We start from the raw sequence: 72,089 nt of genomic DNA, 5'->3' as shown, positions 1-72,089 counted from the left end.
GGCACTCGACTAGCGCAGAGGGTACCTATGATATTTGTTCTCAGGGCCCATTCGTACGGCTTCGGCCGCTGGGGAAAGGTAATGTTGGTGGTGTTGAGTGCATCCCATGTTTGCTGTCGGATCTCTCTCGCTTCCCAAGGCCATTGTTCACCCATGTCGGTGCCTCCACAGACGAAACAGTTGGCAATTCCCAGGGAGAGGGCAATGTTTTCCGCCAAATTGAGAAACATATTCCGGGCTTCTGGGGAAATGGGGAATTTAGTCTCAGTGTGTTCAGCACGGGCGATCTCATCGAATACGTCTTGGTAGCCAACGACAGTAGTCTGATAGTGCGTAGGAGGCTTAGTTTCGAGACTCTGATATATGGTAATATATGTCAACGGATCCATTCCTCCGCCGTCAATGCCGAGGCCCCACGTCCCTCTCCATGGCACGTCGTGTCCTCGAATGGGCCAGTCTAGGGACACATAGTTACCAGAACCTCGACGAAACTCGCCCAGGCCGGTGCATCCGGCATATCCTCCTCCCGTATAAGCACATACTCGGTCCCAGCCCGAGGCTCGAGTGTCGCCGGCGCATGGGAGCCAAACCCACGGGGAGCAGCATCTCATGTCTGGACTGAAGGGGCAGACATACTTGTGGTCATTAACGTATGCCTCTTGCCAACTCTGGCTGCCACACTTGCGAGACCAAGGGTGTTTATCCATGGCGGCACAGACGTCGAAGGTTAGGGTTGCTACAGTTTGGATGCCACCAACAAGGATGCGAGTGGAATTTATGTAATACAGAATGCCATCTCCCTCTACTCCCGGAGGCCCGGCCACATACGCAGGGAGTCCAACGCTGAGGGTGATATTGTAGGATCTCGGCTTGGTAGGGCTATGGCAGATAGTGAGATTTCCTTGGAGGCATCTGTGGAACTGTTGGAGGCCATTCGGAGTGATGAGGGCACAAGTCGGGAGAAGCCGGCAATCGCCTTCCGGGGGCTGCGTCTGGTGAATGAGGGTAGTGACTAGGTGATATCCTCCCTCTATACGGTGGCGCACAAGACGCAAACATTCAGTGCAATTCAGGCTCAGGGTGGCAGGATAGCTCGGGACTGCACACAGGAGAAGGAAGATGGTCAGCATTATATATGTGGTGGAAGGTATCCGAGCTTTTGCAGCAAGAAGATAATGAGGCCCACGATGAAGGCTGCGATAAAGAGAGAGCCAAAAACGCAGTGGGTCCAGAAACTGAGTTCCTGTTGCTGGGCAGGCATGAATCTGGTGGTTCACGTCTTTCTTAGAGTCAGCCGTAATGGAGCGTCAGGATGTTGGTGCGCAGTCCAACGCTTCAGGGTGCTGCTAGTGGGAGCAGCAGGTTTCAGTCGGGTCCAATGTATCCACACTGGGCTTCCTGCAATTTTAACAGCGGTTGAGGTCGTTAGGAGAACAAGGGAGGGCCCCTTCCATTTGGGCTTTAGGCAGTCAGATTCATCCCACTCTTTTACCCAGACCTCGTCTCCCACCCTGAACCTGTGCGTAGGACTGGTGAGGACCAAGGGAGCTACTCTTTCAGTGTACTGCTGTATGTCTTGCACTACCTGGTGTAAGGCTCTCATCTGTTTCACTAAGGAACTCTCACCCTGTATCTGCAAGGAGTCGGGAAAGGAGGGTAGTGGTGGTGGCCTAGCATACATCATCTCGTAAGGAGTAAGGCCGGTAGCCTTGGGGGTACACCTAAGATGCAGCAAGGCCAGTGGAAGCAGGTCGGGCCATTTGGCTTTTGCTTCTTGGCATAGCTTGGCTAGCTGGTTCTTCAGGGATCGGTTAGCCCTCTCCACTACTCCACTGCTTTGGGGTCTCCAGGCACAATGCAACTTCCAATCGAGGCCCAGTCTGGTACTGAGCTGTTGTGTTACTTCGCTAGCGAAGGCGGGACCGTTGTCAGAGTTTATTTGCTTGGGGAGGCCGTATCTGGGTAGGATTTGATGAAGCAGTAGGGAGGTAACTTCTTTAGCCATCTCCGTTCTAGTGGGCTGGGCTTCAATCCATCCGGTGTAGGTACACACGGCGACGAGGATAGCTTTGTAGCCGCGCGCCGGGGGCATGTGTGTGAAGTCAATCTGGCACACGTGGAAAGGGCTGGTGCCTCGGAGAACATGTCCTGGCATAGGGCCGGGCCCCGTTCGAGGGTTGTTCCGGGCACAAGTCGCGCATCGGCTGGAAGCGTTTTTGGTCCACAGGGATAGTTTGTTGATGTAGTAGGTCTTCTCAAGTAAGCGCCCCAGGGCGTCCCTTCCCAGGTGGGTGCGGTCGTGAGCCTCCTTGGCCACCGTCCAGGCCAAGGCTTCGGGTATCCATATGCGCCCATCCTGTAGTATCCACCAGCCATTGCGTGACTGTAGACCCTCTTGTTGGGCCCATTCCGTTTCTTGGGGGGTGTAGATAGGGGTCTCCGTAGGGAGCTGGACGACGAGTACGGGGTCAGGAGGGTGAGAGGAGTAGGGGAGCTGACTTGCCCTTTTTGCAGCGTCGTCTGCCCGCTGATTTCCCCGGGCGATAGGGTCCGTTCTTCCAGTGTGGGCCCTGCAGTGCATCACAGCCACCTTCTTCGGCTTCCATACTGACTCGAGTAATTGGCAGATCTCAGCGGCATTTGCAAGTCTCTTCCCCTCAGCTGTCAGAAATCCCCTCTCCTTGTACAAGGCTCCGTGCACCTGGAGGGTGAGGAAAGCGTATTTGGAGTCGGTGTAAATGTTGACAACTTTTCCTTCAGCCCACATAAGGGCTTTGGTGAGGGCAATCAGTTCCGCTTTTTGGGCTGACGTCCCGGGCGGCAGAGCCATAGCTTCAATCACATGGTCCTCCGACACGACGGCATAGCCAGCTCTTCGGATTCCCTCTATCACCTGGCTGCTTCCATCGGTGAACAGGGTGATGCCTCCTTGCCAGGGTTGATCCTTGAGGTCAGGTCTACTAGAATGCACAGTGGCCATTACTTCTTCACAGTCGTGGAGTGGCGATTCGGGGGCTGGAAGGAGAGTGGCCGGGTTGAGGTTGGTCGTGTCCAAGATCCGCACCTCCGGATTCTCGCACAAGAGGGCTTGGTATTTAACCAATCGGGAGTTGGTCATCCATCTGGGTCCGTGACTCTCGAGTAGGCCGCGGATGGCGTGGGGTGTGGTCACAAAAAGTGTTTGGCCGAACGTGAGTTTATTGGCCTCGTGTATCAGGAGACAGGCCGCTGCAATGCTTCGGAGACAGCCCGGCCATCCTCGTGCCACGTTGTCCATGCTCTTGGAGAGGTATGCTACAGGGCGTTGCCAGGTGCCGACTAGTTGGGTGAGGACTCCAAGTGCCAATCCCTTCTTTTCGTCGACGAACAAGTGGAACGGCTTAGTCACATCTGGCAGTCCGAGCGCTGGTGGGGCCACAAGGGCCTCCTTGAGGTCCTGCAGGGCTTTCAGCTCGTGTTTCTCCCACTGGAGGTCTTGGCCCTCGAGTTCAGGCCCCTTCAGTTTGGCATACAAACTGTGGGTCAGGATAGCAAAATTGATGATCCAAATCCGGCAATATCCAGCGGCTCCGAGGAGTGCCCGTAATTCCTTCTTATTTGCAGGAGTGGGTTGGTTGCGGATAGCTTGGGTGCGGGGGGTACCGAGCCTTCGGGTTCCTTCTCGGAGGCGGAAACCCAGGTATTCGACTTCGATCTCGCATATCTGGGCCTTCTTGCGACTGGCCCGGTACCCCTGGGCTTCCAGGGTTTTCAAGAGGTAAAGGGTAGCTTCTGCACAGTCCGTGTACGTTTCACGGGCCACCAACAGGTCATCCACGTATTGGACGACCGGCCCATACTCGTCCTGATACGTCTTCAGGTCCTGAGCGAGTTGGTCGCCGAAGAGGGTGGGGGAATTCTTGAACCCCTGGGGAAGCCGGGTCCACGTATATTGCTGCTTGGTTCCCGTCTGTAAGTCTTCCCACGTGAAGGCAAACAACTTCTGGCTGTCGGCAGCAAGAGGGATGGAGAAGAAGGCGTCCTTCAGATCAATGACACTGTACCACTTGGTCTGAGATGGCACTTGGGCTAGGATGGAGTAGGGGTTTGGTACGAGGGCAACTATATCGGCTACCTGGTTGTTGACTTTCCTCAGGTCCTGGACGGGTCTGTATTCGGATGTTCCTGGCTTCTTAACGGGCAACAATGGGGTATTCCATGCGGATCTAATTGGTTTAAGGACCCCTTGTTGGAGGAGTTTCTGTAGGTGAGTTTGCATACTATGCCGAGCTGCATAGGGGATGTGGTATTGTCCTTGGTTAACCACTTGAGCATTCGGTTTGAGCTCAATCCAGATGGGGATAGCGTTAACGGCCAGTCCTCCTGGGTTCGCTTCTGCCCATACATCAGGCACCGCATCCATTATGGCTCGCCTCTGCTGGGCGAAAGGGGTGTTCTGGTCGTAATGGCAGTCGCCAGGTCCTACAGTTGGGGGAACGTGTAGTCTCCATTCTTCTCTCACTGGGCAGATAAGTGTTACTGGCCGATCTTCGAAATGAGCTTCCACTTCACCCGTGGTCTTGAACTTCAAGGTGGCCTGGAGCTTACAGAGTAGGTCTCGACCGATCAAGGGGACTGGGCATCCGGGGATGTGTATAAACTGGTGAGACACCATCGTCCCTCCAATCTGGACTTGGCGTTCCTTGAGGAGGGGGGCTGCAAGGGATTTCCCGGAGGCTCCCACAATTGGTATAGTTTCTTTCGTGGCTGGGGCTATGGCAGTGGTGATAACAGATCGCTGGGCCCCCGTGTCTAGTAAGGCCTTCATAGACTCTGTCCCCACCCGAATTTCCACCAGAGGGTCAGTGGGGACTCTGCCCTCCCGGTTCCTTCATGCTGTGCTATCTCGGGTAGCATCCACAGCCATTTGCCATTCCCTCCGGTCATCCCGTCCTCTATCTCTTCGGCCCCTTCCCCGGCCTCGTCTGGGGGCCCCTGTATGGTCGCCCGTCTCCTCCTCCCTCTGCCGGTCCCCTGGTTCCTCTTCTCTCGGGCTGTCCCGTGTTTCCTCTGGACAATCAGCCCACCAGTGTCCTTCTTTTCGACAATTTGCACACTGGTTACGTCCTAAGGGGGACCGTGCCTCTCTTGTCTTTCTGCCCCTCCCCCTTGGTCTAGGCCTCAGGCGTTCCTCCAGTACCGTGGCCAACACATCTGCCTTTTCCCGCATCCGCCTGGTCGATTCCTTTCGGGCCTCCACCTTCTCCTCCTGGTCGCGATATCCGAATACGCGATCAGCTATAGCTTTCAGTTGGCTGAGGCTCATCCCTTCGAACCCCTCCGTTCTCTGTAGCTTTCTTCGTATATCCGGTGCTGACTGGCTGACAAAACTCATAACCACGGTTGGGAGGTTCTTAGGGTCTTCGGGATTTATCGGGCTGTGCCTTCTGAATGCTTCCATAAGTCGTTCAAGGAAGTCCCCTGGACTCTCGTCCTTTTGTTGGACTACACTGTGGATTTTTCCCATGTTGGTAACCTTCTGCTTCCCCTTCTTTAAGGCGGCCAGGTACGCCTGCTGGTATCGGCGGATAAAGGTTTGGCCTTCGGCGGTTCGGTAGTCCCACGTGGGAGCAGCGATGGGCGCCTCCGTTTCTATTAGGTTCTGTAAGTTGGCATGGGCCGGATTCGCATCCCGGACGGCTTGTTCCATATTTTGTTGTAGAAGGCGGCGTTCTTCAGTGGTCAGGATGTGGGCGCTCAACTGCCTAAGGTCTGCCCAAGTCGGGTTATAACTGTATATAATGCCTTCCACCAGCTCTATCAACTGCTCGGGTTTCTGGTCGTAGGACGGCCCATGGAATTTCCAGTTATACAAATCGGCACTTGAGAAGGGAACGTGGCTGTAAACTGTTGATTCAATGGGCTGGCCCCCCCCTTCCGCCGGGTTAGGGGTATAGGTGGTGGACTGTCGAACTGGGAATAAGTTGGTGGCCTCCCCTTTCTTGCTCGCAGGGAGGGCATTTCGCGGACTCGATTGGGGGAACCGAGTAATGTTCTTCACAACCCGTTTACTCTTCCGTATGGTTGCGGGGCCAGGTGACTCGGGTGAGTCTGGACGGGACGTCTCTCCGGCCTCCGTCTCCGACCCGGAAGCCTCAGCGTTATCCGGCCCCTCCTCCAGGCTCGCGATGTCAGGGTATAACGGGGCATACGGCGGTGGCGCGATATCATCTTCGTATGCTTCCGCCGTAGCAAGTATCGGGGCCTTTGGGGGCTTCTTTTCGGGCAAACCCTGAACTTTCCCTAGGGTTTTCTTTGGGGGTCTCGTTCTAGAAAGTGTGTTGGTAGTACTAGGCGTAGTTCCTGTCTTGACAATGGTAGCAGGGGGCGTGGTCTCAGTGGTTTCTACGCTAGGGGCGGTCGGCCGTATGGGGGCGGTCCCTGCGGCCTTCTGAACGGCAGCGGTTGCCGAGCTTTGGAGAGCGAAGGCATGGGTCGGCAGGGCTTTAAGTTTGGTTTTCCGTCCCTTTCTCTGCTTTACCACCATGAGGGCGGCTTTTTCTACCTTCCGTTGGGCCCAAGCCGGCGGATCCCGGACTACATCCAACCATGCTTGGATGTACGGAATGTCCTCGGGACAGCCTGGGTTTCCCTCGACTATAACGATATTCATGACCGCCGCCACTTTTTCATACTCGAATGACCCTCCCGGGGGCCATTCAGCAATTCCTAGCCCTGGCCACATAAATTGACATCTCTGTATCATCCCGGCCCTGCTACATTTATCTTGGTCGAACACTTCGCTAAAGTGTTCTGTCATTAAATCTAACGGTGAAGACCCACCCCCGCCCATCCTAACCTGAGTGCCAAAGGACAGGTGACGGACAGAGGGGGGAAAGGGGCGGTGGAGGAGTAAGGGGTCTCGTTCCACCAGATACAAAAGGGTCAACACTCGGCCTGACCAGGACGCGGTCGCCCGGCCTGGAACTGCAAGCCCATTCACACACTTTCATACACCACAAGAAACCCCCCCGTTCGTTCGCCGCTCGGTTTCGTCGCCAGAGCCTAGTGAGTTTCGGGACCTAGTCGTATACCAATAGTCCGTATTAGTCACTGGCTAAAAGAGGGTGATCACGCCTCTTCTTCGGTCCTTACTGGGCCGGTCACTACGTAGAGTATACTCGCCTGTCTGCCGTGTTCGCAGGCCGCGCCGTCGTACGCGCCTCTCCAGAGAGGAAAAAAGAAAAAGGAAAAGGTGCCTTGCCAGAACCACACAGCCCCCCCTACAGTCAGGCAGAGTTGATCGACCCTCCTCCGGGAGATGGACGCTGAAATCAGCGGTGGCCACTCACCACCTTCTCAGGTGGGGGTCGATGACCCGATCCGACCGCAGTGGGGGAGGGGAAGAATATAATCCGATTCCCCTTTCTACTTCTGTCCCATCTGGGTCGCCAATGAAACAGGTGGGAAATCAGGAGACGAAAGGCAAATTTTGGTTCCAAACAAGGCAACTTTATTGCTAGCAAGTGAACAGCACCGAGTAGCCTCGGGACACTGTGTGTCATAAATCATCTGACACTTACATTTATACTTCCCTACTGGGCCTGCGCATTTGGCCCCTTACACGTCACAACCGACATGCGCAGTAAACATTTGTAGTTCTTACAGTACAAAATTGTAGTCCCAGCACGTACACACGTCATAACACTGAAATGATACTGGCAATAAAAACGAAACTTAGCAGCTTATTCTTCACACACACAATGCTCCTTTCTAGCACAGGAGATAAGGTGCGGCTCAGGAATGCAGGGGGGTGTCAGCACCCTCCAAGGTCGCCTATTCAGATGGCGTTGCTACGTGCAAGCTGGTCTTGTATAGGCCTTGCAAACTACTGTTACAAGCTATATGTCTAATAGCCCTGCATTCTGTCTGTACATTAGTAAACAGCAAACTTCTTTTGTTAGTAAACAGTAAAACTGGATAAGGCACAAATGTCCAGTGCAGTAATAAGGTGTGGCTAAACAGCCAAAAGCAGAGGTAGAGTGCATAAGTAAAAGTCCATCAGTAGGCCCAAAAACATGAGGTTGTCCTGTTGCTCAGTAGTATGCATAGTATTCGAACAGTATCCGGCGGTCCACTCCTTCAGATATAGCTAGAGTCTAAGGAGAAATCCGCACCTACCTCATCGGGAGACTGCCTTAGAGACAGTGTGGTGAGATAATAGGATTTTTTAAAATTATTATTTTATTATTTGTAGCATTTATACCTCGCTCTTTCCCGCTCGATAGCAGGTTCTGTTGTCTGGGATTAGTAATTGTGTTTGTCTGAGATAAGATTGGTTAGCTCACAACTCGTGGTCAGGGAATAAGCTGCTAACCATTGAATTTTGCATAAGAAGTGTAGTATCAGTTTCATATTACAATCAGGTTTGTAATTACCTAGTATTCCAGTAAGAATCATTTTGCATAGTTTTATTTTGGTAGCAATCTATCGGGCTCATTTTCAAAGCACTTAGCCTCCCAAAGTTCCATAGAAACCTATGGAACTTAGCCTCCCAAAGTGCTTTGAAAATATGCCTACAAGTGGTTTTATTATTATCAGCAAGTTATATATTGTATTTTGCTAAACCTTTTGTCCCATTTTTTACCCATTTGTCCTCCTCCCTGTTCCTCTTTACCCTGTAATTCCCTTGCCCATAATGTCTTGTCTGTCTGTTTTACCTAGATTGTAAGCTCTTTGAGCAGGAACTGTCTCTCTATGTCAGTTGTTCAGCGCTGCGTGCGTCTGGTAGCGCTATATAAATGTAGTAGTAGTAGTAGTAAGCCTTGCTGCTGATCTATTCTATATATATTTTTTATCTATGAATAAATAGTATATTACATCTGTGGCTTTGGTTTCGTTCTCTCTAGCTCAGCTAATTTTGGTTAGGTGCCAAAGTAAGGTCCTATTTCCCCTAGCACGAGTCCAGAATATTTGCTTGGGCAGAGTTCTGTAATCTAGGACCTTGGCTTAAATAATTCTGTTATTTATTTATTTAGAACATTTATATCCCATGGATTCCCACCATGGCGGGCTCTATGTGGCTAACAACATTTATGAAAAGAACATCATACAAATTCAAGGTCAGAACAGAGAATAAGGAACATCTTGGGAGGGGAGCTAACAACAGGAGGCACAAACAAGGGCCGGTAGGAAATTAAATAACAGAGTATGATTTATCACATAGATAAATCTTAAGGGACTTCTTGAACAAACTGTGGTTGGTAGTCTCCTTTAATGTAGATGGTAGAGCATTCCAGTAACGAGGACTCACAAAGCAGAAGGAGGAAGAGAAGAGCAATTTGTATCTCAGATTCCTGCAGCTAGGATAGTGGAGATTGAGATAGGTATGAGAAGGCTTTTTGGAATTCCTGGAAGGGAGGTCAATCAGGCTGAACATATAAGCTGGAGCTTCCCCGTAAACGATCTTGTGGGTTAGAGCACAGATTTTGAATTCGATACGCTCTTTTATCGGGAGCCAGTGAAGTTTCTCTCTAAGGGGTATTGCTGCTTCAAACCTTGATTTACCAAATATTAATCTTGCTGCCGTATTTTGTTCCGTCTGGAGTTTAAATCCCAGTAGTCGAAATGACTGAATACTAGAGAGTAGATTAGAGTCTGGAATAGGTCACACGGTAGGAATTGCTTGATGCGTTTAAGTGTCTGCGTGGAGAGGAACATTCTTTTCATAATAGATGTTACTTGAAGGTCGAGAGACAAGTGGGAATCCAGAATGACACCAAGCAACTTCAAGCTATCTGCGATAGGGAGGTAGTAGTCCAGTGCAGCAATCGAGCTCGGGATAGATTTATTAAACTGGGAGGAGAGAATGAGGCATTGGGCTTTTTTCCTTGTTAAGCTTGAACTTAAAAGTGTTTGCCCAATTGACCATGATGGCAAAACTGTTTTGAATTGCGTCTGAGATTTCGGTTAAGGAGGATCTGAAGGGAATGTAGATATACATCATCTGCATAGATGTAAGGGTTCAGGCCATGGTTGGATAAGGTCGTAGCAAGTGGAGTCATAATGTTAAATAGGGTTGGTGATAGGGGGAGCCCTGAGGAACTCCACATTGAGATCTCCAAGTGTTACGATTGTGGTCCTGACCCCTCTCAAACTTATCTTATTTCTGGTGGTCAGCTTTTTAGCTGGCTTTTGTCTGTCCTTCCTGAGTTAGCTCTGTCTCTGTATGCTGGCTGCTCCCAGTATGGTTCTAATTGCTTCACTATACTGAACCTGTGTGTGTTGCCTGAGTTAGCTCTGCCTCTGTCTCTGTGTGCTGGCTGCTTCCAGTGTGGCTCTAATTACTCCACTATGCTGCACCTGTGTGTGTTGAGCCTCTTTGTGCTTCAGTATGCTTTCTGCCTGAGTCCTGTAGCTGTGACATTATCAGTCAGGGCCTTGATAAGGAAGTGGTGTTCTTCCATTCAGGGCCTTTGCAAACACCAAAGGTCCAGGTTAGTGTTTGGTGCAGTTAGCACTTCTGCCTTGTCTTACTTGCCTTGAATCCTATTCTGAATCCTGTCTGCTTTTGGCTCCCTTTCCCTCCTGTCTGAGAACCCTGTATTCCTGTTGCAGTTAGCACTTCTGCCTTGCTCTTGTCTGGGTGCCTGGTGGCACTTCTGAATCCTGGCTGCTTTTGGCTTCCTTTCCCTCCCGTCTGAGTACCCTGAACCCCTGTCTGCCTTGCTTTTGTCTAGGTGCCTGTGGGCACTTCTGAACCCTGTCTGCCCTGCTTTTGTCTAGGTGCCTGTGGGCACTTCTGTATCCTGATTCCTGGTGTTCCAGCCTGCTAGTTCCAGTACCGGTTTCCCTCCAAGTCCTGCCAGTTGCCTGTACCCAGGGGCTCAACCCCTGGGGAACGGCGGCTAAGTGTAGGTGAAGCCTGGTTCTAGTCCCGTGTGTTCCTGTCCAATGTGTTCCAGTTCAGTGCATACCAGTCCGGTGCGTTCTAGCCCAGTGTTGGTTGGTGGGTTTTGCCTGCTGCTGCCTCTCCTCGTCAGGAGCCCAAGGGCTCACGATTACTCCGGAGTCCGTGCCTGCGTGTTTTGAACCTGAGAACCTAACACTAAGGTGGCGAAATAGAGGAATGGACTTTAACCTGATAGGATCGAAATGAGAGAAATCCTTGAAACCATTCTAAAACATTACCTCCAACACCGAATTCAGCTAATAAATTAAGAAGGAAGCTGTGGTCAACCATGTCAAAACCGCTGGACATATCAAATTGTAGAAGTAAGATGTTTTTCCCAATTGATACTTTCTTCTTGAAGTTGGATAGGAGTGTGACCAGTACTGTCTTGGTACTATGTTGAGACCGGAACCCGGATTGGGAGGCATGGAGAATAGAAAATTTATCCAAACAATCAGTGAGCTGCATATTGACCATGCTTTCCATAGTCTTGACTAACAACGGGATTGTTGCAACAGGACGGTAGTTAGATATAATGCTAGGTTTGGACTTCAGGTCCTTAGGGATTGGTGTAAGGAGAATGTGACCATGATCTTTGGGGAAGAGACCTTGCTGGAGCATGAAGTTAAGATAGGAAGCGAAGTCAGCAATAAAACACTCTGGCGCTGATTTTAGTAAGTAATTTGGGCAGCTATCCAATTTGCAGTGGGTTTTTGAACATTTACTAGAGAGACCTTCTCAGTTGGAGTTGTATTCCTATAAAGACTTATTTAGACTACTTACAGGCCGACTTTACTTGGTCCCTTTTTGTTCACGACCAATCCTCAAAAGGTGCCCGAACTGACCAGATGACCACCGGAGGGAATCAGGGATCACCTCCCTTTACTCCCCCAGTGGTCACCAACCCCCTCCCACCCCCCCCAAAAAAATTTAAAACACATTTTTTTGCCAGCCTCTATGCCAGCCTCAAATGTCATACCCAGCTCCATCACAGCACTATGCAGGTCCCTGGAGCAGTTTTTAGTGGGTACTGCAGTGCACTTCAGGCAGATGGACCCAGGCCCATCCCCTCCCTACCTGTTACACTTGTGGTGGTAAATGGAAGCCCTCCAAAACCCACCCGAAACCCACTGTACCCACATGTAGGTGCCCCCTGTTACCCTTTAAGGGCTATGGTAGTGTTGTACAGTTGTGGGTAGTGGGTTTTGGGGGGCTCAGCACCCAAGGTAAGGGAGCTATGCACCTGGGATCAATTTGTGAAGTCCATTGCAGTGCCCCCTAGGGTGTGCGGTTTGTGTCCTGGCATATGAGGGAAACCAGTGCACTACAAATGCTGGCTCCTCCCACGACCAAATGGCTTGGATTTGGCCGGGTTTGAGATGGCCACCATTAGTTTCCATTATCGGCGAAAACCAATGGCGGTCATCTCTAATACTGGCGATCTCTAAGGGCAGCCCAAATGTTGAGATTTGGCCGGCCCCGACCGTATTATCGAAACGAAAGATGGCCGGCCATCTTGTTTCAATAATACAGTCGGGTACGCCGCTTGATGGGGCCGTCATTAGAGATGGCCACCCTTATAGATGGCCGCCCCCGTTCGATTATGCCCCTCTATGTTTGTTAGTCCAGCTGACGGAAACTTAACATCAAGAGACTAAATAACCATGATAATAATTTGTGAATTTACAGCTTATGTGGTTTTATCGTAAAGCAGTCATCAAGTCTAATTGGATTGTAAGGGATTTCAGCAAAACATCTTTGATTTATACGAAGATATTGAGTCTGGAACACTAATATGGACTATATAAAATCTTGATTATGAATATGAACGCACATACTCAACTGATGTCTCACAATTGATCCTTCTATAGAATCATGTATTTTTGAATCATATAACATTGAAGTTATTTATAGAAATAGCCCAATGAAACATAGTGTTAGATGTAATGAATGAAAGGTGTGAGTGGCATGTGAGAGGTTCGAGTGATTATTTTTTAAGGTCAACACTTTAATTATGATTACAATAAATAAAGTTAATTTAATATAGTTAAAATGGTGTTCTGGAGTATATTTTAGTAATAGTTATTATATGCCCATGCCAACTGTTGTATGTGGGTCGGACTACGTGAATGGTAAAAGTTCATTTAACAGAACATGAGTCGTTTAAAAAAACATGTTTTGACCATGTTTCCCGCCCTTTTAGAGGTATTGACATGGAAATGATCTTGGCTAAGAAGGAACAGTTTTGGAGTTTTGAGTTAAACACAGTTGCTCCATGGGGGCTTAATGACTTTATAGAGTGGAACACTGTTATTTAAATGGAACTGTCTATTATGAACTTTTATCTAATTGAGAAACAGAACTTTAGTACATATTCAAATATTTTTGAACATTGTGTGAAATCTTTTGTGTGAGCTGGTGGGATTTTTCTGTTGTACTGCAAGTTAGTGTTTGATCCCCTCACGACTTTTATTTTGGAATTCGCTAGAAGATTCCCTGTTTCCAGATTTCATGTAGGTCAGTGACATCATTTCCTGTCTGAGGAGCATTATAAAAGTTGGTAGTTGTCAATCACATGCACTTATTGTTTCCTTTGCAGAACGTGGCAGATTGAACCCAAGTCCCTGAGGCAAAGTTCATCGAAACCCCGCGGGGTCAGGCATCATGAGGGACACTGCCAGTGGAGGTAAACAGTGCATAGGGAAGCTCCATTGGATGGAGGAATAGCTGTGCTGCAACGGCTGTCGGGTGGGGCAAGCTCATTCGGCAGCTTTGAGATAAGAGTTGCTTTTCTATTTTTCACATAGATTATGATTAGGAAAGTACAAATAATGTGTGCATTTTGTAAAAATCTATGGGGAACATGTTATTGAAATATTGAAAGATTGGGTAGCTACGAGTATATAGAAGATAGGATATATAGGAAACTGCCCCTGAGTTTTTTGTATGCCATGGGTGATGGCTAAAGATCTTTTGCAAAGTATTCCGGTCTGTCACTTCACGAAACACCATCATTCTAATACTCTCACTTTCTTTATAAACTTGAGTGTCTAAAAAAGACAGTGTTGCTGAGTCACATTGCACAGTAAACTTTAAATGTTGATCCAGCAAATTCAACCAAGTCCAACTGTTGAAAAGAAGATGGGCAGCAATTCTTAATAGATGTTTAAGAGATGTAATGCTGCTCATCACAGAGACAGCACAAGAGGTCACCAAGGAAGTACAGGCAACCATTTGTTTGAAGGAATGGGGCTATCCCATGAAGAGTATTCAGCAAGCATATAAGTGGGCTTGGTTTGCCCAGCGTCCTTTATTATTGTTAGACAGACCAAGAGAGCCATTGGAAAAATTTGTATGTGTGTTAACATTTTTGGATTTAGCCCACCATATCGCCTGAGCCAGCAATCAACATTGGGACGTTTTTTCTTTCCATCCAACAACATCCTTGTATTTACCAGAGGGGCCATAATCTTTGGGAACAATTGGTACATTCTACATACAATAGTAGAATCCAACCTAAGGACAATATCCATTCAGAGCCATTCTGCATGTGGTCATTGTCAATTTTGCTCACAGACTATTAACTGTACTCAGTGGCAACATTCTAACAGGGCAAAGACATATGATTTAAGATATAATACTTGTGAAACGATCTATGCAATATATGTCATTATATGCCCTTGCCAACTGTTGTACGTGGGTTGGACTACGAGAGTAGTAAAAGTTCCTTTAATTGAACATAAAAGTCGTTTAAAAAATCATGTTTTGATGGCTCCTCTGGTTTCCCATTGTGAACAATTTCAAAATCAGTTTAACCAGTTATAATGGTTAATCATAGACCATGTTCCCCACCCTTTTAGAGGCATTGACATGGGAATGATCTTGGCTAAGAAGGAAAAGTTTTGGATTTTTGAGTTAAACACAATTGCTCCATGGGGGCTTAATGACTTTATAGAGTGAAACACTGTTATTTAAATGGAACTGTCTATTATGAACAGTGGCGTTCCGACGCTGGCTGACACCCGGGGCGGATCGCCGATGCGACCCCCCCCCCCCCCCCGGCGAAATGACCCCCCCCCGGGTGCATGCTGCTGGGGGGGGGGTGCCACGGCGTGCGCCTGTCACCCTGTTGGCTCCGAGTTCACATGTGCTCACTGCTCCCTCTGCCCCGGAACAGGAAGTAACCTGTTCTGGGGCAGAGGGAGCAGTGAACATATGCGAACTCGGAGACGACAGGGCGACAGGCACGCGCCACGGCACTCCCCCAGTAGCGTGCACCCGGGGCGGACCGCCCCCACCGCCCCCCCCCCCCTTGGTACGCCACTGATTATGAACTTTTAATTGAGAAACAGAACTTTAGTACATATTCAAATATTTTTGAACATTGTGTGAAATCTTTTGTGTGGGCTAGTGATTTTTTTCACGTGTATTGCAAGTTAGTGTTTGATCCCCTTGGTACTTTTATTTTGGAATTTGCTAGAACGTTTCTTGTTTCCAAACATTCATGTAGGTCGGTGACATCATTTCCTGTCAGAGGAGAATTATAAAAGTTGGTAATTGTCATATACATTTGTTAGAGATGTTTCCTTTGCAAATGTGGCAGGTTGAACTCAAGTCCCTGAGGTAGAGTTCATCGAAACCCTGCAGGGTCAGGCATCAGGAAGGACACTGCCAGTGGAGGTATCTGGTGCATAGGGAAACTCCAGTGGATTGAAGAAGAGTTGTGCTGTAACGGCTGCCGGGTGGGGCAAGCTCACTCAGCAGCCTTGAGATGTGTTGCTTTTCTATTTTTCACATAGATTGTGATTAGGAAAGTACAAATAATTTTGTGCATTTTATAAAAATCTATGGGGGAACATGTTATTGAAATATTGAAAGATTGGGTAGCTATGAGTATATGGAAGATAGGATATATTGTACTTATGTAATAATGAACACATTTAGTACATTTTGTTACATATATGGAGCATTGTGATTAGTTTGGGCCATGTGTGCTTGAAGTTAGAAAAATATTTTGGGGGTATTCAATGATTGAGAAACTTATCCACCCTCTAGGGTATTATCCTAAAAAGTGGGTATCCCTGCATGAGTGAGTTCTGACTCCGAGAATTCCCCTTTAAAACTTTAATTGCACACACTAGGTGTGCTTTTCTACATGGTCTATATGTTCTATATATGTAGGTTGGCATTTTTTGGTCAGTTGTTTTAGCTACTGGTAATACATTAAAAAAATTTCCATTTGTACAAATAATTTTTTGGTACTTAATAAGCACATATTCTAAAAAAAAATTTAAGTAGTACCCCCTTTTTGTATTGGTATATGTGATTTGAGTACCGGTAGTTTACATTGGGATTTTTTGTATTAGCTTTTCCAAGACAGGATATCTGCAATACTAGGTCTAATGCAGATCAAGACACCTTGGTATCCAGCATCAACTTTTCAAATGGTCAAATCTTCCAAATTACCAGAATCTTCAGTAATGCATAAAAGGACATCCTTTCACCACTGGCACCTGCTATGCAAAACTCCATATCAAGTACTTTCTACTACTACTACTATTTATCATTTCTATAGTGCTATAAGGCATATGCAGCGCTGTACACCATACACAAAAAGACAGTCCCTGCTCAAAGACCTTACAATCTTACTTTCTCTTCTGAAAGACAGGAAACATGCAACAGCAGGTCTGCTTCAGGTCAGAATACCTCAATGTTCAGTACCCCTCTAAGACAGGATTTGTTTTCCAAGAATTTGCTGAAAAGGAAACCCTTCTGTTTTATTTTCCAATATATTTTATTAAATTTTTGTGAAAATACAAGAACAATGAGAACAGCAGCAAAGATAAAGAAATAATTCACTGTCAGAATATACCTCATATAGGGGGTCTTTTACAAAGTAGTGCTAGCATTTTTAGCTTGTGCTACAAATCAGCTGGCGCTAAACGCTGAGACACCCATTATATTCCTATGGGCATCTCAGCGTTTAGCGCCAACTGATTTTTAGCGTGAACTGAAAATGCTAGCGCTGCTTTGTAAAAGACCCCCATAGTAATTTAGAAAGAGGACAATAAGCAATAGGCATCAGTTCAAGACAATGAAGAGGTATTCAAATTTTGTAGATAGCTCCAGAGGAGACCAGATTTTCTTCTTACTGAGTATTGTTCCATATTTCTCCACCAAAGCGAACTTGAATTTCTGATGTTTTAATACAGAGTTCCAACAAAAGTGAATATTTAATAAACTGGCCAATGGAGAGGTCACGTGATGGTCTGAGGGAGGAAGTCGCGTCTTCCATCTCTCCGGGATTCCTCCTCTCCCTTTTCGCCTAAACCCAACGTCAAAATGAACGGATTGGCCCCAACGTGAGATAAACACTGGCCGAACAGATGGATCACTTTGTGACTCGGGAAACGAGGGCGACGCTGAGCAGGGTGGTAAAGAAGAGCGGGGACGTGAAAAGCGGCTTCGGCGAATCCAAGATAGCACCCATTCCGTCCCTGGACCCACCTCCGCAGTTCCACCCGCAGCAACTGCAACAAATTACTGAAGCAGTAAAAATGGCACTCGAGCCCCAGCTCTCCAGGCTATCAGAACAGCTGGCAGGAGTGGAATCACTACTAGGCAGTGCTTTTTTTGTGCCGGTACGCAATGGTACGGTGTACCGGCACCTTTTTCTCCTCCTCCCCTCCCCTCCCATTACTTCCAGCGATTCTCCGCCTCTCTCCTGCCCTCCCATCGACGTGCAGCGATTTTTCCGTCCCTCCCCTGCCCTCACCTCTCTCATATCCAGCGATTCTTCGTCCCCCAGCGTCCTCCTTCACTGCCTTCCAGCCAGTCGGACTCAGAAGCGAACGGTGCAGGCAGCAATTGGCTGGCAGCGTCGTAGCTTCCCTCTGCAAGTCCCGCCTATGCGTAAACAGGAAGTTGTAGGCGGGACTTGCAGAGGAAAGCTACGACGCTGCCAGCCAATCGCTGCCTGCACCGTTCGCTTCTGAGTCCGACGCTGGCTGGCAGGCAGTGAAGGAGGACACTGGGGGATGAAGAATCGCTGGATATGGGAGAGGTGAGGGCAGGGGAGGGACGGAAAAATCGCTACACGTCGATGGGAGGGCAGGGGAGAGGCGGAGAATCGCTGGAAATAATGGGAGGGAAGGGCAGGGGAGAGAGAATTGCTGGACATGGGATGGGAGGGAAGGGCAGGGGAGAGAGAATTGCTGGAAATCAATGGGATGGGAGGGAAGGGCAGGGGAGAGAGAATTGCTGGACATGGGATGGGAGGGAAGGGCAGGGGAGAGAGAATTGCTGGACATGGGATGGGAGGGAAGGGCAAGGGAGAGAGAATTGCTGGACATGGGAAGGGCAGGGGAGAGAGAATTGCTGGACATGGGAGGGAAGGGCAAGAGAGAGAGAATTGCTGGACATGGGAGGGAAGGGCAGGGGAGAGAGAATTGCTGGACATGGGATGGGAGGGAAGGGCAAGGGAGAGAGAATTGCTGGACATAGGATGGGATGGGAGGGAAGGGCAAGGGAGAGAGAATTGCTGGACATGGGATGGGAGGGAAGGGCAGGGGAGAGAGAATTGCTGGAAATCAATGGGATGGGAGGGAAGGGCAGAGGAGAGAGAATTGCTGGACATGGGATGGGAGGGAAGGGCAGGGGAGAGAGAATTGCTGGAAATCAATGGGATGGGAGGGAAGGGCAGGGCAGGGGAGAGAGAATTGCTGGACATGGGATGGGAGGGAAGGGCAGGGGAGAGAGAATTGCTGGACATGGGATGGGAAGGAAGGGCAGGGGAGAGAGAATTGCTGGACATGGGAAGGGCAGGGGAGAGAGAATTGCTGGACATGGGATGGGCTGGGAGGGAAGGGCAAGGGAGAGAGAATTGCTGGACATGGGAAGGGCAGGGGAGAGAGAATTGCTGGACATGGGAGGGAAGGGCAAGAGAGAGAAAATTGCTGGAAATGGGAGGGAAGGGCAGGGGAGAGAGAATTGCTGGACATAGGATGGGATGGGAGGGAAGGGCAAGGGAGAGAGAATTGCTGGACATGGGATGGGAGGGAAGGGCAGGGGAGAGAGAATTGCTGGACATGGGATGGGAGGGAAGGGCAGGGGAGAGAATTGCTGGACATTGATGGGAGGGCAGGGATGAGATAATTGCTGGACATGGAGGGGAGGGCAGGGAAAATAGAATTGCTGGACATGGAGGGGAGAGAGGAGAATCGCTGGACGGGGAGGGGCGGACAGGGAAGAGAGAATTGCTGGACATGGAGGGGAGAGAGGAGAATCGCTGGACGGGGAGGGGAGGACAGGGAAGAGAGAATTGCTGGACATGGATGAGAGGGGAGAGAGGAGAAATGCTAGAAATGGATGGAGAGGAGAGCAGGTGATAGAGGAGAATTGCTGGACATGGATGGATGGAGGAGTTGGCTAGGAGAGAGGAGAAATGCTGACTTGGATGGAGGAGAGGGGAGAGAGAATTATTGCTTTATATACATTAAAAGCAGGAAACCGGCCAAAGAGTCGGTTGGGCCGCTGGACGAAAATGGTGTTAAAGGGGCGATCAAGGAGGACAAAGCCGTAGCGGAGAAATTAAATGAATTCTTTGCTTCGGTCTTCACCGAGGAGGATTTGGGGGGGACACCGGTGCCGGAAAGAATATTTGAAGCGGGGGAGTCGGAGAAACTAAACAAATTCTCTGTAACCTTGGAGGATGTAATGGCTCAGTTCAGCAAGCTGAAGAGTAGTAAATCACCGGGACCTGATGGTATTCATCCCAGAGTATTAATAGAACTAAAAAATGAACTTGCGGAGCTACTGTTAGAAATATGCAATCTGTCCCTAAAATCGAGTGTAGTACCGGAAGACTGGAGGGTAGCCAATGTTACTCCGATTTTTAAGAAGGGTTCCAGAGGAGATCCGGGAAATTATAGACCGGTGAGTCTGACATCGGTGCCGGGCAAGATGGTGGAGGCTATTATTAAGAATAAAATTGCAGAGCATATACAAAAACATGGACTGATGAGACAAAGTCAGCACTGATTTAGTGAAGGGAAGTCTTGCCTCACCAATCTAATGCATTTTTTTGAGGGGGTAAGCAAACATGTGGACAATGGGGAGCCGGTTGATATTGTATATCTGGATTTTCAGAAGGCGTTTGACAAAGTGCCGCACGAAAGACTCCTGAAGAAATTGCAGAGTCATGGAATCGGAGGTAGGGTATTATTATGGATTAAGAACTGGTTGAAAGATAGGAAGCAGAGAGTAGGATTGCGTGGCCAGTATTCTCAGTGGAGGAGGGTAGTTAGTGGGGTCCCGCAGGGGTCTGTGCTGGGTCCGTTGCTTTTTAATGTATTTATAAATGACCTAGAGATGGGAATAACTAGTGAGGTAATTAAATTCGCCGATGACACAAAATTATTCAGGGTCGTCAAGTCGCAGGAGGAATGTGAACGATTACAGGAGGACCTTGCGAGACTGGGAGAATGGGCGTGCAAGTGGCAGATGAAGTTCAATGTTGACAAGTGCAAAGTGATGCATGTGGGTAAGAGGAACCCGAATTATAGCTACGTCTTGCAAGGTTCCGCGTTAGGAGTTACGGATCAAGAAAGGGATCTGGGTGTCGTCATCGATGATACGCTGAAACCTTCTGCTCAGTGTGCTGCTGCGGCTAGGAAAGCGAATAGAATGTTGGGTGTTATTAGGAAGGGTATGGAGTCCAGGTGTGCGGATGTTATAATGCCGTTGTATCGCTCCATGGTGCGACCGCACCTGGAGTATTGTGTTCAGTACTGGTCTCCGTATCTCAAAAAAGATATAGTAGAATTGGAAAAGGTACAGCGAAGGGCGACGAAAATGATAGTGGGGATGGGACGACTTTCCTACGAAGAGAGGCTGAGAAGGCTAGGGCTTTTCAGCTTGGAGAAGAGACGGCTGAGGGGAGATATGATAGAAGTGTATAAAATAATGAGTGGAATGGATCGGGTGGATGTGAAGCGACTGTTCACGCTATCCAAAAATACTAGGACTAGAGGGCATGAGTTGAAGCTACAGTGTGGTAAATTTAAAACGAATCGGAGAAAATTTTTCTTCACCCAATGTGTAATTAGACTCTGGAATTCGTTGCCGGAGAACGTGGTACGGGCGGTTAGCTTGATGGAGTTTAAAAAGGGGTTAGATAGATTCCTAAAGGACAAGTCCATAGACCGCTATTAAATGGACTTGGAAAAATTCCGCATTTTTAGGTATAACTTGTCTGGAATGTTTTTACGTTTGGGGAGCGTGCCAGGTGCCCTTGACCTGGATTGGCCACTGTCGGTGACAGGATGCTGGGCTAGATGGACCTTTGGTCTTTCCCAGTATGGCACTACTTATGTACTTATGTACTTATGGATACAGAGGAGGGAAGAGAGACGAGAAATGCTGGACATGGATGGAGGGGAAGAGAGAGGAGAAGTGCTGGACATGAATGGAGGGGAGGAAAGAAAAAAGAAGATGCGCATGGATGGAGATGAGGGAAAGGGAAGAGGAGAAAAACTGCACATGGATGGAGAAAATAGGCAAAAGCTGGATCCATGTTATACCTCCACCAGTCAATTCCATGGAGGAGGACCCAGCTTTTACTTATGGATGCAGGGCAACAAAAGAAGAAGAAAGGAAGAAAGTAAAGAAATAAATGGAAAGGAAGCCCTGGAAACGGAGTTAAGAGAACAGATAGAGAGCAGCAGAATCAGAGACTGGGACCAATATGGATAGAAAAACAAAGTCACCAGACAACAAAGGTAGAAAAAAATTATTTTATTTTCATTTTAGTGTTTGGAATTTGTCTTATTTTGCACTGGGTATACTGGAGCTGTAACAGCTTACAGAAATTATTTATAATGAAAAAAAAATCACATTATTTTTTTCTCCTATACTAGTATAATATTTTCAATGATGTCTGTTTATATGCGCCATGGCTGGTATAAGGGGTGTGGCTAATGTGGGTGTGGCTATAATAGGGGCGGTGCCATGTGTGGTGACCCCGCCCACAATGAGTACCGGCACCTTTTTTTCTACAAAAAAAGCACTGCTGCTAGGTGAAACAACGTGCTGAACTGGGGAGCTGGAGGTTCGGGTTTCTGAGCTGGAGGACATGGCTGTGGACAGGAACAGAGAAATGAAAGAACTACGGAGTGCCATGAAAGCACAGGCGCAGCAGCTGGATGATATAGAAAATCGGTCAAGAAGATCTAATCTGCGCCTGATTGGCATTCCGGAATCGGTGCCGGACCGCGCGCTGTCTACACAGCTGGAGCGCTGGCTGAAAACCGAATTTGCGCTATCCAACAGCATAGGCCCCCTGTGCCTGGAGCGAGCCCACAGGCTGGGCAGGAAAACTGGCGATGGCAACAGGCCCAGGGCAGTTATAATCAAAGTCCATAATTTCCTACATAAGGAGGAAATTCTGAGAGGTGCAAGGGCAAAATGGGACACTTTGGCCTATGACGGCGTAGGTGTAAAAATCTTTCAAGATTATTCAGCTGCTTTACAGGAACGCAGGAAGGCCTTTGGCCCAGTGCGCCGACACCTGGCAGGGAAGAACAAAAGATTCATGCTCTTATACCCCGCCCGACTTAAAGTGCTCACGGAGGGCGGATGGAAGATGTTCCAGACCCCAGAAGAAGCCCACAACCTGCTAAAGGGCGAATTGCCCCAGACACCTGATGCATTGGAAGAGGGGCGCACGGACTGTTTGGAAGAACCCTGAGGATTGAGATGGCCATGCCTACTAGGAGGTGAACTGCTGAGGCTAGAGCTCTGGGGACTCATCAATCTTATAACAGGCAGCGGACATGTATGTTTGATACAGGTGAATGCGGGGTAGGTTGAATCGGGTGGGGGTGGCGGGAAGATGGGGTGGAATTAGGGAAGTGATAACTGGAATTGGAGGCCAGGAGATAGGAGAAGTGGAGGGGGGACCCGTAATCACAAGACCTCAGCATTCCTGCCATACAGAGTAGGAAAGCTAGGGGGGGACAAGAGAGGGGAAGTAAGGAGGGACGGGGAAGGAGGGCAGGAGAGGGGGGGGAGGGAGCAGCACAAAGGAGACGCAGATATTAGAGCACAGGACCTACAGGCTCAGTCGTACAGTGTGGACCCAATATTATCACCACAACATGCACCCTCGGGCGGAAACGCATAATTGGGGACAAGCAGGGAGCCGGGTGAGGCTGGGCACCCGAATCCCACTCACAACACATGAGGGAACCAGTGGCGTTCCTAGGGGGGCGGACACCCGGGGCGGCGCCCCGCCCCCCCGGGTGCAGCACCCCCCCCCCCTGATGCAGCGCGGACCCCCCCCCCCGGGTGCAGCACCCGCCCGATGCAGTGCGAACCCCCCCCCCGGGTGCATGCCGCTGGGGGGGGTGCCGCAGCGCGCGCCTGCTCAGAGTTCCCTGACTTTGCGCGTTCGCTGGAGCTCCCTCTGACCCAGAACAGGAAGTAACCTGTTCCAGGGCAGAGGGAGCTGCAGCGAACGCGTAAAGTCAGCGAACTCAGAGCAGGCGCCTGCCGCGGCACCCCCCAGCGGCGTGCACCCGGGGCGGACCGCCCCCCCCCCTTGGTACGCCACTGGAGGGAACTGTACAGTTAGACACTCATCAGACACGGGGATGGTACGGGTGACTCGAGTGGTGTCTTGGAATGTTGGGGGCATAGCTACACCAGTGAAGAGGACAAAAATATTACAGGCCTTACAGAGGCATAAGGCAGATGTAGCGTGCCTCCAGGAGACTCGGCTCACAGAGGAAGAGCACCGGAAGCTGCAAAGAGCGTGGGTAGGGGAGGTGTTCTCTGCATCGGCACAGGGCAGGAAACGAGGTGTAGCGATACTCATTCGGAAAGGCGTAGCAGCAAAAGTAGAGCTTGTTGCTGCTGATGCACAAGGGAGATATGTAGCAATAAAGTTATGGCTCCAGAATAGAGAATTCCTAATAGTATCATTGTATGGCCCAAACACCTATACACCCTCCTTTTTTCCAATCTATAATACGGCAGTGCGCTGCACATTCATCGCTAAAATTGCTGGTGTGCGGCGACTTTAACTTGGTAGCAGACCCGGGGATAGATACCACTAGGCCCAAGGAGGCGCCGCAGGGAGGGAGTGGAAAAAGGGCGCTCCCAGCGTTCATGCGTACGTTGAATTTGGTAGATGCATGGAGGGCCCTACACCCAGAAACACAAGACTACACGCATCTGTCTAGAGCGCACGGCACCAGCTCAAGGATAGATTACATTTTGGTGGACCGGTTGGCTTTCCCATGGGTACACAGCACAGGCATAGGACCTACAGAGATATCAGATCTCGCGCTTATCTGGCTGGATATAGAGGCCCCAGAGTATTACCAACGTAGGGGGGGATGGAGATACCCGGGTTATCTATTCAGAGATACAGACTTCACACAATATGTAGCCACTAAGTGGGCAGACTATGAAAAGCACAATGGGCAACTTGTGGCTGATCCTAAGCTGTATTGGATGGCGTCTAAAGCGGTCATACGGGGAGACATAATAGCTTATGTACATGCAAGACAGAAAAAACGGGCCAAGGTGATCTTACATCTGGAGACCCAACTCCAGAAGGCTAAAAGGGCATACGTGAGAGCCCCGACCCCAATAAATAAATAAAGAACATTATTTGGCCTCACAAGTAACACTTAACACCCTAATCCATGAGGAAACTCAGAAATCTCTCACATTTTATAAATGTAGGTTGCAAAGATTTGGCAACAAAGGAGGGACGCTATTAGCTAGGCTAGTGCAGACGGGAAGAGTGGGAAGGGTAATCACGGCGATTCAGGACCCCACAGGTGGATTAAAACACAAGAGTGAAGACATAGGGAAGATCTTCCATGATTATTTTAGTAACCTTTATGGGGGAACACGGGGCAAGGATATGGGACAGTTAGAGCATTATCTAGAGCAGGTAGGCACCCCTAAGCTCCAGCCACAGCACACAAAACTGTTAAACAGATCCATCACAGAGCAGGAGCTGCAAGATACAATAAAAGCGTTAGCCCTGAGTTTGGCCCCGGGACCGGATGGATTCATGGGTGAATATTATAAGATCTTACCAAAGGTGGGATTGGAGGCCCTAGGGAAATTCCTAGAACAAGCCACTGAGGATAGGGGATTCCCTCAGCATGTGAATGATGCCCTGATCACGCTGATACATAAACCTGGGAAAGATGGAACATTCCCAAGCTCCTACAGGCCCATATCGTTGATTAACGTAGTGTTACAAGAAATGATTTATCTTGGGGAAAAGAGCTCGAGAGAGCACTCGCTACTGTTTATAATTTAAGAGCAGGTGCTGTATTTATAAGTTTTAGGATATTAATTTCTCCACCAATCACCAAAGGTGATAATTGCAATAAATTAAATAAATTAAGTATATATAAAAGATACCATATACTCAGCACACAAAGAAACCGTATTTTTAGCTTCAAAAAGGTTGATTTAATATACAATTGCACACGAGAGGTAGGTTTTAAGAGATCTTTTACAGATAATCTGTGCTTAAGTAAGGCAAAGTAGCAGGTCTAGATCAAAAGTTATGTTACTTACAAGTCCTTGTTACAAGCATGCTGTGGTCCAGCTGATTGATGAGCACATGTTTCAGGAGCAAGGCATCAGCGGACCCCAAAGAGAGCAGCAGGTCCCAAGAGGAGGCAGGTCCCAAGAGGAGGCAGGTTCCAAGAGAGCGAGCTGGGCTGTTTCCAGGCCTTTTATAATGTTAGCAGAGAAGCATGGTGTGTGCATGTCCTGAATATTTTGCAAGGCATTATGGTTAATGTAGTCTGTTCACATGACCACATTATAAGTCCTTCCTTCTGCACATGTCTGAAAGCTGATGGGAGGGGCAGGTATACCTTTGACAAGCAAATGTCCTGTTTATGGTTTCCCCTCTGAAGTCTTTGTCTTCAATGGGTTCTCCAGACTTTTGGTCTCTTGGGTCTTTGGTTTTCAGAGATGTCCTGATGAGCGTCCAGGTACCCACCTTAGTCATGCTTTTGTTCAGTCCTTTTAGGTGGGAGGGCAGAGAGAGTTATATATCTCTCTTTTGTCTTTGTTAAGTGTTTGTAATTAACTATCCCTGCTATCAGAAGTTCCCAGAAAAAGGAATGGGGAGAGAGGGGCTTGAAATGAAACCATTTTCTCTGCTGCAGTGTCAAATATATAAAAGCTGCACAAATATATTGGTGTATATATAATCCAGCAAAATATAATAAACTGATACCATTACAGTAGATATTAAGATTTTGGCCCGTATCCTCGCTACACGCTTAGGACAGATACTCCCGGACCTTATAGGCAAAGAGCAAGTGGGTTTTGTGAAAAACCGGCAAGCACGAAGCAATGTCAGACGCCTTTTGCTGGCAATAGCGCAATGCCAACAGGGTAAGGACTCAGCACTGATACTTAGTTTAGATGCCGAAAAGAGATTTGACAAAGTAGAATGGAAGTACTTGTTTGGGCTATTAACCTATATGGGAGTTCAGGGGTGGTTTAGAGATGCATTAACGGCATTGTATAACAAGCCTCGGGCGGCGGCCCTGGTAAATGGAGTGAGAGGAGACCCCTTTGACATCCGACAGGGGACTAGGCAGGACTACCCAATATCGCCCCTCCTCTTTGTACTAGCCATGGAACCCCTGCTTCAAGCTTTGAAGGAGGATGGAGGGGTGCGGGGGGGGGGGGTGGCCTTGGCGGGGGGCGTGGTCAAGGCTTTGGCATTCGCTGATGACTTGCTTGTGATAACCCAAAAGCCTGAGCAATCCCTGTCTAGGATTTTAAGGGTGATTACGGATTTTGGGGCCCTCTCAGGTTACACACTGAATATTCAGAAATCAAAAGCCATGGAGGTGCTGCAGGGTGATTCTATCCGACAGAATTTGTCACTTCCTATAGAGTGGAAAATTGACGCCATTAAATATTTGGGAGTTCAGATAACTCGGGAACTCTCACAAGTGTATGCTTGGAATGTGCGAAAGCTGCTAAATGATACGAGCCTGAGCTTGAAATGTGGCAGGGGCTCCCCATATCACTATTAGGACGGATAGCCCTGTATAACATGGTGATCGTCCCCAGATGGCTCTACATATTCCAGACTTTGCCTCTATGTCTGAAAAAGGCGGACGAACACAAGCTTAATAAGATGCTGCAGTCCTTCCTGTGGGCAAAGAAAAAACCCAGAACGACGCTGGCCACCCTACACCTCCCGGTGGAGTATGGAGGCTTAGGACTATTAAGTATGCAGCATATGACGATAGCCAGTGCACTGAGACACCTAAATGATTGGCTCAGGGGTACAGAATACTTCACTCCATCTGATCTTGAGCTGCGGGAAACCGACCAGCGCCACATCAGCTTTATGTTGCACAGGAAAAGTAAAAGAGAACCTAGCTTGTTGGAGGCGGCGCAGCTCCTACCAGCAGCACAAGCGGCCCGGCGCTGGCTATGCAGGCACCACAGATTCTCTACACGTGTGACTCCTTATCTGCCAGTCTGTGGCAATCCAGAGTTCCCTCCAGGACAGATACATACAGCCTTTTCGCGCTGGAAAGACAAAGGGCTGGAATATTTGTTGCAGGCGATAGATGTAGATGGCAGAATTAAACCCTGGACTGAACTTCAAGTACAATTTGCACTGCCTCCAACGGATTGGCTCCATTACTACCAGCTCAAGCATTACATTGCCAGCTTACCACGAGTAGAATTAACAGAGGACTTGCAAGAAGAGCTGGGTTTGGCGCTCTCCCTGGGGGCGACACAGAAAGTCCCTTTAACATACTACCATAGGCACTTAAAGGATATGGCTAAGGAGTCAGACTTTGAAACGCTGGCACACTGATGGAGCGACGAGTTGGGAATAGAAATCACCACGACTATGATACGGGAACATTTACTAGGATACCGCAAGAATACAGACCAAGCGAATTATTGGGAGATGCAATTCAAGTTAACAATGAGAGCATATATACCGCCCAGGTGAGCGTTTCATATGGGATTGTCGCCAGACGGAGCCTGCCCTAAGTGCAAAATGGTAGGAGCGACGCTGGGCCATATGTTTTGGGGCTGCCCCAGAGTGAGCTCCTTTTGAATGGCACTGACCCAGCAGATAGCGGAAATTTGGGGCATTACGTGGCGAGTAGAAGCTAAGCTCTTATTTGGCCTCCTGAGTCTGAGTAGGCCCCTACCTAGGGGATGCCGAGCGTTTCATCTCACGAGCCATAATGGTGGCGAAGAAATCTATACTGCGGATGGGCTCTCGGAGGAAGGCCCTACAGTGGCCCAGTGGAGAGGCCAGATGATCCACCTCCTGCATACGGAGAAAACGAGTCTTAAGGACCGAAAACCACGAGTCTCCGCACTTTTCTGGAACTGCTGGACCCCATTCTGGATGACCTTATCGCCATACGCCAAGGGACATATAATGAATCTGTGATATGGAAACTGCAGTGAGGAAGACTGAGCATGAGGACTGTGAATAGAGGGCATTAGTACAGGGGAGAATGGGAGGGAGGAGGGAGGGAGAGTGGGAGTGGAGAGGGAGGGTAGGAAGGGAGGAGAGAAGCAGGGAAGGGGATAAAAATAAATATTTGGGGAGAAGAAAGATGCTAGATATACAGACTGAGATGATGGAATAGAGCTTTTTGCTGTTAGTGGTTAGTCCAGATGTTGATAAAGATACAGATTAGATAGCATGTTATGTTAGAAACAGCTGATGATACTATTCCAGATCGAAATATTGTTGTTTGATTTCTCCAATAAAAATTATTGAAACATAAACTGGCCAATTTCCAAATACATATAACATGTTTTTGAGCAATCGTGAGTAGAAAATCCAAAAGTTTAGCTTGAGAGTCTGATAAGATGAGTTGAGAACAGGATTTAAAAGTTATTATAGACGATGTTAGCTCAAGTTCAATGTGAAAGATCTGTTGGATTAGAAATTAAGCATAAATTCACATAGAATAATTCACATAGAACATGTGGAGTAAAGTAACCTTCTCATCATAACCACCTAGATCTGTTGAAAGAGAGGTCAATTCATTGTCAAATATCTGGTCTATTGAAAGGCAGTACTGCAGATCAGGACACCTCAATTTCCAGCATCCACTACAAGGAAAAACTAATTACTACAATGTCCAGCACCCACTATAAGGAAAGATGAAACATCTGCATTACCAGAAACTCTTTAATGCACAAAAGGACAGCCTCTGGACCATGAGAACCTGTTGCAAGAAAGGACACCTCTGTGCTCAGCACTGTGGGCATTTTTTTTTTAAGACTGGCTAGTCTTGTAAATTAGAACTTCCTTTTAAATAAGAAAAATTACCTGGTCAAGATGGCGGTCTGAACATATTTGCTGTTCAGTCGAATTCGTCTGCTGGCGTTTATTCCTAAGTTTCCTAATTCCAATATGTCACATACCAAAAGAAAGGGGATAGTGAAGGTACAAACACAGATGTCCAGAACATCGTCCCCGATCCAGCAAACGATCGAAAGATATGCAATCGGAACCCCACTTACCAGGCAAATGGAGCCTGCGCTGCGAGCCGAAGAAGGAGCGACGGCACTCGAGGGACCTGAAACATCGTTGTCTCCCCTGGAAAGTAATCCCCCTCCGTGCCCAGCATCACAAGGGTGGAGAGCGGAGGCCCAGGCAGAATCGGAAGTCGGTATCGGCCGGACCTCAGACGGCGTCGCACACACCCTGTTGACTGGTGATTTGAACTTGGAGTTAATTTCTCCCACGGAGATTACTCTGGAGGCACTTTGGAAAGTCTTACAGGATTTAACAAAAATAGTTGCAAAAACTGCCCAGGACACTTCACAAATCGTGAGTAAAGTTGATAATTTGGTTACCTCAGTGGAAAAAATTCAGCAAGAAGCTTTAAGCTATAAACAGCAAACACAGCAAGAATTGAAAGATTTAAAAGCCACTACTGAAGCGTTAATAACAGATAAAGCGTTGATACATACTAAAATAGAACAAATTGAAAATTACAATAGACGCTTGAACTTGAGAATGTTGAATTTTCATTTTGTGGAAGGGATGAGTCCGTCAGACCTTTTTAAAAAATACTTACAGGATATACTTCTTTATCCAGCTGTAGCTATACCTCCATATAATAAGGTTTATTATATACCGTTACCTAAACAATCAAATGCTGCTGCTCAAAATGAAGAATTAATATTCTCAAGGAAATTACCAATGCCACAACAAAACATTCAAGGACTTGAGCATATTTCAGCATTTTTGGAAGAATCAATTTCAGAAGTGACTCAACGTCGGACTTTAATAGTATCATTAGTCTTCGAACAAGATCTGAACGCTATAATAAAAATGTATTTTAAAAATTCCTTGAAATTGTACTGTGGACAAAGAATATGGATATTTCCAGATGTTACCAAGACAACACAAGATAGAAGGAAGAAATCTTTGATATTAAGAGAAGAGACTAGGGCATTGGGGGCGACTTTTTTATTGGCTTATCCTTGCAAATGTTTAGTTAAATTTATGGGTAATAAGTATGTTTTTTTATGAACCAGGGCATTTAAAAAGTTTTCTTGAAATGAAAAAAACTATCCAATTTGCCAAAAGAGTAAAAACAACTGATTAACTATTAAATATAAGAGGGTAATTCAGACCAGGCCATTTACCTATATAATTTTTTCTATTCTTCTTTTTGATCTCCTTATCTTAAACACGCCTCCCTTAATTTTCGATTGTGGTCTACGGAAATGGGAAACTAGATTTTTGAAACTGTCTTTATTTACTATTTCTTAAAATTATGCGTTCTAATTTTTCATTGTATTACTAAACATGATTATCGTGTAAAATTGTAAAAGTGATTAAATTAAAAAAAAAAAAAGAAAAGTTACCTATATATACAACCTCTACTGCTGTCCAGGAGACCCTCCTCTCCAAAAAACATGCTTCACTTTAGGAAGCTGAAACATGGTGCCATGTCGAGTTTCTTATGAAAGAAGAGTGTTTTTCACAACTTAAGAACTTTTTGTGTCAATTTCGCTGTGGGACTTTTGTGTTCAGCTTGTACTCAGCTCTTCACATAGGACAAGCAAGAATAACTTTGGAACCAGAAAACATCCTAATCAACACACACACTCTGCAAAAGGAAATGACACCTTGCAAATTAGTAGCATCCACCGCTACAAAGAAAGCCACTGTCTTATTATCTGCTGTAGAAAAGACATCTTCTATTTATCAACATTCACTGTAGCAGGAAAGGATACCTTCTTATTGCCAGTACCCACTAGCATCTACTCTTAAGCATAAAAGGGCATCTTCCTCACCATAAGCACTTCTGAGAAGTTCTGAGAGAAGCGGACATTTCACTGGGTAAGTGACATTAATTTGCTCAGTGCTTGGTAACTTAAAGATTGAGTTTAAAAGAGGATTTGTAGGATATTGATAAACACAGTTAGAATTAAAAAAAAACAAAACAAGTTTTATTAGCTAGTCTCCATACCCTTTCCCCCGTAGCTTTAAAACTTGAATTTTCTGCCACAGCATTAACAGACTCTAGAAAGCATAGTAGGGTTAAATGGTCAGTATTCTCAATGGAGAAGGGTAGATAGTGGGGTTCCCCTGGGATCTGTGCTGAGACCACTGCTTTTAAACATACATGATCTAGAGATGGGAGTAACTAGTGAGGTAATTAAATTTGCTGACAACACAAAGTTATTCAAAGTTGTTAAATTGCAAGAAGATTTAGAAAAATTACAAGAGGGCCTTATGAAAGGATAAAGGATTAGAAATATGTTTACCTACTGCAGGTGCTAAGATGTCGCATTAGAGCTTTAGACCAGATCTTCACTTTAAAGCTGATGTATAGGCTGATCTAACACTGAATGGAGCAGCCCAGTCTCTGCCAGCACATGTATATAGTACAGGGACATTCAGTTTTCAAAAATCATTTGCTGATGGGAATGGCTATTTATCTGGGTGAAAGAGCTATTTGTATGTGGCTAACAGTACATGTATTCTGCCACAAAACACAACCTTTTCCACATTTTTTCATTAAACCTCAATTAGGATGGGGTTAGGCTGGGAAAACAATAATGTATTTTCAAAACTATATGTGTTGTTTTAGTTCATAAAGACAGTCACAGAAAAGCTGGTGAAAATTTGTACACCTATTTGAAACTATATGAGTACTTTTCCATAGAGAACTGATGAAAAATCCACACAGGTCTGAATACCGCCCTATAAGAAAATTAATATTTCAACAACTGCATTGTCCTAGCTACACACTCCCATTCAATTCAATGCTTTTAAGAACATAAGCATTGCCATACTGGGACCGAGTAAAGGACCATCAAGCCCAGTATCCTGTTTCCAACAGTGGCCAATCCAGGTCATAAGTACCTGGCAAGATCCCAAAACAGTACAATACATTTTATGCTGCTTATCCTAGAAATAAGCAATGGATTTTCCCAAGTCCATTTTAATTATGGCTTATGGACTTTTCTTTTAGGAAGCTATCCAAAACATTTTAAAACCCTGCTAAGCTAACTGCTCTTACCATATTCTCTGGCAACAAATTCCAGAGTTTAATTACTCGTTGAGTGAAGAAATATTTTCTCTGATTCATTTTAAATGTACTACTTAGTAGCTTCTTTGCATGCCCCCTAGTCCTACTATTTTTGGGAAGAGTAAACAAACGATTCACATTTACCTGTTCCACTTTACTCAGTATTTTATAAACCTCTATCATATCTCCTTTCAGCGGTTTCTTCTCCAAGCTGAAAAGCCCTGGCTGCTTTAGCCTTTCCTTCTAGGGAAGTCGTCCCATCCCTTTTATCATTTTCGTCGCCCTTCTCTGTACCTTTTCTAATTTCACTATTAGGCTCATTTTCGAAAGAAAAGGACGTCCAAAAAGCGACATAAAAGGCACATGGACGTCTTTGTAAAAGAAAGACGTCCAAAACCAATAATCAAAACAGCAACGAAAAGATGTCCTGGCCACAAGGACGTCCATCTATGGACATCTCCGCAACGGACGTGTTAAAGGCGTGTTTTGGGCAGCATTACGAAATGGACATCTCCAGCGTATAACAGATAGCGAATTGCTTTTGCCTTGGACGTCCATAGTTAGACCTGATATAAAAGCATCTAGGGTAAGAGGTAAGTTGTCTTTACACCCATTAGCGATTTTCTGGAGTTGGAGAGTGGAGGAATAGTTGTTTGGAAAGAAAATTGAGAGTTGTTCAGTGGTGCCCTGTTACCTTTGTCTGTGTGCCTGGTTTCCTGTGCAGGCACACTTCCAGGCACACTGGTTTGCTGCTCTATCTGCCCTTCAGTGTGCTGGTGGCCATTAGGACCAGCTTCTGCGTCTGACTGGTGTCATCACCTGCATAACAAAAGGGGAGGAAGTATGTTGGTCAAAATAACTCACTTTTGTTTTGCAGCATTCATATACATAGCCCCATATGAGTAGACCCAGCAAACAGATGGTGAGGAATGGCATTGGCAGGCAACCCACAGATGTCATTGTACAATGGTATCTAAAAATTCGAAAATACTGAGAAGGACGTTTAAACAGTACCCCAAGGACGTCCAAATAAGAGCGGGATGGACGTCCCTAAGATGGACATCCTAATTTCAATTATGGCTAAAATCCATAAACGTCCCCAGCTGCTCTGCTGATTTGTATGCCCTAATTTCAAGTGTGGGTGGGAACTATAGATGTCTCCAGCTGCTCTATGTTTTAGACATCCTAATTTAGATTATGGGTGGAAATTATAAATGTCCACAGCTCCTCTGTTGGTTTGGAAGTTTGCATTTCCATTATTGGCGCCTCTTTAAAACGTCTTTCTCTGTGCTCGCACTTTAGATGGTTTTCTTGCACCAGAAGTTCAAGGTAAGCTCATACCTCTCAGCCACCTCTTCCCCTTCTGCTATGTAAGTGCTAAACAAACACTTATTGCATCTTGCACTGCAGCTGGCCAACAGGATTGCAAGGGACAGCAGTGGACTCTAATACACTGGACTCTGATAGTGATGATCATTTCTACCCAATTCATTGTACAGATGTCTTGTTCTCTATTGGACACACTCAGTTGTGGCTGCCTGTGGAGGAGAGGAAGAGGCCCTGAGAATGGATGTGTGCATCCCTCATGGTCAAGGGCTCCCCATTCTGTCTCTGTTCTCTGGATTCAAATCTTACCTCTATTTTCAACAGGTTCACGGCTATCCACATCTGGTAGCTTTTCTCCCGCTTTGCACCTCACGTGTCTCCCAAGTAGGTTCCATCCTTCTTTATGTGGTGACCCCAGTCCCCTCTTATGAAGTGCCCACCCATTCTCAAGGTTGCTGGGGGTGGGGAGGGGGGAAGCATATATGCACTTAATGTCTTTTCCACATTATTGAACACAGTCCTACAATCCTCCATAGTTATGGAACAACAACATTTCTAAATTCTATCCTGCAAATCATTTTCTAGGTGGCCTCAGATGCGTGCCTACCATGGCCTTGAACCCTTAAGTCATAGTGAGGGAGAGGGGTTCTTGTTACAGGTCCTATTCTAAATTACCTGCAGGTGGCTACAGCGTGGTGCCCATATAATTCCCCTAGCCTGTGCCCTTCTGTACCTGAGGTATTATATTGCAATTGTGATGAAGTAAACATCCATCTAATGCTTTCACTGTTGGTTTCCCTTTTCTCCTCAACGCTATATACCAGTGATGGCGAACCTTTCAGAGACCGAGTGCCCAAACAGCAACCCAAAATCTAATTATCGCAAAGTGCCAACAGGGCAATTTAACCTGAATAACAGAACTTTAAAAGCATATGGCATGCTTTTGAATAATTAATGTGATTTTTGCTGTTGCAAATTAAATGATCCCAGGTTCCAAACTAATTCATGTTTAATGTGGGATAAAATGCCATAAATAAGTAAATAAATATAAACTTTTAATGTTGACCACCTGATTCTCAAAGTGGACATATTCCAAACACTATAATGAAAATAAAATGATTTTTTCTACCTTTGTTGTCTGGTGACTTTGTTTTTCTGATCATGCTGGCCCAGTATCCGATTCTGCTGCTATCTGTCCTCTTAACGCCGTTTCCAGGGCTTCCTTTCCATTTATTTCTTTACTTTCCGCCTTTCTTCTTCATTTCTTGCCCTACATCCGTAAGTAAAAGCTGGGTCCTCCGCAGACTTGACTGTCCAGTGGATCCAGCTTCTGCCTATTTTCTTCATCCATGTGCAGTTTTCTCCTCTCTTCCTTTTCCCTCATCTCATCTCCTTCCTCACTCTTCCCTCCCCTCCATCCATGTCCAGCAACCCTCCTCTCCCCCTCCCCTCCATCCACCCATGTCCAGCAACCCTCCCTTCACCCCTTCCCCTCCCCTCCATCCACCCATGTCCAGCGATTCTCTTCTCTCCCCTGCCCCCCTCCAGCCACCCATACCCAGCGATTCTCCTCTCCCCTTCCCCCCTCCAGCCACCCATACCCAGCGATTGTCCTCTCTCCCCTGCCCCCCCTCCAGCCACCCATACCCAGTGATTCTTCTCTCTCCCCTGCTCCCCCTCCAGCCACCCATGCCCAGCAATTATCCTCGCTCCCCTGCCCCCCCTCCAGCCACCCATACCCAGCGATTGTCCTCGCTCCCCTGCCCCCGTCCAGCCACCCATGCCCAGCGATTCTCCTCGCTCCTCTGCCCCCCCTCCCGCCACCCAGGTTGTTCAGTGGATTCTTCGGGGCAGGCAGGAAAGATCCACAGTCTTGCCTGCCGGCACTGGCGCTGACTCTCCCGCAGCGCTACTGCATCACTCTTCAAAATGGCTGCCGAGACAAGGGCGACCTCCAAGACTTCAGCAGAAGTCTCGCGAGGCCGCCGCTGGAAGTCTCGGCGGACGTTTTAAAGAGCGATCCGGCAGCAGGCAGGCAAGACTGGGGATCTTTCCTGCCTGCCCTGAAGAATGCCTTCTTCAGGTACTCGGAGGGACCCTGTAGCTCGGGGGAGGGAGGGAGGAGAGCCGGCTCGCCCTCAAGAACAACCGGCTCTTGCGAGCTGGTGCGAGCTGCCTCCAGCACACCATTGGGTGGAGGGGACTGCGGTGCTGGGCCCCCCTTGGAGGCCCGGGCCCGGGGAATTTTGTCTCCCCTGTACCCCCCTCTCGGCGGCCCTGGTGACGGCGTTCATGCCAACAGAGAGGGCTCTGTGTGCCCTCTCTGGCACGTGTGCCATAGGTTCGCCATCACTGCTATATACCATTGCTGATACATTCAATGTGAAAAGATGACCCAGCTGTTTGTAGCTCCTTCCTGGCCCTCACCAATGTTATTTGGTTGTGGGTAAGGTTGTCTGCTGAACAGAGAGCAATCAATAGTCTAGTGCTAGACAACATACCTGTTTAGACAGCTCTGTGCTGTGGGGCTGTATGGTAAGGGGGGAGAGGCTGGATGGGCATTTCTGTTCCTCAACAAAAATGCCCATAGAGCCTCCCCCCCTTACCATACAGCCATGCAGCTTGGAAGGAACAGGTGGTCTTCTACATAGCCACCCATGACACGTATGTCCCTAAGTTTCTGTGTCACAGTTGACCTGTCATGCAACCCAGTTTGCTGCTTCCTCTCACATCAACCCCAGCATTTGATAATATGTAGTGCACAAAGTAGAAACACACACCCTGTTATCTGAACAATATCAAAAATCTGCATTTAACAAACAAAAAAAACAGAACTATATACAAATATTTTTTTGATAGTCTCTCAATGGGAGGCTTTGTCCTCCTCCCTCCATGGCCCTTTGCAGCAGGTTCACTGGCAGCACCAGGAGCTGCCTCTGTGCAGCAAAGTGCTACTCATTTGAGTGCTGCAGTGCTGCCACCTCCAGCAGCAACTGGTTTTGTATACAGCAACTGGTGGTGCTGGTGCTGCTGGTGGTGGTAGGTGCTGCTCCTGCTCCTCCTCTCCCTCCAGAGGAAGCATATCTGCCCATTGGTCGGGCACATGTGGCACCTCCCATTCCCCACCTTCAATTTTTATTTTTGTTACATTTGTACCCCGCGCTTTCCCACTCATGACAGGCTCAATGCGGCAGGCAATGGAGAGTTAAGCAACTTGCCCAGAGTCACAAGGAGCTGCCTGTGCCGGGAATCGAACTCAGTTCCCCAGGACCAAAGTCCACCACCCTAACCACTAGGCCACTCCTCCACTCCAATGAGCAGAACTTGTTCCTCTGCCTCCTCTTCCTCCTCCTCCTGCCCCACAGCCACGGGCTCCTCCTCCTTCTCCTCTGCCACTGGTGCTGCCACCACTGCCGCCTCCTCTTCCTCCTACTGCTGCCGCTGCTGCCGTGTGTATGTAAAAGGATTGTCCTTGAGATCAGCACATTCAACATCGCTTGCATAGTGCAGGAGCTGGCTGGCATGAGGCAGGGATGGGGAAAGGTGTGGTCAGTGGTGAGCCCTGGGCTATACACCTGGGGTATGAGATGCATGAGATGACATGACAGGGAACCCTGGAAGCTGGTCTGAAAAAGGAGTATACAAGATGTGTTGGCAGGGCATACTCATTTCTCAGCAGCATGTTAGCATTTTGAGTTGTGAGATGACCAGTTTCTTTTTTGGGGGAGGGGGGAAGGGGGTGGAAGCACTATTTATTTACATTACTTTAAAATCATACTATGACATCCACTAAGAGCAGGACCTCAAGCAGGAATACCATAAAACAGTATCCACCCCAGAAAGGGAGATACAGAAGTGAGGCACCCTTCCCTGCCATAGCTGTTGCAATGTCATCCATTCCTTTGCATGTCATCTCATTCATCTCAGAGGAGGTTAGTTGGAAGTTGCAGCCACACTCATGGAAGGGTAGCTACAACCTCAGGCCTTAACAGAGGTGTTATGACTTACTATTTGCTTATTAGCCACATGGAAACTGATATTGTACATAACATTTGCATTATTAAATAAATACATTTACAAATGGCTACAGGTGCCCTGTTTATAATACTTACGTCAAGCCCTGAGGCGCTTTCGCACACTTTGTATCATTTCCGGGCTCTCCCTCCACCTTAGGGATTCGAGGTCCCTCCGTAGCCTGAATCTTCTGCAAGATACAAGTTTGTACACCAGGAGTCAGGGAATGGCCCTTCTTGCCTTCACAACACAAATTCCTTTGGAAGCCAAATTGGAGAGACACACACAACACTGATGGGGGAGGTGAACATTACATTGGTACAGGTAATGTCATTGAGGTGGTGGACATGAGGACAGAGAGTACTGTTTCTGTGCAGTATTGTAGGGATGTGGGAATGGTTTTCCTTTCTAGTACATTGATTCTATTAATGAATGTGCATGTGCAGATATCACTGATTATACTTGAATGCAGACTACAGTTAGTGCTTACATTCCTGAGGGAGCTCTTATATGTGGTGCTACAGGAGGGGGACCTGATAGCCCATGCTCAGTGCTGGGGGGGGGGGGGGCATTCTCAAACAGTTACCTTTCCATCCTGTTCCTTATTAGAGTCCACACTCTAATGGAGATGGTCCGTCTATGCCTCAGGCAAAGCTGGACGACAGCAAGGCTTTCAGCCACACTATAATTAGGTTCCCATCTCAGAGCCATGTTTGTCAGTCAATAAAAGTTGAAAAAACATGCATCCCCTTATATGGACGTCCATGCGTGATGGACGTCGTTACATGCACAGCCCCATATATGGACTGCCATACCATACATGGACAGCCAGCACGTGAAAATCCAAGCCCATATATGGTAGGTCAGCACGTGGATGTCCATCATGCATGGGCGTCCATCACGTGCATGGACCGTCTTCATACGTGCGGGGCCTTATGTGGATGATTATGAAGTATGCAAACATTTTCATATATACAATATAAAATATGGACATTGCTTACATTTCCAGTATCTGGATGTCCCGCAAGTACAGTAAATGTAGTTGACAACATTTGCTTTATGGACGTCCTTTGGCAGTTCTGCAAGAGGGACGTCCTTCGGCGGTTCTACGCCAAAGACATCCTTTTTACTTTACTTTGGACGTCTCTGATTTGGACGTTTTGCACTGTGATTTTCGAATGTCCAAGGACGTCTATACTATCTTTCGATTATACCTGCCTGATTTTGGACGTTTTTGTGAGGACGTTCAAATTCAGATTTGGACGTCCTTTCGAAAATACCCCTTTATATCTTTTTTGAGATGCGGTGACCAAAACTGTACACAGTATTCGAGGTGCGGTCGTACCATGGAATGATACACAGGCATTATAACATTCTCAGTTTTGTTTTCCATTCCTTTTCTAGTATTCTATTTGCTTTCTTAGCCGCCGCTGCACATTGAGCAGAGGATTTCAACATATCATCAACGATGACACCTAGATCCTTTTCTTGGGCGGTGACTCCTAATGTGGAACCTTGTATTGTAACTGTGGTTTAGGGTCCTATTTTTCACATGCATCACTTTGCACTTGCTCACATTAAAAGTCATCTGTCATTTGAATGCCCTAAGGTCCTCTTGCAATTTTTCACAATCTTCTTATGATTTAACAACTTTTGATAACTTTGGGCCCTGTTTTCTAAGTCATGCTGTAGGCACGCTAGTGTTTTTAGGAATATATGGGTGTCTCTAGTGTTAGTGCACACTAAAAATGCTGGTGTGCGTTATTAAACAAGGCCCTTTAATTACCTCATAAGTACATAAGTAATGCCACACTGGGAAAAGACCAAGGGTCCATCGAGCCCAGCATCCTGTCCACGACAGCGGCCAATCCAGGCCAAGGGCACCTGGCAAGCTTCCCAAACGTACAAACATTCTATACATGTTATTCCTGGAATTGTGGATTTTTCCCCAGTCCATTTAGTAGTGGTTTATGGACTTGTCCTTTAGGAAACCGTCCAACCCCTTTTTAAAGTCTGCTAAGCTAACCGCCTTCACCACTTTCTCCGGCAACGAATTCCAGAGTTTAATTATACGTTGGGTGAAGAAAACTTTTCTACGATTTGTTTTAAATTTACTACACTGTAGTTTCATCGCATGCCCCCTAGTCTTAGTATTTTTGGAAAGCGTGAACAGACGCTTCACATCCACCTGTTCCACTCCACTCATTATTTTATATACCTCTATCATGTCTCCCCCTCAGCCGTCTCTTCTCCAAGCTGAATAGCCCTAGCCTCCTTAATCTTTCTTCGTAGGGAAGTCGTCCCATCCCCGCTATCATTTTAGTCGCCCTTCGCTGCACCTTTTCCAATTCTACTATATCTTTCTTGAGATGCGGCGACCAGAATTGAACCCAATACTCAAGGTGTGGTCGCACCATGGAGCGATACAACGGCATTATAACATCCTCACACCTGTTTTCCATACCTTTCCTAATAATACCCAACATTCTATTCGCTTTCCTAGTCGCAGCAGCACACTGAGCAGAAGGTTTCAGCGTATTATCGACGATGACACCCAGATCCCTTTCTTGGTCCGTAACTCCTAATGTGGAACCTTGCATGACGTAGCTATAATTCGGGTTCTTTTTTCCCACATGCATCACCTTGCACTTGTTCACATTAAACGTCATCTGCCATTTAGCTGCCCAGTCTCCTAGTCTCGTAAGGTCCTCTTGTAATTTTTCACAATCCTGTCGCGATTTAACAACTTTGAATAACTTTGTGTCATCAGCAAATTTAATTACCTCGCTAGTTACTCCCATCTCTAAATCATTTATAAATATATTAAAAAGCAGCAGTCCTAGCACAGACCCCTGAGGAACCCCACTAACTACCCTTCTCCATTGTGAATACTGCCCATTTAACCCCACTCTCTGTTTCCTATCCTTCAACCAGTTTTTAATCCACAATAGGACATTTCCTCCTATCCCATGACCCTCCAATTTCCTCTGTAGCCTTTCATGAGGTACCTTGTCAAACGCCTTTTGAAAATCCAGATACACAATATCAACCGGTTCCCCTTTGTCCACATGTTTGTTTACTCCTTCAAAGAATTGAAGTAAATTGGTCAGGCAAGATTTCCCCACACAAAAGCCGTGCTGACTCGGTCTCAGTAATCCATGTCCTCGGATGTGCTCTGTAATTTTGGTTTTAATAATAGCCTCTACCATTTTCCCCGGCACTGACGTCAGACTCACCGGTCTATAATTTCCCGGATCTCCCCTGGAGCCTTTTTTAAAAATCGGCGTTACATTAGCCACCCTCCAATCTTCCGGTACCACGCTCGATTTTAAGGATAAGTTGCATATCACTAGCAGTAGCTCCGCAAGCTCATTTTTCAGTTCTATCAGTACTCTAGGATGAATACCATCCGGTCCAGGAGATTTGCTACTCTTCAGTTTGCTGAACTGCCCCATTATGTCCTCTAGGTTTACCGTGAAGTCAGTAAGTTTCTCCGACTCGTCCGCTTGAAATACCATTTCCGACACCGGTATCCCACCCAAATCTTCCTCGGTGAAGACCGAAGCAAAGAATTCATTCAGTCTCTCCGCTACGTCTTTGTCTTCCTTGATCGCCCCTTTTACCCCTCGGTCATCCAGCGGCCCAACCGATTCTTTTGCCGGCTTCCTGCTTTTAATATACCGAAAATTTTTTTTACCATGTTTTTTGCCTCTAATGCTATCTTTTTTTCGTAATCCCTCTTGGTCTTCTTTATCTGCACCTTGCATTTGCTTTGACACTCCTTATGCTGCTTCTTGTTATTTTCAGACGGTTCCTTCTTCCATTTTCTGAAGGAGTTTTTTTTAGCCGTAATAGCTTCCTTCACCTCACTTTTCAACCAGGCCGGCTGTCTTTTGGACTTCTGTGTTTCTTTTCTAATTCGCGGAATATGTATGGCCTGGGCCTCCAGGATGGTATTTGTGAACAGTGTCCACGCCTGTTGTACAGTTTTTACTCTCTCAGTTGCCCCCCCAAAGTTTTTTTTTACCGTTCTTCCCATTTTATCATAGTCTCCTTTTTTAAAGGAGTTTAACTTTTTTAACTTTTTTAAAGTTAAACGCTAACGTATTTGACTTTCTGTGTACAGTTACTTCAAGGTCGATATCAAAACTGATCATATTATGATCACTGTTATCAAGCGGCCCCAGTACCATAACGTTCCTCACCAGATCATGCGCTCCACTAAGGACCAAGTCTAGAATTTTTCCTTCTCTTGTCGGCTCCTGCACCAACTACCTCACTAGTTATTCTCATCTTTAGATCATTTATAGAAAAGCTGTGGTTCCAGCACAGATCCCACTATCTACCCTTCTCCAGTGAGAATACTGACCATTTAACCCTATTCTCTTTTTTCTTTTAAGAAGTTTTAATTCACAGTAGGACATTGTCTCCTATCCCATGACTTTATAATTTCTTTAGGAGTCTTTCATGAGGTACTTGTCAAATGCCTTTTGAAAATCCAGATACACAATATCAACTGGCTCACCTTTATCCATATGCATATTCACCCTTTCAAAGAAATGTAGTAGATTGGTGAGGCAAGATTTCCATGTGGAAACTCAAAAGAGTAAAACCAGTAAATGGGATCCATACAGAGGGCTTTGACATCGAAAGGGGTACTAGGCAGGGTTGCCCTTTGTCCCCGCTGCTCTTCCTGTTGACCTTGGAGCCCCTACTGGCCGAGATTCGAACACGAAACGACATAAAAGGTATTCAGCTATCTTGGAGAGAAGTAAAAGTGCTTGCATATACAGATGACGTGTTGATGCTGCTGAGTGACCCACAGGCCTCATTGACATCTCTCCTTTCTGTTATCGTTAACTATGGGAAACTCTCTGGATATAAACTCAATCAGGCAAAGTCGTTGGCCCTACCACTCAGTGAGGCCATGAGACAAACGTGGAGGGGTCAGCTTCCACTACAGTGGGCAAAACATCAGATCCGCTACCTGGGGGTAACCATTCCGGTCGACATGGAGACACTATATAAACATAATGCTTTACCACTTTTGGCCACAACCAGACGATTGTTGCAAACATGGGGCGCATGCTCACTCTCCCTTTTGGGCCGGGTAGGTCTTTTCAACATGATGATAGCCCCTAAGTGGCTTTATACATTTCAGATGCTGCCCTTATACCTGAGTCGGAGAGAGGAACAGGCCCTCAACCATCTTACACAAAAATTTCTGTGGAGCGGGAAGAGGCCCAGACTTCCAATTCATGTAATGCAGAAACCAAAATCGCACAGGGGGGTGGGCCTACTCAACATACGATACCTAACGATAGCTTGCTCAATGAGACACATACTGGATTGGTTAACGAGGAAACAAGACTTCTCGGTAACGCCCTTAGAGATGAATCTAGCTCCCACTGCAGACTTAGGATGAGGATTACATGCGCTGGAACAGAAGCTAGAAGAGGGACTGGGGAAAAACCCGTTAATAGCAGCAGCCAGGGCAGCTTCGACTAGAGGGTGACTCCCTTCCTACCGTTGCTTCACAATCCTGACTTTCCAGAGGGGTCTTCCTCATCAGCCTTCGCCCGTTGGCGGAAGAATGGAATGCATTACATCTATCAGTTGGTGTCTGAGGAAGGCAAAATACGGCCATTTCCAGAACTGCAACAGGAATTCAAACTGACAGAGATTGACCGGTTTGCCTATCTACAAGTACAACATTACATTACAGCTTTGGGCTGGAGCAACTTGAGTGAAGACGTCCAGGACAAGCTAAACACCGCATTGACATTAGGGGCGCAGAATGCAGTGCCTCTAAAATACCATCACAGATACCTGCAAGATTTGACAGAGGACATAGACTTCCGCACTAGGGCACAAAACTGGGCAACAGACCTGAAGTCTGAAGTCACAGAAGAGATATTGTGCAGCTTCATGACCTCAATGCAAAGAACATCAGTTTTCACTCGCTTCTGGGAGCTGCAATATAAATTCACCCTCAGACTATACATTTCCCCAGCAAGAGCATTTAAGGAAGGTTTTGGAAAATCAGACGCATGCCCATGGTGTGGCCTAGCCCCAGCCTCACTCGGCCACATGTTTTGGTTTTGCCTTCATACATCACAGCTATGGACTCATATTCTAAGCGAGATAAAGAGATACTGGGGTCGCACAATCCAGAGACAGCCATTACTCCTCTTTGGAGAATTCAAATGTGCCAAGCCCACCCTCCCAGGCGTTTGCTCATTCCTACAGAGGGCTACATTAATGGGGAAGAGAGTCATACTGCTCCATTGGAGAGAGAATAGGGCACCATCAATAGGAGCCTGGAGGATACAAATGATTGAATTGCTGAAGTTGGAGAGGTGTGGAATCCATGACCTGACATCAAGAGAGGGTCAGGTGCTTCAAAAAACGTGGGCGAACTTCTGGGACACACTGCAACCCACAGCAAGAAGCAGAATCCTCAATTAGCAGTACTTTAGACAGTGGTAATGATAAAACCAAAGATCAGAATCTTGTGCTGGTGGGAGGGAAAGGGGGGGAGAGGGGGGTTCTCTGTCAGGGGGGGATATGGGGGGGTTCGGGTGGGGGGTGAGATGCTAGTTGGTATAAGGGGTGGGGTGGTGGGGAGAAAATGTAAACTTGCATAGTGACACTTGCTCAGATGATGGCAAATTGTGCTTGTGTTTTGTTTGCTAAATCTGTCTAAGTTATGTTACCATTGATAATAAAAAGATTTAAACATAAAAGAGTAAAACCTTTCTTCCCAAGGGCCATTTTTCGAAACCTGGTACAGTCAATGGTGTTAAGTCACCTGGACTACTGTAATGCACTTTACGCTGGCTGTAAAGAACAGATTATTAAAAAACTTCAAACTGGCCAAAATACTGCAGCCAGACATATTTCGAAGGACAAAATATGAAAGAGCAAAACCCCTATGAGAGAAATTACACTGGCTCCCACTTAAAGAGCAAATCACGTTCAAAATCTGCATGATTGTTCATAAAATCATTCACGGAGACGCCCCGTCTTATATGCTTGACCTAGTGGACCTCCCACCCAGAAATGCCAAAAGATCTGCCCGCACTTTCCTTCATCTACATTTCCCCAGCTGCAAAGGATTAAAATACAAATTAACAGCTTTTCCTATACGAGCACGCAGTTGTGGAACACTCTCCCAAATCACTTGAAAACGATTAAGGAAATAACAAACTTCCGCAAATCGTTGAAAACTTATCTCTTCACCAAAGCCTACCACGAGAATCCATAACTAACTACAACACATCATGACTCCTTCCTTACTATGATCATCTTCTTTCTACAATTGCTTGACTAGACTGACTGTTAGCCTTGTTATTACCGATATCTTTGTAACACCAATTGTATCTCTGTACCCTGAAATGGTCATGCCATGACAGGACTCTGTAAGCCACATTGAGCCTGCAAACAGGTGGGAAAATGTGGGATACAAGTGCAATAAATAAATAATAAAAATAAATTAATGTTGGCTTTGTCTCATTAATCCATGCTTTTCAGTATGCTCTGTAATTTTGTTCTGTATAATAGTCTCTACAATTTTACCCCGCCCTGACATCAGGCTCACTAGTCTATAATTTCTTGGATCACCTCTGGACCCTTTTTAAAAATCAGCGTTACATTGGCCACCCTCCAATCTTCCGGTACCATACTTGATTTTAAAGATATATTACATATTACTATTAATAGTTCTGCAAGTTCATTTTTCAATTCTATCAATACTCTGGGATGAATACCATCCAGTCTAGGTGATTTTCTACTTTTCAATTTGTCAAACATTATATCTTCCATATTTACAGAAGTTTGTTTCAGTTTCTCTGATTCGTCAGCATTGAGAACCATTTCTGGTACCGGTATTTTGCCCACATCTTTATCAGTGGAGACCGAAAAAAAGAATTCATTTAATCTCTCTGCTATGGCCCTGTCTTTCCTGATTGCCCCTTTTATCCCTCGGTCATGTAGTGGTCCAAATGATTCTTCAGCCGACTTCTTGCTTCTAATATACCTAAAAAAAAGTTATTATTCTGTGGTCAGGTTTAAACAATTTAATGTAACAGACAAAGGAGACTATCTCCTGACATTTTTAGTTTCTTTTGCCATCGAAACACAGGATAAAATGAATACCCACCTGAATGAGAGAGAAATTCTTTCAGGACAAGAGGAAAGAGTTTGAAGTCTAAGCCCCAGCTTTTCTAAATTTAATCAGATTTGGTAAGAATTTTGTACATGAGGAGCAAGATGGATTTAAGTGAAAGAAAAGCTGCACTTATCACTCATCTATACTTAAACAGTACTTGGTGTTGTAGGAAGAGTGGAATATAAAATGTTAAATAAAATGCAAGTTTATGTGTGTTATTTTAATCTACTTACATGTAACCCCCTTGCCCATCTCATCTTTGTTGTAAGGGGATAGATAAGGTGCTGTAAATTACCAGTCACTTCACTGCAGCTACTGGATTCTTCCAGTAGAAAGCACTAGGCAACCACCTTGAGTTCACATTTGCTGATGTGATAGTGTATTGCTTCCTGTCTGGTGACTTTGTGCTGATGCCATTGTTTCTACTGGAAGAAACAATGGCATCAGCACAAAGTCACCAGACAGGAAGCAATACACTATCACATCAGCAAATGTAAACTCAGGGTTCAAGTGTCTTTGCCTAGGTGGTTGCCTAGTGCTTGCCCCTTGCAGTGGAAACTGGTTACACAACCACGTTTATAGATTTTGGGACCAAGGCTGGGGCTGGCTTATGCCAGAAGGCCAAATAAGCAGTTCAGAATGTTATAATTCACCACACTCAATAACTCTGCTGACTCCAAAGATGGTGCTCTGAACCAGGATTTACTAATTATAACAGTAGCACAGCAATCAACATGTATCCAACTGAACCTTAAAAAGTAGGAAAGATATATACAAAATCTCTTCTTCTATATTGTGTGAGTGTTGTACTCCCTTAAACTCCTATCTCCTACCACTATAGGTGGCAGGGGGTCAAACACAGTTCTCTCACTTCTTTCTCTCACTGCAGGGTACAGTTAAGAGTAGCAATTCCATCAATATGATTGTTATCAATTATCACTTACAGTTAGCTGGCACTCTTGATGGAAACCCAAGGAGACTGAGCTCCAAAAAATGAGTCTCTGATTATGATCCCTTTAACTGTGCTGGAACCTACAGACTCTCCTGCAGTGGCGAGAAACACTTTAGTTCTTCAGCCTTAAGATGTTTTATCTCTGAATCACAAGGTTTGTGGTCCACGGGCATTGCTGGAAATTACAGTAGTAGTCCAGTTTTCTCCTCTTCTTATTTTTGGAGTAGAATAGAAGAGAAGAGATGTAGAGGGATCCCCAATCCCTCTAGAGATCCTGACACCTAAACACTTCAATCTTTCTGAGCAATTCTGAGAGAAGAGGACATTTCTCTGGATAAGTGACATTATTTTGCTCTGTTCTTGGTAAGTTAAAGATTGGGTTTAAAAGAGTAATTGTAGGATACTGATAAACACAGAATTTAAAAAAAAAAAAAGAAGAAGCAAACTTTATTAGCTAGTCTCCATACCCTTTGCCCCATAGTTTCAAAACTTGAATTTTCTGCCACAGCATTAACAGATAGAAGGCACAGTAGGGCCTAGTTCAGTCTTAGAAAAAAATTAAAAAGAGAGATTATTAATTAGTTTCCATTGTGTACAACCCTTTCCCCCATAGTTTTAAACTGAAACTTTCACAAGAGGTAGAAACTAGCCAAGGCCCAGATGCACTAAACGTAACGAGCCAATAATGAGCCATTAACGAGCAAGTAGTAAACCCTAGCATGCACCAAACACCATTTCCCCGATCACGGTAGCAGCTAACAAAAACGGAATGCAAATCATTATAAGGAGCTGCAGTTAGTATTTTCTCAGTCTCTCAGCAGGTAGGAAGTGAGCCCATTAGTCTCTCTCTTTTTCTTTATAAGATATTACAGATATAATTATAATACTTCTTCTGTGCCTGGAATCGTAATTAGAGGCTTGACAGGGTTTCTTTTCTTTCTTTGACAGCCTCTGGGGTGTTAAACTCGGGTGTCTCGAGTCCACCCCCTTTCCTCCCCATCTCCCTGGCTTAGCAGGGAAGGGCCGTCCCTTTCTCTGGAAAGGTGTACCGTCTTAGGGAGAGGCAGCCACTTTTAATAGGCAGCTGTTTTTAAATAATTAAATCAAGTAAAAGAAAATTAAAAGAATTAATTCAATTGAAAGGAATTTAAAGGAAGTAGTTTTTGCTTTCCCCAGGCTTATAACGAGCAGGTAGCTCTTCTGTCTTATTCTGTTTGAAGAGTCTTTATTTTCTTTTCTGGCAGAGCTATTTAAAAAAAAAAAAAAAGTGATGTCAGCGTCTGTGACTTTAATCGGCGTTTTTTTTAATCTTCATTATTTTTCCTCTGCTATCCGGCGTTGTTAGCGGCGGTAGTTGTAAAAAAAAAAAAAAAAAAAAGAGGCGCGAACTGTTAAGCACGTGCTCACTCTTGGACGGGTCTGTATAGCTTGGGAGCTGTATTGACGGTTCCTGTTCGGGCCAGAGGCTAAACCATGTTTTGTGCGGCATCGGAGGCTGTTTTTCGGCGGCACGGATTTCCTGCTTCTTTGTCGGTCCGGTCAGTGGTTTTCTCCCTCAAACTTTATTCTTCTCATTTTGGCGCGCTTGGCCACCATTGTTTTGCTTGCAGCTGCAATTTCCATTGACGCGGCAGCGTTTTTCTGCTTTTACTGTGTTTGGCTGTTTGTGCAATGGAAAGGAGATATTGTTTCTCCGGTAGTTGGGGCAATTGGTAGTATATTTGCCCCACAATTAATTTTTACATGTATTTTTCAAGCTATTTAAAAAAAAAAAAAAAAAGAAAGAAATGCTACGATGCGAATGGCGCTCATTTTGTTTTTCCCTCTGTTTTTTCTCCGTCGGGGACTTTTTGGTTGCTAGCAATGTTGTGAATTAAAGTGCAGCTCAATTGGCGATTTCTTTGTTCTTGGCAAGACTCCGATTCAAAGTGCAGCTCAGTCGGGAATTCTCTGTTTTTGACAATTGGGCGAATTAAATTGCAGTACCATTGCAAGGCTATTATAATGATTTGCACTAACGTTTACCGATTCCCCTTACGGTGGAAACCCTAACATGAGGTCTGCACCTCTCGTTAGGCAGGGGCTGCTGTGGGAAAGGAAAAAAACAAGCTGCGCGTCTGTGCCTAACATTGACATCTTTCAAGGACATCCCTGACGAGCATTGCTTTATTTTTTCCCTTCCGACCCCCTCCACCCCCCCGCCCGAGGTCGCCGCCGCTCCCCCTCCCCCTCCCCCCTGCACTGAAAGAGCTTTCCACAGCCCCGGCCCCCCAGAGGCCGCCACCGCCACCGCTACCGCTCCCCCCTCTCTTGAAATGACAGCTTCCCCGCCATCCTCTTTTAAGTATGCAGTTTCATTCCCCAATTTTCTTCCATGTCCAGAGGAGGTGCCTGATGTCCCTGTACCAGGTGAAGGTCGGGAACAGGAGAGGGCAGAGGAAGAATTTGCCTATTCACCCTCTCCTGCATCTTGCCAAGGCAGTCTTCCGTTGTTGCATGATGTACAGCGGACACAAGGCAGTACTAGCACAGAACCCTCCTCTGCATGTTCCATGGAGTTCAGCTCTGTGTTGTCAGAATGTGTGTCTGAGGACGTACAGCAGACACAGGGCTATACCAGTAGAGAACCCTCCTTTGCAAGTGGGTCCCTTTCAGTGGAGTCTTTCACATGTGGGTCATGAGTTGCGGGAAAAACGCTGAGAACCGACAGTGTTGATCCCCCTGTATCGCTATCCCAAGATGCAGGGGGACAGTGTGTCTTGCCTGTTGACAGTATGTTGGAAAGCCAGAGAGACTGGAACCATGTTACACATTGAGGGCCATAATCGAAAGGTCGTCCAAGTACGCATTAGGACGTCCTTACGAAAACGTCCAAAATCAGGCTTGTATAATCGGAAAATAGTATGGGCGTTTTTCGATAATCGATTATCCCTTTAGCAAAACGACCAAATGAGGAGCACATAAGCGTGAGTAAATTGTGCGCCCTAACACGTTCGATTATCGCAGGTGCAAACGACCAAATCAGAAAGTGTGTAAAAGAATGTACATAGGTGTACTGCAAGTACAGTACATGCTGTTCTGGACATCCAGGTACGGGAAAATATGAGGAACGTTTATACGCGTCAACTACAGAAAGATCATGCTGCTCCACCGAATATTCCTCATATGTGCTCTATCTGGATGTCCGGAACTGCATGCAGCTATATGCATATTGTGTATATGTGAAAAGGGTCGGGTGCTTCATACTCATCTATATAAGGCAAGTTCCACATGCATAACAACCAGGCATGCACGTCAAAGACGTCTATGCTTACGACGTCGTCCACGTGCTGATAGGACCATATATGGGATGGTCATCCATATATGGAGCTGTGCACAAAATGTCGTCCGTCACGCAAGGATGTCTATATAAGGCACTTGTTTTCCAACACCTGAAAAAATGGCGCACCGACGTGAGCCAAACTTCGGGCATGAGTAGAGCCTGCTGCTTGTGCGGCTGTGCCTAAGGCATCGCCATCGGCTCTTTATCACGCACCACCACCTGCCCCCCAGGCTCCAGGCCATGAGAGCCTGGTCCCGCATTAGGGACAGGCTTGAAAGGTAAGTGTTTGTCCCACACCCCCCTCCTGTACCTACACATATAACAGCTCCGTCATCAATGTAACCAGTAACTGGAGTGTGCATGCAAGGATAATGAGTACTATGGGTACATACACAATCACTAATAAAATGTATGTTCTTGAAAGGACGATCATTCCCACATCCCTACAAAAATGTATTTCGTTATTTAATTAATTCTTGCCTGTGAACCCCACATTTTTCCACCCCTCTTTGCAGGCTCTATGTGGCTTACAACACATCGGAATAGTGGAAACATTATACCAATTAAACTTATAGCATACTTGATAACATGGTAATGATAACACATATAAAGTAGTTTTACAAGCATAAATTATAATGCATACAAACGGTACTTTCTGGCCTCATGGCCACCTCTATGGCATCATCTGCATAGGAGCCAACTCGGTGGCTGCTGTGGGTGCTTGAGCACCCCCAATATAGAATAAATGCCTTGTATGTATCCAGGGAGGGGTGATCTCCACTGGGGGTAGCACCCCCCAAAATTTTAAAAAGGTGGCTCCTATGAATCTGTACCAATGGAGGTGTTCCCCCCCCCAACAGTGTTGACCCTCTCTCTGCTATTTGAATAACAAATGAATGTGTGTGCAGAGGGCAAGAAGGACTATCCCCTGACTCCTGCTCTACAAACTTATATTTATTTATTTTTGTTACATTTGTACCCTGTGCTTTCCCACTCATGGCAGGCTCAATGCAGCTTACATGGGGCAATGGAGGGTTAAGTGACTTGCCCAGAGTCATGAGGAGCTGCCTGTGCCTGAAGTGGGAATCAAACTCAGTTCCTCAGGACCAAAGTCCACCACCCTAACCACTAGGCCACTCCTCCAGTCCAATATCTTACAGGCGCTTCGGGGTTCACCGGGACCTCGAGTCCTTCAGGAGAAGGTTCCGCCGTGTGAGGCGGGAGAGGCCCGAGCTCATCCGGGCAGTGCGACGGCACCTCAGGGCTCGCCGTAAGTATTCAAAAACAGGACACCTGTATTGATTTGTAAATATATTTATTGAATAATGCAAATGTCCTGTACAATATGTGGCTAATAGCCAACTAATAAGTAATAACATATTTATTGGTCCCAGATCAAGGATGCAGGTTGCAGGTGCCCTCCCATGACTGTGGCTGCAACTTCCAATGACCATCCCCCCCCCCCCCCCCCACCGAGATGAATGAGATGACATGCCTCACTTTACTCTCCCCCTTTCTGGGGTGGGTGGGTGGATAGTGTGTCCTGGTAGACCTGCCTGAGGCCCTACTTTTAATGGATGTCATGGCCTCCCTCACATAAAAGTAATGTGCTAAACACCCTTCCCACCCCCCCCCCATTAAAAACAACAACAACAGGTCACCAAACCCTCGTCACATCTCACAATGCAAACATGCTGGTCACCAATGAGTGTGGTCTGCCAACATGTCCTGTGTTGTTTGTGTCAGTGCAGTTTCCAGGGTTCCCTGTCATGTCATCTGATGCATCTCAGTCCCCCATGGGTATAGGCCACGCCTCCTCACACCTTCCCCCCATCCCCTGGCTCAGGCCACCCAGCTACTGCACAGGGCTCCAGCACCAGCAGGAGGAACAGGCAGATGAGGAGGGCCACCTGGAGGAGGAGGAGCCAGGCCAGGAGGCCCACTTGGAGGAGGAGGAGGAGCCAGGCCAGGAGGCCCACCTGGAGGAGGAGAAGGAGGAGCCAGGCCAGGAGGCCCACCAGGAGGAGGAGGACTCGGAGGAGGGGGTCCTCATCATTGATGAGGACATTCTGGAGGACCCCTCCCCACCTGCAGCTCCGTCTGAGCCATCTCGCTCCCCTCGACCATCTCCATCGCCTGAGGCAGCTCCATCACCTGGGCCACCTCCATCCCCTGGGCCATCATCTGGGTCCCCTGGGCCACCTCCAGCCCTTGGCCCAACGGCTGTTCTGTGCCTCCTGCAGCACCTGATAGATGGCCAGAACCAGGTGCTGCAGGAGCTACGAATCATAAGGCAGGGTAATGAGCAGCTGCAGGGCCCACTTAGGGTGGTCCTGCTGCTGCTCATTACCCTGCTACAGAGGGCCTTGATTAGAGGCCGTGGCCACCCGTCCTAGACGGGGGTGGGGGGGGGAAGGGAGAGGGGAGGGGGTGACAGTTTGTATTTTGTGAGGGGGGGGGTTGTTGGGTGGGTTGTTTGTATGTTGGGGGGGAGGAAATGTTGGAGGGGGGGTTGGGGGGATATGTAGGGGTGTTGGGGAATTTTTGTGTGTGTGGGGGGGGGGAATTTGTTGGGGTTTGCATATAAATAATATTTTTCGCATTTCAACTAACAGTGTGTACGTTGTGCATTACATATAACCAAATGGTGCTGTTGATGTGAGAGGAGGCAGCATGAAATGTGAAGTGTGAATGAGAAAGCTGATGCATGTCTGTGATAATGGTGCCTATACAGAAGCCCACCTGTTCATTCCAACCTCCATGGCCCTATGTGCAGGGGGGTGGGCCGCGGAGGCTGGATGGCTATTTACTGTTGAGGGACACATATGGCCATCCAGCCTCTCTCCCTCCCCCTTACCATACAGCCCCACAGCACAGATTGGCATTAATAATAGATTTGTTGTCTAGCACTTGTGATCTGCCAAGTACACTCTTGCACATAACCCTAGGTAGCACATACATGATGTTTTCTCAGTGTGATCACCAGACACCCTTACCCACAACCATACCAAATTGGGGGGGGGGGGGGGCCACCAAGGACCTACAAACAGCTGTCTCATCTTTTCACATTCTATGCATCTGCAATGGTATATAGTGCTGAGGAGAAAAGGGAAAACAATGGGAAAACCATTAGATGGAGGCTTACTGCATCACAGTTGCAATATAATACAAGAGTTACAGAAGGGCACAAATAAATATGGTGTTTGCTCACACCTTTTTCAGTAGGAGGTCAAGGTGACCTACATTCCAGGTCTTTCCCTGTCCCAGCAGGACTGTAAGTTTGTACCTGAGGCAATGGAGGGTTAAGTGGTTTGCTCTAGATCACAAGGGGCAGGAGTGGGAATTGAACTGGCAATCTTGTAATTACAAGGCTGGTGATCTAACCACTAGACCACAGCAGCCACCAGGTTGTAGCTACCTGCAGGTAATTTGGGTTTGGACCTGTAACCACAAACTCTCTCCCTCACCATGTCTTAAGGGCTCAGTAGGCAGTACCTGTGGCCACCTTGAAACTAGTTTGCAGCCTACATGTTAGAAATGTTGTTGTTCCAGAACTATGGAGGATTGTAGGACTGTGTTCAATACTGTGCTAAAAACATGATTTGCCTATATAGTTCCCCCTCCCTCTCCTATCAAAAGTGAGAATGGGTGGCCATTTCATAAATGGGGACTAGGGTTCAGCACACAAACAAAGGATTGAACCTACCGGGAACCAATACAGCAGCTGCAACAGCTGGCCCACAGCATTGAGGACCTGGCAGAACCACACAGTACAGGGCTGATGGCCTCCAACCAGTGCACAGGAACCTGGTGAAAATGGAGCTAAGACATGACTGCAGACTACATACAGTGAATGCACACTCCTTGATGATGAGCAGAAAGAGAAGAGGTGGCAGAGAAATAAGAGCTTACCATGAACGTCTGTTTCAAGAATGTGTAGTGCGCCTTCTATCTTCTGGAACATTAGCTGGACATCTGCCTCAGTGAAATGACCCTTACCGAGGGAGGGGTGCTTGATTTGGAGCGATTGTAGCAATTTCTTAGCTCCCACAGACTGCCTGCTACAACCAGGCAGAGAGAATGGGAGACAGGAAGAGGCCCAAAGGATGGATACGGAAGCGTTGTGGGCTGAGGGCAACCACAAATAACAACCCCCCAAAATACACAGGTGTACCGAAGCATACCTTGCCAAACACAAACCTTAATATAAATGTGGGTAACACGTGAGAACTCGCGTGAATCAGAACTGCCAAAGTCCCCGCGCATAAAATGGCGGTTTAAATGGCAATGAAGAAGGGGAAGGCAGGTGGGGACGCCCATAGTTATCTACCCATAATCGAAATCAGGAGCTCCAAATCGCTATCTCAGCTGGGCACATTTAGGAATTGTGTGTATAATTGAAATTACAGCGCCCATATCAGACATGCCTATCCCTGTCCAAAATGGGCGTTCCTGGCGACGATATAAATGCCCACTCCGTATTTTCGAAACCCCATTGGTACAATGCTGCCACGCCAGCCCCCAACCTGGAAGGGTAATTTTTCAGATGCCGAGGTGGAGCTCCTGGTGCAGGAGATAGAGCAACGGCACACCAACCTGTTTGCTCCCACATGGCAGAGACTGGCTGCGACCACCAAGCAGCGGGAATGGGAGGCGGTACGTGACAGGGTGAATGCGGTCTTCCACTGTGCAAGGGACGTGGAGGACTGCAAGCGCAAGTGGCGCAAGCTGAGGAGGGATGTGAGGAGGAAGGCTGGGGCCAATCCCGCAGCACATGACACAGCCAACCTCACCCCCATGGAGCTGATGGTCCACACCCTGCTACCCCAGGAGGGCATCCATGAGATCGGTTCCCTTGACACCTCGGCCCAGCCTGAGGGCTCAGGTAGGTTGTCCATTATGATGTTGGGATATCTGTTGTGCTGCACTACACTGTGTTATACAAGTTGGGCCCAGGGGGAGGAGGGAGGTGGGGGAGGAGTTTCACCACGGTGTGTCTCAGGCTGTCTTCATATGTTGAATAAACGCCCACCTTTATGATGGTGTCTCACCTCCTACCCCCTACTCACTTGCTCTGTACCCTTACTCTCTATTCCTACCGCAGTCATTGGCTTCCCTCTTACTTGTCCTGTGTGTGCAGCTTAATTACAGTGTGAGGTGTCTGAGTAGTGGTAGTATTAATGTGTGTCATAGGAGCAGACTCAGTGGGTGTTTGAGCACCCCCAATATTGAGGAAATATCATGTAGGTGTCCAGGAAGGGCTTATTTGCATTGGGCTTAGCATCCCCAATAATACTTTACACTTGGCTCCTATCCTATGGGTGTGTGTAGGTTACTACTCTGTGGCACAACTTTGGGGCTTTTCCTTCCCTACTCCCTCCTATTTTCCCATCATCATCAAACTGTGCCTATTTCCTTCTCTCACCTTTGTGCTCTAGTTAGTGTGGGCCACATGCATGCAACTTAAGGAGCCTGTAATCGGGGGTCATAAAGCAGTTCTAGGCAGTGTACCAAGTCAGTAGTAACACAAGACATGCTCAAATGTCCTTCACTTTAACTAATATACAACAAACAGCTTGTCCGGGTCCACAAAGTTGTGAGCGGTGTCCTTGTCCTGGCTGTCCGTCCACCAGCTGTACCCAGCTGCCTGTGGGGCTGTCGTTCACATGGGTCTCAAACCCAATCCTCCTCACCATCTCTTTGCAGTGTCATCAAGTGTGGGGCTATGTAGATGAATGCTGAAAGACAAAAGTGGGTTATTTTCACCAACACACTTCCTCACCCTTGTGCTATACAGGTGATGACTCTGATGAGGCTGGCCCTAGTGGCCTCCAATCACAACAAAGGCCTACACCAGCAGGACAGCCTCAACCTCCACCGCCTGCAGCAGCAGTCCAGCCTCTACCACCACCACCGCCTACACCATTGCAGCCTCTACCTCCACCACCTGCACCAGAGCACCCTCTACTGCCACCACCTGCAGCAGCAGTCCAGCCTCTAACACCACCACCTGCACCAGTCCAGCCTCTACCTCCACCACCTGCAGCAGCAGAACCAGCACTAGAGGCCCAACCTCCACCAGCACCACGGGCAGAGGCGGCACCTCCACCACCGGTTGAGTTTTCTGATGCAGAGGATGCATATAGGGGGCCAGCTCCTCGCCAGAGGCCCTCCAGCCAAAGGAGGCAACTCCTGCGGCTGGCCACTGATTTTCTGTGGCACAATGTGCCCTTGGAGGAGTACCGGCAGCAAAAATTAGAGCTGCAGCGAGAAGCACTGCAGGCGCAGCGCCAAGCCCACCAGGAACTGCTCCAGGCGCAGCGCCAAGCCCACCAGGAACTGCTCCAGCAACTCCAACAGCTGCAGCACAGCATTGAAGGCCTGCGCCCTCAGGTTACAGCACCTACTCCACCGGTGGTGGTGCAGCAAGACCTGCCATCTACTTCCTCCTCCAGTGGGCAGCAACCACCACCAGCTAAGAGGTGGGCCTTGAGATCAGGTGCCTCCGCAGCCACTAGTGCAGCACCCACCAAACCAGCTCCCATTCTGGGTCCTGTGGCCAGGCTACAGCCAACAAGGTGGCCGGATTTCCACAGGGCAGCCGAAGCCGCAGGCTGCTGTGTGGATATGGAGGAGGACAGTAGGAGTAGCCCATCGGAGGAGTCTGAACAGACTTCCCCTGCAGCACCAGCTGCAAAGGAAGTCTGTGGGAGGGGTAAGAGGGGATGGGGGAGGGGATGGGGAAAGTGATGGCACTTGCTGGAGGGTGAGGGTTGGTGGGTGGTGGTGGTGGTGGGTGTGATGTGATGGTAACACTTATGTGAGTATTACAAATAAATGTGCACTTACTTTCACACAAAACTTGTTTCTATGAGTCTTTGTCTGGCTCTGACGCCAAGCTGGTAAGCAGTGAGCTCTGCTCTGTGGGCTGGGGGGTGGAGGGGGCTCCTCTTCATGCTCATCTGGGGCCTCCTCTGGTGGCTGTGGCTCCTCTGGGAGGGCCTGTCCTCTGCGCTGGGCCAAATTGTGCAGCATGCAGCACGCCACGAAGATCTTGGCCACCTTTTCTGGACTGTAGAGCAGCTCTCCTCCAGACCGGTCCAGACAGTGGAACCGGTTTTTCAAGAAGCCAAAGGTCCGCTCAATGATCCCCCGGGTGCTCCGATGCCTCCTGTTGTAGGTTTCTTCTGCCCCTGGTTGTGGATGCACCATGGGGGTCATGAGCCACGTCCTCTGCGGGTACCCTCGGTCACCTTTGGAGAGAAGCAGAATGAGATAGATGAGTGTGTATTGCTTGGAGCAGGTACAGGGGGGGGGAGGGGGGATTAGGATAGTGGGTTGTGGAGTGAGGTGGAGGAAGGCAGGGCGGAGGGTTGCCCAGTGGAGGAGATATAGTATGGGTACATCCATGTTGCACTTACCTAGTAGCCATCCACCAGTGAACTCCCCTCGCTCAAACCTACCGAAGATGCCCGAGTGCTGTAGGATGTAGGCATCGTGGGTGGAACCGGGGTACCTGGCACACACGTCTAATATCTCCCCCTGGGCATCACACACAACTTGCATGTTCATCGAATGAAATGCCTTCCTGTTTCTGTAGGTGGCTTCGTGTGGCCGGGGGGGTCTGAGTGGGACGTGTGTGCAGTCAATCACAACGATGACCGAGGGGAATCTAGCAACAGCATAGAAGGCGGCCATGTTGTTGTGCAGGGCCTGGGGGGTGGTGGGGAAAGTGATGTAGTGAGAGGTGTGAGTTAGAAAGGCATCCAGGAACTGGGTGAGACAGTGTGAAATAAAAGCTCGGGTGAGCCCTGTGTTAGCAGCTAATACAGATTGAAAACTCCCAGTGGCCAGGACAGAGAGAGAGGCAGTGATTTTGAGGTGGACAGGGATGGGGTTATTCCTATGGGTCTGGGGCTGAAGGAGGGGTTTCAGCTGCTCACAAAGCTGCACAATGGTCGCCTTATCAAACCTGAACCTTGTCAGACACTGCTGGTCAGTGAGTTGTAGGAAGGTGGTGCGGGGCCTGAACACTCGGGGCCGTGAATACCTCCTGCGGTGTGTGGCCTGTTCCTCTAACATGGAAGCCGCCAGTGAATTTAGTGCATCCATTTCCCCACCAGTGCTAGTATTAATAGTAGTACTGAAACAACAGCAGCACACAGAATTTCACTCCGAACACACCCTCTGGCCAGTCACTCTCCAAACAGTACAGGGAACACAGAGACAAACCGAGGTCAGGCAATACAATATACACGTGGGAACAGTGAATGGAGAGGGATAGGTGGAGGGGAAGGGGAAGGGACTGATAGAGCAAGTAGGAGGAGTAGGGAAAGGTCAAAAGGTAAGACACAAAAGAGGCAGGTGAGGGTGACAACGTTCTGACTAGGGCAGACAGACCAACGTAACAGGTACTCCACACACTCAGCTTTCTCTGCAACCAACAATTCAGCTCTCCCAACGCCGATCTCGCCACTCTCCAACTCCACACAATCGCTAATGGGTCTAAAGACGATTTCCCCCTTGCTCTGGTCGCTTTTATTTCGGGTCTAAGCAATGACGCCCATGTTGCCGCCCACCCAAAATCATTTCGCTATCTGTTATACGTTGTAGACGACCACCTCGTAACACCTCCCTTAACACTCCCCCGACACGCCCCTTATTTGGGCGTTTGTATCTGAGCGTACGAGCGAAACGGACGCACTGAAAGTTTTGTTTCCATTATTCTGATTTAATCGTTTTTGTGAGATAAACGTCTATCTCCCGATTTAGGTCGCACTATAGGTGTTTTTCTCTTTCAAAAATAAGCAGGATAGGCTCCTCAGGACCATGTCACGACAGATGCGCTTCGTGTGTCGTTCTGTCGATCATCTCAGAAGTGAGATGCGAAACGAGATGCAGGAGATGCGAAGTGAGATGCGTGACGGACTGCGGGACATCGTCACCAAGATTCGGAGGATGGCTGACATCATGTACTTGAATGCTCCCCGAACTGTCCATACTTTTGAAGGTAAGCCCCTTTTCACTTGTACCCTTTTTCAGCAATTTTTTGTATCTGGAACGTTGACATTGTGCTTCTACTTTGCACAGGGAACCCAGCAAGGGGGACCACAGGGCCCTATAGCAGTGGTCCGGAACCATTTTTCTCACCTCAAAGTTCTTTGGGACAAGGTTCATGTCTTTCTATGTGTTGCTTACGTAATCATTTGTAATGGCTGTGCTGTATTAAAAATGCTCTTTCCCTGTCAACCATGCACAGGCCTGGACCCCCAGCAGTCCCGGTAGGTAGAGTCCCATAGTTTCCATTGCAGAGCAGAAAACACAGAAGTGCGGCCGCAACCAACACTCTGGTTCTATATTTGCAGGTGCTCGTGAAATGAGGGGCGGTGTACGTTATTCTCCCCATCCTGTGTCCCGGACACCATTGACACAAGGTAACCGTTGTCTCTCAGTTTCCCTTGGCTCCATGCATGTGTGTATGTGTCTGTCTCTAAAATTTATTTTCTTTTGTACAGGTTCCCATGCAACATGGAGCAGTGCTCCTGTTTCAAACCTGCATGTGCGCAGTGTTCCGCTCCTATCTACATCAAGCGAAGGTAACAATTGACTCACATTTCTCCCGTTTGCCATCCTGCCATTGATGTTCTGTTACTCCCTCTAATAGTCTTTCTTGCCGTCACAGGTGGTGGTTGCTTAATGCCTGAGCAGGTCGATTCCACACAGCAGGGCACTTTAGCACAACGTATGTTCTGTAACTTCTACCTTTAATTTCCCATTCGTTCCGTTTGTTGGTTTACCACTACTCCCTTGATGCAATTTCCCCTGCTTCACTTTAACAGGTGGCGTTTACATACGTGTAGACACACATGCAATCTTCTGATATGCATATTTTTCCCCTTATGCAGGCCTCCATGAACAGGGCCGGTCTTTGGCAGAGGCGACCAAGGCAGCCGCATAGGGCCCCGCGCCTAAGGGGGCCCCGCGCGGTGCACCTCAACTCTGCCTCGCCTCGCGCCTCCAACCTCCGCCGCCGGACCGCCGCTGCTCGCCTCACGACCGCATCCGCATAATCATCATCACCGGGTCCGCCGTCAGCTCCCGAGAGACTGAGTCCTCGCCTCCCCCGACTAACTGCAGCGAATCCAGTGATGCTAGTGAGCCAGGCCCAGCCCAGGCAGCAACGGCCCCGCCCCCGACAGCGACAACTAGGACAGACAGATGGCTCACCTCAGGCTGCAGCTTCCCGCTCAATGTCCCGCCTTCTGAAGTTCTGATGATGTATTTCCTGTTTCCGGACCGCGAGGGCGGGAGTCACTGAGCGGGAAAAGCTGGAGGTGGTGAGATGAGCCATTGTCGTTGACGCCGCCCGTCTCTACTGAGTGCTGTGTGAAGAAGGCTGCTGCCTCTGCTGCTGCTGCTGGAGAGTGCTGGTAGGCGACTTGAGATTGATTTTTGTGATGATGGGATTGGGATATTAGAAAGAAGACGCAGGCAGTAAAGGGAGAGTGGAGATGGCTGGGGCTTGAGGAGAAAAAAGACCTGATGTGATCATGGACCTTTGGGTTGGCAGGTCAGGTGATTGCAATTTGCACTGATTGGTAAAGAGGTAAAAAAGGAATTGTGAAGGGGTGGGGGAGAAAAATGTGATGGCAGGACTTGGAAAAATTCCGCATTTTTAGGTATAACTTGTCTGGAATGTTGTTACGTTTGGGGAGCGTGCCAGGTGCCCTTGACCTGGATTGGCCACTGTCGGTGACAGGATGCTGGGCTAGATGGACCTTTGGTCTTTCCCAGTATGGCACTACTTATGTACTTATGTAAGGTTTGAGGGTGAGGAGGGTGAGGGGAAATGGAATGGCACTAGGAATTGACATGGAGAGGAGAAACCTGAGGGTGAGTGGATCAGCAGGGACTCAGGGACTACAGGCCTGAGGAGAATGGAAGGGAAAAAAAGTGGCCTTAGCTGGGGATGGCAGAACAGCGATTGGAGGGAGAAAGGGAGACCAGAGGAGAGAAGAGTGAGTGAGATTCAGAGATTGGCAGTGGGCTGAACAGGATTTGGACTGGGGACTGGAGGGAGAAAATGTTGTCTTGAAGGAGAGGGTGGAGAGTTGTGCAGGCACTGGCAGTGTGAATGGGAGAGAAGGGCTCTCATCTCCCCAGTAGCCTGTATTACAGCCTTAGTCATCCTTGCTGCAGTGCTCTCTTAACTTCATTCATCCTTCCGCTCTCACTCATCCTGCCTCCAAAGTGAATAGAAAAACTAAATAATCAGACAACAAAGGTAGAAAAAACTATTTTATTCAGGATTTATTAATTGGAATATGTCAGTTTTTGGAAATGTGCATCTGTGATATTTTTAATGTAAGTTTCAAATTTTTGTAGTATTGCTGCATGCTGAGTCTGACTTCTTGAGGCAACTTTCCAGTTCAGTATTTTGCCTTCATGTGCAGTATTCTGCTAGGGTATATTTTGCAGCCCTTTTTGTGGTTTTTTTTTTTCACTAGGTTGTGCACTGGTGTTTTAGAGCCCGGTGTAATTACAGTTGCCTTTCCACACCACGCATAAGGTTGTAGCTCGTCCTGTCCTTGGAATTAGTGCTGTTTATGGTTTGTTAAGGTTATGAGTGTGTTTTTGCACAAGTTTGTGTATAGTGTTTTGCAGTGGAGGGATTGTGTGTTGGCCTTACTAGGGTCGCACCAAACATCAGAAAGGGTGTAGAGCCTAAATCATGACACACTACCTCTAAAAGGTTGTTTTGTGGCTCTACATGAGAATTGTGATATTATGATCCCTTGCTAGCTTCATATTGTTGATGGTCTGCATTTTCCGTATGGCTGGTATATTGGTGTATAAGGTATTAATTCTGACTATTTTATTTTCATGGAAGATTCACGGCAGCAGGGGGAGCTGATTTCAAAGCAGTACACCCCTTATACCAGCCATGGCGCATATAAACAGACATCATTGAAAATATTATACTAGTATAGGAGAAAAAAATAATGTGATTTTTTTCATTATAAATAATTTCTGTAAGCTGTTACAGCTCCAGTATACCCAGTGCAAAATAAGACAAATTCCAAACACTAAAATGAAAATAAAATGATTTTTTTCTACCTTTGTTGTCTGGTGACTTTGTTTTTCTATCCATATTGGTCCCAGTCTCTGATTCTGCTGCTCTCTATCTGTTCTCTTAACTCCGTTTCCAGGGCTTCCTTTCCATTTATTTCTTTACTTTCCTCCTTTCTTCTTCTTTTGTTGCCCTGCATCCATAAGTAAAAGCTGGGTCCTCCTCCATGGAATTGACTGGTGGAGGTATAACATGGATCCAGCTTTTGCCTATTTTCTCCATCCATGTGCAGTTTTTCTCCTCTTCCCTTTCCCTCATCTCCATCCATGCGCATCTTCTTTTTTCTTTCCTCCCCTCCATTCATGTCCAGCATTTCTCATCTCTCTTCCCTCCTCTGTATCCATATAAAGCAATAATTCTCTCTCCCCTCTCCTCCATCCAAGTCAGCATTTCTCCTCTCTCTTAGCCAACTCCTCCATCCATCCATGTCCAGCAATTCTCCTCTATCTCCTGCTCTCCTCTCCATCCATTTCTAGCATTTCTCCTCTCTCCCCTCTCATCCATGTCCAGCAATTCTCTCTTCCCTGTCCTCCCCTCCCTGTCCAGCGATTCTCCTCTCTCCCCTCCATGTCCAGCAATTCTCTCTTCCCTGTCCTCCCCTCCCCATCCAGCGATTCTCCTCTCTCCCCTCCATGTCCAGCAATTCTATCTTCCCTGCCCTCCCCTCCATGTCCAGCAATTCTCTCTCCCCTGCCCTTCCCTCCCATCCCATGTCCAGCAATTCTCTCTCCCCTTCCCTTCCCTCCCATCCCATGTCCAGCAATTCTCTCTCCCTTGCCCTTCCCTCCCATCCCATCCTATGTCCAGCAATTCTCTCTCCCCTGCCCTTCCCTCCCATGTCCAGCAATTCTCTCTCTCTTGCCCTTCCCTTCCCATGTCCAGCAATTCTCTCTCCCTGCCCTTCCCTCCCATCCCATGTCCAGCAATTCTCTCCCCTGCCCTTCCCATGTCCAGCAATTCTCTCTCCCTTGCCCTTCCCTCCCATCCCATGTCCAGCAATTCTCTCTCCCCTGCCCTTCCCTCCCATTCCATTGATTTCCAGCAATTCTCTCTCCCCTGCCCTTCCCTCCCATCCTATGTCCAGCAATTCTCTCTCCCCTGCCCTTCCCTCCCATCCCATTGATTTCCAGCAATTCTCTCTCCCCTGCCCTTCCCTCCCATCCCATGTCCAGCAATTCTCTCTCCCCTGCCCTTCCCTCCCATCCCATTGATTTCCAGCAATTCTCTCTCCCTGCCTTTCCCTCCCATTATTTCCAGCGATTCTCCGCCTCTCCCCTGCCCTCCCATCGACGTGCAGCGATTTTTCCATCCCTCCCCTGCCCTCACCTCTCCCATATCCAGCGATTCTTCGTCCCCCAGCGTCCTCCTTCACTGCCTGCCAGCCAGCGTCGGACTCAGAAGCGAACGGTGCAGGCAGCGATTGGCTGGCAGCGTCGTAGCTTCCCTCTGCAAGTCCCGCCTACAACTTCCTGTTTACGCATAGGCGGGACTTGCAGAGGGAAGCTACGACGCTGCCAGCCAATCGCTGCCTGCACCGTTCGCTTCTGAGTCCGACTGGCTGGCAGGCAGTGAAGGAGGACGCTGGGGGACGAAGAATCGCTGGATATGAGAGAGGTGAGGGCAGGGGAGGGACGGAAAAATCGCTGCATGTTGATGGGAGGGCAGGAGAGAGACGGAGAATCGCTGGAAGTAATGGGAGGGGAGGGGAGGAGGAGAAAAAGGTGCCGGTACGCCGTACCGTTGCGTACCAGCACAAAAAAAGCAATGCTTATAAACCACTAGTCCATGAAACATGCTGAAACAACAGAATATTTCATTTGTGTATGTAAAAGGTTAAGTTCTACAAAACAGATGAAGATGTGCCCCAATGAAAGGAGAGTTTTATTCTACATCCATTTTATTTCAATATATTCAATTTCTAACACCATGCAGATTTCCAGAACATTTCATATGAACCCATCAAGAAAACCCTCTATGCAGTTTGGCCATCTGTATAGTATACACAAAAATGAGTACGAAATACAGAAATTAAAATGGCTGTTTCTAGCAGCTATAACAATGTTTTAAGCAGTTCCAGTGTTATTCAATTGTTATTTAATTATATTTATATCTACATATGGGAAACTTTCAAAAAACCAGTCCTATAAGTAAAAAAAAAAAAATGGGCCTTCACCTTTTAAGGCACTGGCTACTTGTTACAGATGAACTGACAAAAAAAAACACAATGTGGATGCAGCAGCTCATAGGTTTGCTTGCTTGGGTAAACGGGGATGACTGCTGTGCTGGTAAGGGGAAAATAGACTGTCCTGATTGGCTGCCTTGCCTCACTTTGCAGTCCTGTTTATTGAACAGGCTGGCGCCGAGAACTTTCTGTTCTCAACACGATCATCCACTGGGCCCTGCGCACGTGGCAACCTGCTGTGGGGTGGGGGGGGGGGATGCACGTGCCACTACAACAGTACAAGCTTTCCATGGGCGGTGAAGGAATGGAGGACACACCTACTGCCTGTCAGCCCGCCCACACATAAAACCATGGCACGTGCGTGACCTGCCCAGAGGATACCGGGATGTCGCATACTGCAGGTGAGAATGGCAATGCACTTTCACGGGGTGCAGAGAAAAGGCAAGGAGACAGATGGAGACCGGTGGTGGCGGGGTAGTCACACAACGGTTTGGCATGTACTGTCCACCATTGGGGGGTGGGGGGGTGGAAAGTCGCAGAAAAGGGGGGGGGCATGCAGGAGAAAGGTCACAGAAAAAGGGGGTATGCAGGAGAGCTGGGGGTTCGTAAAGGTGGGCAATAGGGTGGCAATGCATGAGAGGATGGAAAAGTTTTTTATACATAGTAAAATCTATATAGCCCAACACAGGAACAGGGAGATGATGAGTGTTACTATCCAGGAGGGGGAAGGGGGGGCGATGCATGAGTGGTCAGTACAGTTTGAAGACAGTAACAGGTAGCCATTATGGAACTATGTACACAATATATGATGTCTCATTCTCTCTTCCTTCTGTGCTTGTGTCTCCTCAGCATGCGAGACACCGCGTAGCTTGGTCAGGGAATCGGGCAATGGTGAGTTGTGTTTTCCAGCAGGGGGAGGGTGGTGGCAATACATGAGAGGATAGAACAGTTATTCAACATTGTAAAATGTAAACGGATCCCATTTGAAAAGCAAATAACTTTTATTTAAATGGTACATTAAAACAGTGGAACCAAAAAACAGGCAACAGTAACAGGTAGTCATTATGGAACTATGTACACAATATATGCTGTCTCATTCTCTCTTCCTTCTGTGCTTGTCTCCCCTTGGCAGGCAAGAGAAGGCGTAGCCCTCCAGATGGGGGGAGGAGGAGGTGAGTAGCACTGAGAAATATCCTCTATTTACATTATTAACCACTGGAACACAATAAAAACAGCAAACTATGTACACATCTGTTTACTATCTGTCCCTTCTAAATTAGTACTTTTTTTTACAGTGGAGGAGGAGGAGACTGACAGGCCGTCCACCAGCCTACTCAGATCCCCACGCAGATCCAGTGAGTTCCTCTATTGCACAGAAGATCAAATGTCAATGCGAGCGCAAAAGGACGTTAGCCAACATTATATCCATAACAATGTTTTCATTGTTCCAGGTGTTTCAAGTGCCAGTACCCTTACGTACAAGGGAGATTGGTCTCTGATCCACGGGGAGGTATACCTTGACCCCCCTATTGAAATACCACCCTGGCTGGAGAGGGCATGGTCAGTGTTCTTGCACCTCATCCATGACCTCCCGCGTAAGTGAAATGATATCCTTTTGAGAGGGAGGGGGGCAGGAGAGAGTGCCAGCATTGAACCATGCAAGATTTGAATATTACAACCAAAAAACAACAGCAAACATTAACAGTAAACTAGTGTGTCTTAATACGTGTTCCACTTAACCTTTACAGGTTTTACAATAGAAAACCGGAGGACTTGTGACACTACAGTATGGCCACCCCCATGATGCCGTCAAAATCAATCGCCCACTGGAACACCAATGCCGGAAACACTCCTCCCTTCTCACCCCCTCCCCCATCTCCTGCGTCTGACGGCACACCCCCCTTTTCCCCAACATCCTCTTCACAATCCAACTCCGAACTACAGCAAGTACAGGAACTGATCAGGCGCATACAGGATGAGTGGTGTGACCTGTCCCAGAGGGTGGATGCGATCAGCGGAATGGTAGGATCAATCGTTGATCGCATCCACCGTGCTGTGCCATGGTGCCCTCCGCAACATGAGAACAGTAATGTGTGTAATCTCAAAAAGACATAACTGAAAAATGTTCATATGGGGTAACCCCTTAAATGAGAACTTTTATGTGTGTAATCTCTAAAAGATATAAATGAAAAATGTTCTTATGGATTAACCACTTAAATGAGAACTGTTATGTGTGTAATCTCAAAAAGACATACATGAAAAATGTTCATATGGGGTAACCCCTTAAATGAGAACTGTAATGTGTGTAATCTCAAAAAGACATACATGAAAAATGTTCATACGGGGTGGTGGAAGGGGGGTGGAAGGGAGAGAGAGAGGAGGGGTGAAAGGGGGGAGAGGAAGGAGGGGTGGAAGGGGAAGGGAGAGGGAAGGGGGTGGATGGAAAAGTTAGCTGTAAAAAAAGTTCAAATCATAATAGAATAATCAGGATTGTTCACAGGACGTAATTTATGGGCAGACGAATCTGCGCTTACTAAAAGAAAGATAGTTCATAAATCTGTGCACACACCCACACACAATGACATCGGAGAGAAAATGGAAGGGACAGAATTTCCTTTAAGTTCTCCGGTAGCAGAAAATACAAAAGAGATTGAGCAGACAGAAAGCAGTGAACGGTGAGCATTAATCAGACCGTTGTGTTTTAAAAAAACGAACAAACCGGACAGTCTACACAATAAATCAGACACTTTTTCAAAGTAAATAATTTAATGTGACAAGATGTTAAACTGCTCACAGATATGTTTTAAGTAAAAGTAGAAAAGAAACAAAATCATTACCGTGCTGCAAGCAGGGTGTTAATAATCAAAAGTGAGAAATAACGAGTTTTATCTCGTCAGCAGCATTGCTTATCTTTAGAAGTTGAAAGGAAGCAGTGCTATACTACAGACAAAACGTTATCTGACAATTCATTAGAGACAGGATAAACAGCATTCAATACGGGGCATATACAAGTATACATGATGAATTACCAAAATGGTTTCTTAGGACCAGAAGTACTTCTTGTATGCATAGCTATTCCAGGGGCAAGAAAAAAACATTCAAAGTCTCCATCGGAATTAAACTGCAGCTGAAACTCCGACGGAGTGCATTGAAATAACTTTTTTCCAGGAAGTAAATATATGCCACTGGCATAGCTATGTCAATTAGCAAAAGATCATGACTAAAGATTATTATTTACCCTAGCATATCTGACAAAATAGCAGCCCTGAATCCAGGCAATGAGCCAACAACCTTGAAGTTAGCTGTTAGGTACGGAGCAAGGACACTTGCTCACTTTCTAACAGTTCTGCTGCATCTTGAAAGGACTGTACAATTCAACTAAACGTTTAGCCAAAACAAATCTATTAAATTGTTTTTGATTTAGAGGATCGAGGAGTTGAGCAAAAAAGCACAAAGTCTTTGAATAGGAAGCTGGATGAACTGGAACCATTTCATTCCTACCTCAGTATCAGATAAAGTAACAGCGTTAGACAAAAGCATGTTAGCACAAGATATGGGAAAAAAACAGATCTGGATAATAAATTAATCAAAGATATTGCAGCAGGTAACTATTATTTAGAGCTAAGTCAGGAGAGACTATTAAAAATAAAATATTAACACAAAAAGTAAGAACTAGTTCATATGGATAGCTTTTAAGCTTTGAGCAGTTTTTTTCCTTGTTCTTTGTTTTTAAAAGGTTGAGTACTATCAGCTGCCGCATATAATGGATAATTTATTTGTATTTAGGATACCTCGTATTCTTCAATTTAATAGTTTAAGCATTGTTCTCCACAACATTACGGTTGAGCAGAGTGATTATAGGGTCCTTATAAGCTGCTCTGTTGCGTACCACACCTAGTTACAGAGAACGGCGTGGTTCAGGGAATAATTGCTGGACTACTACTACTACTGAACATTTCTAAAGCGCTACTAGGGTTACGCAGCACTGTACAATTTAACATGGAAGGACAGTCCCTGCTCAAGGAGCTTACAATCTAAAAGACAGGTGTACAATCTAAAGACAAGGGTACAATCTAAAAGACAGGTGTACAATCTAGAGACAAGTGTACAATCTAAAAGACAAGTGTAGAGTCAATCTGATAGGGCATACTATATTTCTGGAAAGGTTAGGTACCGAAAGCAGCATTGAAGAGGTGAGTTTTAAGCAGAGATTTGAAGATGGTTAGGGAGGGGTTGAGGAAGATTGTTCCAGGCATAGGAAGGCAGAATGAGAGGAGCCTGGAGTTGGCAGTGGTGGAGAAGGGTACTGAAAGGAGGGATTTGTCCTGAGAGCGGAGGTTACGGGCGGGAACATAGGGGGAGATGAGGGTAGAGAGGTAGTGAGGAGCCGCAGACCGGATGCATTTGTAGGTAAGGAGGAGAAGCTTGAATTGTATGCGGTATCTGATCGGAAGCCAGTGAAGTGACTTGAGGAGAGGGGTGATATGAGTATATCGGTTCTGGCGGAATATAAGACATGCGGCAGCGTTCTGAACGGATTGAAGGGGGGATAGATGGCTAAGTGGGAGGCCAGTGAGGAGTAAGTTGCAGTAGTCAGGACAGGGGGATTATCACGCAGTGCATGCTTATGAAAGGACTGTGAAGTTGTGCTTGCTGATCTGAGCTAGCAACTTCTGGTTGCTGCAAGACATTGGGAGCCTGGTCTATTTTGTCAAGGGCAGTCATAGCGTCAATTTGTGACTGACCTGGATTGGCATTGCCCCAAGGGATGGGGAATAACAGAGGGCTCACTGGTTCAGAGGGCTGAATGTGCTGATTAATGGTTACTGATTTGGAGACTGAAGGGCGGGTCTGGAGCAGAGATTCTGGTCCGGGGATGGAAGGGATAGCTGTGTCAAAAGTGATAGGATGTGAAGCCCCTTCACATGGAGATGGAGCTGTAGGTGGTTGCACCTGGTGTTGGGAAGAGCGCAGAGAGTTTGGATTACTTTCTTGCGCCTCAATAAGAATAATTTTATCCATCACATTAAGGTGTTCATCAAAAAGGAAAAACTAGACCAGTTTCCAGGGGCGTGGCTATGGTCAGAAAAGTGTATGGCACAAAGAGTGGCACATATGGTATTGTGTAATTATGTGCTTAACTTTATTGCAGTGTGAAAGAGGTTTAATAGACTAACTAACACTAAATGAAAATGCAACAAGGCTGACACTATGGCTAAATCTGCATTAAAAATTAATCCAAATAATTAGAGTCAATTATATACTTACCTGTCTTCAAAACTCTCCACTCTTCAGGGATACTCCTCCAAGGCTTGCATCACACACTGCGATCGTGGGAGGGCTTACAAAGGAAGCTAATTAGATACCCCACGTTTACCCAGACAACCTGTGAATGCGTCTGAGTAAGAAGAGTGGTTTGCCCACGGTAATTCAATATAACTTCAACCTCATACAATTTTGGCTTACCTGGACAAATCACAATAATATCACAATATCTATACTTAGTAGTCAAGGGACTGAGCAAACCCCATGGTCTAAACCTGAGTTATTAATTAATGCGTCCATTAACTATAACCTCTCGCAGCAGGATCCATTACAAGACACTGAATACACGATCGCTCAATAGCGACCTTACCACACCCAGTTTGGTCAACCTTTGGACCACCTAAAAACTCAATTTGAGAACTCAATTGGATCAACCTCTGGATCCTAAAAAACACAATTTGATCACTTCAAAACTCAGGACAGGTAACACTAAAAACAATTAGGGGTAATTTAGGTCTAAATTTGGAAATAAAAAAATTAATCTGGGGGACAATTTGGAGAGTACTGTAGGGCTATTTCCCTGTGAGCCTCACTCTGCTGGTCTCAGCCTGTGTATACAACTATGTCAAGATGGAATCTGTGAACTAAGACCCTGCACTTCAGTGACCAAGCAGATTCAACTTTCTGTTTGTGGCAGAGCTCTGCTTGTGGTAAATAACTGGCAGGTCTGGAAAAACTCAAGGATATGCAGTGGGCTACCTGACCCTTGCACCTCCCTGATGAGCTACAGGGGGTATGGCCATGGTGCCAGCAAGTCCGATGAGAGACAGGAATGCATACCACAATGTAACAACTGGAAGATCAAAAAGGTTTTTTCTTGCTCAGGGAAGGAGCTGGACAAGATCATGATTGGTTGCTGTCTGGTCACCTGGGAATCAGGGGCCAGGGAGCGGGAACCAAAAAAAGGAGAAGAAAAAAGGACAGACAGAGGAGAAGGAAGCAAGGGAGAATTTGTCTGGTTCTACTGGAAGCAGACCCGCGAGAACTGAAGTGGTCCACAACCTTGTGACCTGACCATCTGAAGAAAGTACCTGTTGGTTCAGCTGTACCGGCCAGAGGGACTGTAATCCTGCATGCTGCAAGGAGACTGTGCTGTTTCCTAAGACGGGGACTCGCTGTGGAAGACAGCTGGAGTCTAAAAGGAAAACCGGTGTCCACTTCATCTGAGCGACCACCCAGGGTCAGCTAGGTGAGGATTACAGAGGTTTATTTCCTAATAGTTGGGGATTAGCTAGTAGGTTCTTGCCTCAGCAAAGGCGGGTTAGTCAGAACTGTGGTCAGGAAGATGTGCTGCTAACTGTATTACTTCATGACCTAGTCAGTATTGCTAATCAGGATTGTGTAATAACCTAGTAACCAGTGATATCAGTGTTTTAGTTAGACAATACATTCTATAGTTTGCTTATCAGCACAAGGGAGCTACATTTGTACAGCTAAGCCGTAGTGTAGGGTGTATTATTTATATTTTCTTACCTATATAATAAATTAATATATTTCAGCAGTGACTTTGCTTTATTCCAGTTCTCTCTAACAGAAGAAAAGTTCTGGTGTAGGCCCAGAACAGCCAGGTTCCTTTATAATAACCACCCCTGGACAGAGAGCTAGGAAGTTGGTTTAGCCAGACTTCTGTAAACGGAACCTGGGAATTACTCATTGGGTAGCTTTGCCCAGAAGAGTTATTCACCTATAAATGCTTACATAAGTGGGGGCTCGTGCCGCGATCTCAGAGAGTTGAAAGGAGAATCCGATTGTTTTCTGTATAGAGAACTGCTAGAGGAAGGTCTCTGTGTGTATCCCTGCTTTCCTGTGATCTCTCGTGCTGTTAGTCTGTATCCATTCACTAATTCGTTTCCTTGCTGTCTGTGTCTCTGACATTGTTTCAGAGACTGCAGGGGGGGAGGAACTTAAAGGAGTCAGGTTTCCGTGAAGCTGCTATTCAAGATTTACAGCTCACTTATAAGCAGAGGCAAGAGTTTTATTGCTGGTTTTGTTTACATTAGTTGTTTCTGCAGGCAGCTCAGGTAGGATGACATCACTCACCAGTACGCTCACAAAGCTAGAGCTGGATGACTTTAAAATTCTTATTGAGGCTGCTCAAAGCAAGTCTCAGAGGCATGGCACAGTTCAATCATGGAT

Source organism: Microcaecilia unicolor, chromosome 8 (genome assembly GCF_901765095.1).
Source record: "Microcaecilia unicolor chromosome 8, aMicUni1.1, whole genome shotgun sequence".
Taxonomy (NCBI): domain Eukaryota; kingdom Metazoa; phylum Chordata; class Amphibia; order Gymnophiona; family Siphonopidae; genus Microcaecilia; species Microcaecilia unicolor.
This window is presented reverse-complemented; position numbering follows the sequence as displayed.